This window comes from Mobula birostris, chromosome 4 (genome assembly GCF_030028105.1).
Source record: "Mobula birostris isolate sMobBir1 chromosome 4, sMobBir1.hap1, whole genome shotgun sequence".
Taxonomy (NCBI): domain Eukaryota; kingdom Metazoa; phylum Chordata; class Chondrichthyes; order Myliobatiformes; family Myliobatidae; genus Mobula; species Mobula birostris.
This window is the reverse complement of record NC_092373.1, coordinates 159858341-159909735: the sequence shown is the minus strand read 5'-3', so window position 1 is coordinate 159909735 and position 51395 is coordinate 159858341. Positions and strand designations below refer to the sequence as shown.

Below are 51395 nucleotides of genomic sequence, written 5' to 3'. Positions count from 1 at the left end.
AACCACGTGTGGTGAAGGTTTTCATCACAGTGACATCCTCCGTGCATTTGGCTATGTAGCTGATTACTGCCTCCACATATTCCTCAATGTCTGTATGGTCATCGTAGGAGGCTGCTGTTTTGAATACGTCCCAGTTTGTGTGCAAAAAACAGTCTTGTAGTGCTGAGGCTGCTCCTTTTGGCCAGACCCTTATCTCTCTTTTCTCTGCTCTCACACGTTTAAGCAGTGGTTTATATGCTGGTGTTAGCATGACAGATATGTGGTCAGAGTGGCCAAGATGGGGGCGGGGGGCTGCTTTGTATGCCTGTGGTGTGTTGGTATAAACCAAGTCCAGTGTGTTATCTCCCCTGGTTTTGAAATCCACATTTTGCAGGAATTTGGGGAACACAGTCTTTAAGCTGGTGTGGTTAAAGTCCCCAGCAATCACCACAAAGCTGTCAGGATGTGTGGTCAGTAGCTCACTGATGGCTTCATGTAGGCCTCCCAGTGCTTGGTTAGCATTAGCCTTAGCATTGGCACTGGGAGCTACGTGAACAGCTGCCGCAAGCATGATGGTGAATTCCCTCGGCAGATAGAACGGCTGGCATTTCACAATGAGAAATTCAGCCAGTGGTGAGCAGCGTTTAGCAGCTACTGTAGCATTCACACGGCAGTCTTTGTTTATATAAATACACAGACCTCCTCCTCGGCTCTTATCGGAGCTAGCTGCCTCTCTGTCCGCACGAAACGGTGTCATTCCCTCTAGCTGTATCGCCGCATCCAGTATGTTGTCATGGAGCCAGGATTCCGTTAAGACATACACACAGCAGTCTTTAAATTCCTTGCGTGTTTCTCTCAGCAGACACAGCTCCTCCAGCTTGTTGTCAGTGGAGCGGACATTTGAGAGCAGGAGGGTCGGTACCGCTGGCCTAGTGGGGTTAGCTTTTAGCCTAGCATGGATGCCGGCCCTCTTACCCCTCCTCTGTCTTCTCTCACAGCGCTTTCGCTTCCTCCTCCCTCGGGAAGCAGCCGGCTTGGTAGCGGATAGTAGTCCGTAGCGGCGTAAGCTGTCCATGTCACACCAGAACTCGTCAGTTTTTCCGACATAGTATGCCCTGATGTTAACGAGCATGTTCCGACTGTATGTTATGCGTATAGGACAAACAGAACAAACACTAGATACACTTATCGCTCCCTGAGGGGCCGCTATGTCCATGCGTGCCGCCATCTATCTTTGCATGGTCAAGGATGGACCATTGATGAGAGAGTGAGAGAGAGAAGGGAGGGATGAGAGAGTGAGCCAAGAGGGAGGGATGAGAGAGAGAGGAGGGAGGGGTGAGAGAGAGAGAGGAGTGAAGGATGAGTGAGGAATGAGAGGAGGGAGTGATGAGAGAGAGGTAGGATGGATGAGAGAGAGGAGGGAAGGGTGAGAGAGGAGTGAAAGATGAGAGAGTGAGAGAGAGAGGAGTGAGGGATGAGAGAGAGGAGGGAGGGATGAGAGAGTGAGCCAGGAGGGAGGGATGAGAGAGAGAGAGGAGGGAGGGGTGAGAGAGAGAGAGGAGTGAAGGATGAGTGAGGAATGAGAGGAGGGAGCGATGGGAGAGTGAGAGAGGTAGGATGGATGAGAGAGAGAGGAGTGAGGGATGAGAGAGAGGAGGGAGGGATGAGAGAGTGAGCCAGGAGGGATGGATGAGACAGAGAGAGGAGGGAGGGTGAGAGAGAGAGGAGTGAGGGCTGAGAGAGAGGAGGGAGGGTGAGAGAGATGTTCATTTATTATTAAAGCATACAACTCTAGAAATTCTTCTTCTCCAGATAGCCATGAGACCAAGAAAGAAAAGAACGGTAGCACTATCAACTCCCATATCCCTCCTCCCCCAAAAAAAAGACGAACAAGAGTGGAACAGGCACATCGACCCCCAAAGCCCTCTCCCCCACTCACAAAAATGAGAAAGATCAGGCGAAAAGCACAATATATCAAAAACTACAAGACTGAAAAAGGTCTATAGTCGAAGTCCATAACCAAAATGCAGAAAATTGGGTAATGTTATCTGCGCACAGCAGCAGGCCTTTCTCTTTCTGGTAGCAGAATGATCCACCTGGAATCAAAAAGCAGTCCCTCCTCTCCAGTAGCAGTGCGATCCCCCACTGATCAAAAGGCAGTCTCCCCTCTCCGATGGCAATGTGATCCCCTAACGATCAAAAGGCAGTCTCCCCTCTCCGGTGGCAGAGCGATTCCACCAGTGATCAAAAGGCAGGCAGCTGCCACTAACCTTCGGTATTTTCTTAATGTTTCAATCTCCCTTGTTGCTTTAATCAACAAACAGTGGAAGCTTTGATTGGTGAACCTCGCCATGAGGTTCACGCAGGCTGCCTCTGCACGGAGGCCACAGAGTGCTAAAACAATCAAATGATCTACAAACTGCAAACTACTGGCTCCGATAGGTTCCAGAAACACATTCAAGATTTAAAACAACCGTAAGAGACACAGAAAAAGTGAAATACATGGAAATATATACCCAGAAGATATTGACAGAAGGAGCATTGTACACAGGCACCATCTTGACTGGAGGGTCACATGGTTATTTGAGTTGTTTTCACCTTCCTGTCGGTTGAACTGACAGATCCTCCTCTGGCCTCTCTCATTAACAAGGCATTTTCGCCCACACAACTGCCGTGGCATTCTCTATCATTTTGAGTGACTGTGAGTATGAAAATCCCAGGAAATCAGCATTTTCTGAGATAATCCAACCACTCTGTCTTCCATGGTCAAAATCACTTAGATCACATTTCTTCCCCATTCTGAACAAGTGACTCTCTTGACCATGTTTTTACAGTTTGTATTGAGTTGCTGCCTCATGATTGGCTGATTAGATATTTGCATTAACGAGCAGGTGTCCTAATGAAGTGGTCACTGAGTTTACAATTATTATTGAATCAATTATAAGAGGCCTTGAAGTTTAGAATCTGAAGTGGAAGGTTAAATACAGCAGGAAAACAGGCCATTAAATCTGCCTGGTTAATACCGACATAAAAAGAAAGAAAGAGGAAGATCAGTTTTATTTGTCACGCTTATTTCAAAACATACAGTGAAATGCATTGTTTTGCATCAGCAATCAACGCAGTCCAAGCATTGTGCTGGGGGAAATCCACAAATGTGGTCACACTTCTGGTGCCAATATAGCATGCCCACATCCTACTAACACTAAATGTTCATTTTTGGAATGTGGGAGGAAGCTGGAACAAACGCACCTGTTCGCAGGGAGAAATCACAGATTGCTTAAAGACAGCAGTGAGAATTGAACCCCAATCAATAATTGCTGGTGCTGTAAAGTGATGTGCTAATGGCTACACTACTATGCTGCCCCTTTCTTCCTCCTCATGCTGTATATGTTTGTTAACTCAAATGGAGCATTTCAGTGTATATTCCGATGTACTGATTATGAACATTTTTTTTGAATCATTATTTGCTTAGTAAGCCTCCTTTTAAATGTTTTTATTGGCATTGTCAACTACAAGCTTTTCACTTTATCTTGGTATATGTGACAATAATAACCCAATACCAATACTTCCTCTTTTCGAGTTCCATATTCCTATCTTACTTTGGCTAAAGAATTTTCCATTGGATTTATTGACAAGTACCTTACATTAATATCTTCCAGTTTATGTTTTAATATTTTCTTTTGTGCAAAATTTTAGAGTATTCCGGCCAGAAATGGTCCTATGGTCTACAGCAGCCAAACTGGCATATGTTGTGGAATTGACAGTACCATGGGAAGATGGTGCCGAAGAAGCTTATGAGAGGAAAAAGACTAAGTACTCTGAACTGGCAACTGAAGCTGCCCAGAATGGCTGGAAGACCAAGATTTTCCCTGTAGAAGTGGGATGCAGGGGATTCGTTGCTACATCTACGACCAGTCTATTGAAGAAGATGGGGGTGAGAGGTCACTCCCTCCAACAAGCAATCAAGTCCTTGTCAAATGCAGCGGAAGAAAGCAGCAACTGGATTTGGATTGAAAGGAAAGACAACAACTGGGCTGCAAGATGAAGACAGTAAGGTATGGAACTGAGGGGAGTGTATCTGGGACACCAGGTAGCACTGTTGAGCCCTCTGGAGACGTCGTGGGCTTATCAATGAAACGTCAAAGGAGAGTGCCCACCTGATGACGTACCTACCCTCCCTCCTTGTCACCACTCCAAACCCACTGCCAACATCGAGAGTGCTAACTTACCATAGCGATTGAAACATCAAGTCCTAGTAGCTCTACTACAGCCATGCCATTCATAATGAAGTCATGGGGCATCAGAGTTCAATTTTGAAACTCTGTAAGGAGTTTGTACGTCCTCCCCATAAACTGTGTGTTTCCTCCTAGTGCTCCAGTTTCCTCCCACATTCCAAAGATGTACCAGTTAATTGGCCAATGTGGATTGTCTTGTGTTAAATAGGTGGGTTGTCGGGCAGTGCAACTGGTTGGGCCAGAGGGGTCTGTTCCATGCTGTACCTCTAAATAAAATAATTTAAAAATTGATGTTCTATGAGTCTGTGGTGGCCAGTACTATCATGTTTGCTGTTGTGTGCTGGGGCAGCAGGCTGAGAGTAGCAGACACCAACAGAATCAACAAACTCATCCGTAAGGCAAGTGATGTTGTGGGGATGGAACTGGACTCTATCACGGTGGTGTCTGAAAAGAGGGTGCTGCTAAGTTGCATGCCATCTTGGTCAATGTCTCCCATGCACTATATAATGTACTGGGTGGGCACAGGAGTACATTCAGCTAGAAACTCATTCCACCGAGATGCAGCACAGAGCGTCATAGGAAGTCATTCCTGCCTGTGGCCATCAAACTTTACAACTCCTCCCTTGGAGGGTCAGACACCCTGAGCCAATAGGCTGGTCCTGGACTTATTTCGTAATTTACTGGCATAATTTACATACTATTATTTAACTATTTATGGTTCTATTACTATTTATTATTTATGGTGCAACTGCAATGAAAACCAGTTTCCCCCGGGATCAATAAAGTATGACTATGACCATAATTAGATGATTATAAAAAGTATGGGGAAAGTGGACAGCAAAAGGATTAGAACATGCAATAAAAAACTGCAGTTACGAGGAAATCTGCAGATGCTGGAATTTCAAGCAACACACATAAAAGTTGCTGGTGAACGCAGCAGGCCAGGCAGCATCTCTAGGAAGAGGTACAGTCGATGTCTCAGCCTGAAACGGCGACTGTACCTCTTCCTACAAAAAACTGCAGTTAATGGAAATCTGAGATAAAAATGGAAAATGCTTCAGATCCAAGCTCTTCATTAGAACTGAAAGAAAGAAAAAATATTAAAATGGCCTTCTACATTTAAGGAGCTGAACAGTTTATTCTTGTTCCAATATTATAATATCGTTGATCTATTTCTCTCTCCACAGAGACTCATTGATCTGAGTATCTATTGCCAGCATTTTCTGTTTTTGTTTCAGTGTTAAGAATTTTCAGTTTTATTCCGAGTTCAAACTTCACAGTGAGCTGGTTGAAATAATGGAAGTTGTAAAATGTGGTACTGTATTGGAAATCAAGAGGAGCTGAAGCTTATCATTTTATCTCCCCTGGATTAGAACATTTCTCTGGAAAATTTATTTTTCTACTCAGTGATGAAAAACAAATGTCATGACTAACTACAATTAATCATGATCAAATGTCAGTAAATTACATCTTTCATTCACTCTCATGGTCGTATTGCTCTGAGCCATAACTTAACGATCTGCTCTAATCTCGTGGCTGCTCACTTCCCCCGTATTGTTTAACTGTTCATCTAGCTGTAATATGAATGTTAAAACTGCAGAAGCTATACCTGCTAAAGAATTCCATTTTGCTATAAAATTTGCACAAAAGAAAATATTTCATTCAAGACAGAGATATATTGATATTTACTATCTTGTATTAATCGGATGGTTAGTAGTACAATATAGTTGGGAGATCATTGGTAAGAGCAGAAAATTTAAAAGAAACTACCTTTACCTAAAACTTTATAAAAATACAGAACTCTTCCGGAAACAATTGTCGACATTAATATAAATACATTTCAGTCCCAATCTGCTTAATATTGTCAATAAAACAACCATCCCAATTGTTTGTTGTATTTCTACATTAACTTTCAGGACAACTAAGTGCCTCTGAACACCATAAACACAAAAAATTCTACAGACATTGGAAATCTTGAACAACACACACAAAATGCTGTAGGAACTCAGCAGGTCAGGCAGCGTCTATGGAAAAGAGTACAGTCAACGTTTCAGGCTGAGACACATAGAACGTAGAAATCTACAGCCTTCAGCCCGCAATGTTGTGCCGACCACGTAACCTACTCTAGAAACTGCCTAGAATTTCTGTAGCACATAGCCCTCTATTTTACTAAGCTCCATGTACCTATCTAAGAGATTCTTAAAAGACCCTATTGTATCCACTTCCACCACCGCCGCCATCAGTGCATTCTACGCCCCCACTACTGTGACATCTTCTCGGTACCTATTTCCAAGCATTTTAAAACTATGGCACCTTGTGTTAGCCATTTCAGCCCTGAGAAAATCCTCTGGCTATCCTCACAATCAATACCCCTCATCACCTTCTACACTTCTATCAGGTCACCTCTCATCCTCCGTCACTCCAAGGAGAAAAGGCCAAGTTCATTCAACCTATTCTCATAAGGTACGTCCTCCAGTCCAGATAAATTCCTTATAAATCTCCTATACACTCTCTCTATAGTATCCACATCCTTCCTGTAGTGAGTTACCCAGAACTGAACACAGTACTCCAACTGGGGTCTGACCCAAGGTCTCATATAGCTGTAACATTACTTCACGGATCGAACTCAATCCCACAGTTGATGAATGCCAACACACCATACACCTTCTTAACAACACTTCAACCTGCACAGCAGCTTTGAATGCCTTATGGACGGACCCCAAGATCTCTCAGATCCTCCATACTGCCAAGAGTTTTACCATTAATATTAGTTCGGTCTTCAAATTTGACCTACCAAAATGGACATCAGAGTTGAAGTCCATCTGCTTTCTCAGCCGAGTTCTGCATCCTATTGATGTCCCACTGTAACCTCTGACAGTCCTCCAGACCATCCACAACACCCCCAACCTTTGTGTCAGATCCTTCATCAGGAATGAAGAAGAAAAGATGAGGAATCGGAGTTAGAAGGTGGGGAGGGGGAGGAGGAAATGCAAAGACATGGGTGAAACTGGGTTGGGGGCGGGAGTGGTGAAATAAAGATTTGGGCAGTTGATAGGTGAAGAGGATACAGGGCTAGAGAGAGGGAGAACCTGATAGGAGAGGCCCGAAGGCCATGGAAGAAAGAAAAGGGGGAGGAGCACCAGAGGGAGGTGATGGGCACATAAGGAGAGAGAGGAAAATGGGAATGGTGGGGGGGGGGTGCATTCCCGGAAGTTCAAGAAATCGACGTTCATGCCATCAAGTTGGAGGCTACTCAGAATATAAGGTGTTGCTCCTCTAACCTGAGTGTCACCTCATTGTGACGGTGGAGGAGGCCTTGGACTAACGTCAGAATGGGAATGGGAGTGGAATTAAAATGAGTGGTCATCACCTTCTGTTTCTTCTTCCCCTCCCCCCACCTTCTAACTCTGACTCCTCATCTTTTTTTCTCCAGTCCTCCTGGAGGCTCTTGGCCCGAAACACGGACTGTACTCTTTCCCATAGATGCTCCCTGGCCGACTGAGTTCCTCCAGCATTTGGTGTGTGTTGCTTGGATTTCCAGCTCTGCAGATTTGCTCGTTTATGATAAGACAGATCTATGGAGGGGGAATAAACATTCAACATTTCCGGCCGAGACCTTTATCAGGTCCTGAAGCCTGACTTCCTCCAACATTTTGATTTTTTGCCTAGTATAGATGGGTACTTGACAGCCAATATAGGTGGGTCAAATAGCCTGTTTCTATGTGTAGGACTCTGATTCTAAGCTCCCACACCAAGACTCAGACTGCTGAACATTGATATTTTGCAATGATATCCATCTTTGAAGATGGAGATCAGATTTGAATATTGTACAATATTCTAAGGGTGGTATCTCCAAAGTCCTACATGTTCCAGTAATGCATCCATATTCTGGCACTCAGGTACTCTTACAATAAAGATCTTCATTCCATTTAACCTTCCTTACCTCAAAGTTTGCAGTACTTCCACCTCAAGTTTCATTGAGTACAGCCTAGCATTATGAAGGTATTGCTTGATATGATATGATCCACTAAAAAATGTATAGAAATGGTAGAAGTATAAGTCAGTGAAAATCTGGAAAGAAGAAACAAAAACACAGGATCCTCCTTCTCAGAAATTCACCTTTCATTAGCAGTTACCTTTCATCTCACGCTGATCTTGTATGTAATTAATGTGCACTTGTTCACACTCCATAAGCCTCTTCATATAATCTCATTAACATTATCTTATGCTTACTTAGCCAATATTTGTCTAAGCAATAACATTGTAAACACCCTAATAAAAGAAAGCTTTTTGAATATTTCATTAGACTTATGATCTCACTTGAAATGTCTTCTGTATGTCAGTTACAGTAGTAAACACATTCATTATCTTAAATGCTTATCTCTGGTCACTTTGCTTTCTATTCTTCTGTGAAAAAGATCATAATTTGTTTAATTGCTACCCATATATTGTTAATAAATGCACACCGTTAAACAGATTTAGCCTTTTTTTTATTCGTACATTGAAAAACAATGAGTTAATGGTTATTTTAATAGATATACAGTACTTCCTTACAGTAATTTTGCCAAAAATATGGCCGATGCTCTTTTTCAAAACTTGAAGAAACATTACAGTCATTTAAACTTCACTAATACAAGTGAATCAGAAAAATACTTCAGACCATTAACACTGCATCACACCAAATATATACAGTCTTTGTGAAAAAGGTACAAGAGGCAGAACTGATATTCTGTGTACTCTGATTAGGTTTCCTGAGTAATTACTTCCTCACTACCACATCAATCAAAAATATCTTTTTCTTTACATATAATACTTTTTCCTCAGTGGAACACATTAAATTGGATATTGGTGTCTCATATGTAGTTTTCATATTGGCCTGGTTTCTGAGATTGGCAGCAAGCATTGCTGGCTCACAGGCTATATCCAGAAAGTACATAAAATACCTAACATGTCAGGCATCATCTGTAGGGAGGAAACACAGCTAACTCATCAGAATGACCCTTCATCAAATGCTAGCGCTGCCTGACACACAATTTCCAGAACTTTCTGTTAATATTTCAGATTTTCAGCATCAGCTGCTTTTTAATTTTCAGAAAGAAAAAGGCACATTTTGCAATTGCCCCAGTGGAAATTTTGAGAAAATGCTATCAGAACCTTTGCAATTGAGGTCCTGCAGAGCATACTGCCTTCTTCGCTCTAATAGCCAAGCAAAATTTGGGTGACTAACTGCAAAAAAGCCTCAGATTCTTAGAACACTATGGGTTTTCCCACTTTCACTCCAAATTGTTTGAAAACTGAAAGCCTAAAATAACAAAACAATAGACAATAGGTGCAGGAGTAGGCCATTCAGCCCTTCGAGCCAGCACCACCATTCACTGTGATCATGGCTGATCATCCACAATCAGTACCCTTTTCCTGCCTTCTCCCCATATCCCTTCACTCTGCTATCTTTAAGAGCTCTATCTAACTCTTTTTTGAAAGAATTCAGAGAATTGGCCTCCACTGCCTTCTGAGGCAGAGCATTCCACAGATCCACAACCCTCTGTGTGAAAAAGTTTTTCCTCAACTCCATTCTAAATTGTCTACCCCTTATTCTTAAACTGTAGCCTCTGGTTCTGGACTCCCCCAACATCGGGAACATGGTTCCTGCCTCTAGCGTGTCCAATCCCTTAATAATCTTTATATGTTTCAATCAGATCCCCCCTCATCCTTCTAAATTCCAGTGTATACAACCCCAGTCGCTCCAATCTGACAGTCCCACCATCCCAGGAATTAACCTCGTGAACCTACGCTGCACTCCCTCAATAGCTAGAATGTCCTTCCTCAAATTTGGAGACCAAAACTGTACACAATACTCCAGGTGTGGTCTCACCAGGGCCCTGTACAATGTAAATTTACAACTATAATTTAAATCTTAAACTTAAAACAAAGTTAAAAGGCTAAATACTCAAAACTCCTAAATACCTCCAAATATTTAAATTAACATCCATCAGAAAATTAAAATAAACCCCCCCAAAAATTAATAAAGACTTCAATTAAGTTCAAGTTCAATTGTCATTCAACCATACACATGAATACAACCAAATGAAACAGTGTTCCTTCGGGGCCAAAGTGCAAAACACAGTACCAACGGTCACACACAATGCATAGCACATAGCATATATAGCTACAATAGCAGAGAAACATATAGTCACTACAAACATGACCTGTAGATTAATGGTGCATGGGGTGTTATCCTTGAGCCAGGTTTCAGCAAGAAAAAGCATGCAGCAGTTCATTATCATACGCTAGTGCAGCCACAGATGAACACAATCTAGCTTGTCTTTCCACCAAGCAAACACTAGAGGAGCCAGCCCCCAACTCAACATAAAATAAGTATAAAAATTATTTTTCAACTAAGGACATACTTAATGAGTATAAGTAACATTTATTGGATGGTCTGACAGTATTTCCTTTTATCAAGGAAAGGAGAAAAGACAAAAATAAAACGCGGTAAAACAGAAGACAAGCAGCGTCAGCAACATCAGATTTCCATGTCCACTTACATTATCTAGCAATATCTAGAACACCTTTCAGATTTGCAAAAATTTAACCTGATCAATGCAACCCGTGTGAAAACTTTCCTCCTGATCATTTTACTCTTCAATATTATAAATTCTTGAAAAAGTAACACAAAACTGCAGATAATGGAAATCTGAAATAGAAACAGATATATCTGGCTACATACATCTGGTTAGGCAGTATCTGTGCCAAGAGGAACAGAGTAAATATTTCAGTAGCAATAACAACCCTTCATTAGTGCTATGTCAGAAGCTATTGAGTAGTAGAAATGGCCCAATATCCACAGGCACATCCCTTCCCACCATTGGTAGTATCTACAGGAAGCACTGCTTCAAGGCAATATCCCCCAGCAAAGAACCCCAACATCTGAACATGCCAATTTTTTCATAGCTGCCATTAGGCTGGAGATTCAGAAGCCTGAAATCCCACACCGCCTGGTTCAAAACATCCCTTCAACCATTCACTTCTTGAACTAGCAGGTATAATCTTAAACACTATGATCAACATTATGATCAGCTTGCACTAAAATGGACTATGTTTTTGTTCTAATTGTATTCTTTCTTGTAAAAGCTGTGTGTAATTTATGGTTCTTTTCTTGTGAATGCTGCTTTTATGATACTATGTGCCTGTGATGCTGCTGCAAGTAAGCTTATCATTGTACCTGTGCAAAAATGGACAAGTGCATTAGACAATAAACCCAATTTAGATTAGTGCAGGGAAATTGATTTAAAACATTAACTCAGTTTCTTTCTCCACAGATGCTAATAAGGTTTCCCAGCATTTACTGTTAAAAATCCTTGATGTTTTCAATACTGCAGCCTGTAGATTCCATGGAATTTTGTATAATTAGGTAGCCACAAGAATAAGTCAAAGCCAATGTTTTTTTGTACCATTGTTTTTATGTTGTTTCATTGACATGCTGGTGCATTGGCATCCTGAATCACATAGAATGCATAAGACTGTGCAGGGAGAATGACTGAACTTGTTGTCTGAAGTGCTTTTCCCTTGATAACAGGCAAGGTCTTGTGATCCACCATCTTGAGAATCTGACCATTAAGTTTAACGGATCTGCAAAAAAGATAAAAATTTCCAAGTTTCTTTAGTAGAACTAAGCCCTGGCCATTAATTGAACACCATTCTGGTTTCTCTCTCCACTGACATTGCCTGATTTGCTAAGTAGTTCCAACATTCTGTTTTATTTAAGCCCTGGTATTTTAATTTCCTCATTTATCAAATTGATGTTTGTACATCAATACACCATTTTTTCAATACCCAGATTTTTCTCTGCTGACCATCACTTCCTAATTAATTGTATAGAATTCCATTGCATCGCCTATTAAATCCTAGTATTGTAAAATAGAATTTCTAACTCTTCAAATTTCCTGAAGATTTCATTAGATGTTCCTAGATGATTGCTGCATGCAATCTCAGTTCAAACCAAACCTCTGCCGACTAAGATCCAACCCAAAAAAACGACCATTTTGCTCGGCATCTATCTGGCACATTGTCCTGGAAAATATGTAGGTGCTTCTCTGTTGGGTCTTCAGAACCTTGACATCCAAGAAAATAAAAACATGAATGTAAGGAGCAGGAATACACTGTACCACCACTTGATCCTGCTTCAACATCAAAAAATCATGGATCATATAACCTTCGCCTCAACTCCTCGTTCCTGACCATTCTGCATTACCCATGTACCTAAGATGAACTTAGGGAAGTTTAAGAATTCATGAGGTAGATGGTCACGGTTTTTTTTTATTTCCAGGGTAGGAGAGTCTGAAATTATGAGGCATAGGTTTCAGGTGAGAGGGGAAAGGTTTTAAGAGGACGTGAGGACGAGAGGGTGGTGGGTATATGGAAGAGGAAGTGGTAGTGGCAGGCACAATTACAACATTAGAAGACATTTAGAAAGGTTTAGAGTGAGGCAGGATAAACACAAGCAAATAGGACTAACTCAAATAGACAACTTGATTGGTATGGGCAAGTTAGGCTGAAGTGTCTGTTTTCATGCTCTATAAATCTATGGCTCCATTAACCTCAATTTCTCAAAGTCCAAAGACCTATCTATTTCAGCCCTGAATATTTTTCAATGACTCAACACCATCATAGCCTGGGACACAGAATTCCAAAGATTCACAGCCCATTGAGAACAGAAATTCTCCTTATTGCAAATTCTAAATGGATAACTTATTTTGTCACAATGCCTACTCCTCCATGGCAAAGTCTCACCTTCCAATCTGCCAAGCCCCCAACCCTTACCACACCCCGAGAATCTTAAATAGTTCCGTCATTTCAGCTCTGGTTCAATGAGTTGAAGTCTAACCTACTCAACCTTTCCCCATGAGGTAACCCATCATCACTAGGATTAACCTAGTGAATCTTGGGTATAAGATGATGAGGGGCATTGATTGTGCGGATAGCCAGAGGCTTTTTCCCAGGGCTGAAATGGCTAACACAAGGGGGCATAGTTTTAAGGTGCTTGGAAATAGGTACTGAGGGGATGTCCGGCGTAAGTTTTCAACACAGAGAGTGGGGGGTGCGTGGAATGCACTGTTGGCAGCAGTAGTGGAAGTAGATACAATAGGGTCTTTTAAGAGCCTCTTAAATAGGTACCTGGACTTTAGAGGGCTATGCGCTAGGGAAATTCTAGGCAGTCTCTAGAGTAGGTTACATGGTTGGCACAACATTGTGGGCCGAAGGGCCTGTAATGTGCTGTAAATTTCTTTGTTCTATGTTCTAATATTCTCTGAACTGCCACCAGCTCATGCCACATCCCTGCCCTTAAATAAAAAATGATGAAATATGATGAAATTTCTCTGGCAAGTATAAAACACATTTTCCAAGTCAAAACAGAAACCTAGGCAGTTATCTTTAAAAAATAATTAGCCCAGAGCCATGGCCGCTTTTATATACAAAACAAGACATTTTGTGGACTTAAGCAAAATAATTTTGGTTCAGTGAGTTTCAGAAAAAGCTTTTGGCAAATTGTATTAGAATTATCTCGAGTGGCACCAGCATGATAAAGAACACTACAAAAACAGGAAAATTTAGAAGTTGTGGGAGTGCTTGTGGGAAGTTGTGGGATCATGTTTGTGATCCAAGCACAGAGTATCGTGCTCACTTTTCAGAGAAAGAGACCACAGAGGCTGATGAGTAAAAGGTTTTAAATTGGTATTTATTTAAAAATAGCTATGGCAAAAGCAACGTAATGAGATGTCCAGTGCGATGGCTCACAGAAGGCCAGAAAAGCTGGAGTGGCGGTATAGGAGACAGAAAAGTGAAGAAGTGTTGGAAGAGAGTCCGACAAAGAACACTTCATTGGAGATTCTAGGGCTGAGGTAGCTCAGCAGTCCTACAATTCATTTTCACTACTTCAAGTACTCATGTGTGGAATGATATGTCTGGATGGCATGCATACAAAAGCTTTTCATGGTCTTGTGTTGTATTTGACAATAATAAACCCTCCATCCATAGATGCTCCTTGGCTGTCTAAGGCTACGTCCACACTAGACTGGATAATTTTGAAAACGCCAGTTTCCCGTAAAAACGATAGGCGTCCACACCAGGCCTTTTTGGAAATACCTCCGTCCACATTAAAACGGATATTTGGCCAACTCTCCTCCTACTGGGCATGTGCAGGACACACAGAAAACAAGGGAAGAGGAAACGGTATACTTGGTGCGCATTTGTCCAGTTACAGACTAGAAAAACTTAAAAGGAAATTGCCAAACAAAACACTTGGTGCACATTTGTCCAGAAACATTTCCTACAGCCATAGTCTCTTCACCGATGAAAGGGACAACAGCTACAATTATGGGCAAAAGTGAAATTTGCTGTTACCTCATTTGTTTGCCTTTAGTTTTGCCATGTCTTTGTGTATTATTTTGCTGTATTTAACATGTGCAATAAAACGAGTTACTGGGCAAAAGTGACCACTGCATCTATTGAATGTTTGCACAAGCAATACATTAATAAAGCACCTTGTTAGGTGCATAAAACATGTCTGCATCAGTGTTATCTTGTATTTCCATACAATATTACATTAGGCTGTTACACATCTATTGTCAGATGGTGTTGTTGTTGTGTTGGAGGTTGTGTTCAAGACAACAATGAAATACAGCGCTGCCACCACCATTTGTTCCGGCACGTCATGACAGCGATTTTAAATTTAGCCGGTTACCCCATACACACTACAATGGCCAACGGTCGTTTTCAGATTTAAACATTCTGGAGAGTGTTTTAGAAAAGCTCTGTTTTCGGGGGAGGAAAACATCGTTTCAGTGTGGACGGACAGAAAAAGCTTCGGTTACGGATTTATCTGGTCTAGTGTGGACGTAACCTAAGTTCCTCCATCGATTTGTTTGTGCTGACTACACTTAATCAGTTAAACTGTTGTGACATAATCTGTGGTGGGACCATAGGATCTGTGTGGGCAAGGACTGTGGCTGAAAAACAGTATGAAATCTATAGGTCATTGCTATAACTGGTGGGTATCCTGTGGGGGAGGGAATGGAGCACTGAAAATGGTGTGATAAGGATGTAATTTGGTTTATTATTGTCACACTACCGAGGTACATTGAAATACTTGTTTTGCATGCCATCCCTACAGAGGTAGCACAAAGGAGAACAATAACAATGCAGAATCAAGTGTTACAGTTACAGAGAAACAATAGTGCAGACAATAAGGTGCAAGGCCAAAAAGCAGTAGATTGTAAGCTTGAAGAGTCCATCTGATAATACTAGGGGAACGTTCAATCATCTTGTAACAACAGGATAGAAGCTGTCCTTGAACCAGTTCAACATCCTTCAAGATTGGTCTGCAGTTTGACTTTGTATTAATCTTTCTGGGAAAAGTCCTTGCTTCTTTAGAAAGTACGAGAGCAGTAAGAACTAAATATAGAATAATGAGCAGTGTGATACGTGTTAAAATATAAATACAAAGTGTGCACAGTTTGGCCACCATTTCTGTGGAAAGAGGAATGTTTTCTTACTGTGAATATAATCCTTTCTCATTGTCACCAGGCTGCAGCAAAAACTGAATAATTTTGTTGAATTGACCAAAGCGCAGAAGGATCCGCTTGTCTTGGATGCTCAAGTTCAAGGCAAACATTGTCAAAGCTCCCTTTTGATAGATTTCACTGAGAGAGAAAAAAGATATATTGAATCTGTATTACTTGCTTTTAATCAGGTTGTTGCAACTCCTGAATCCGACACAGTATATAATAGTGTATTTAAGACTGTTCTCCCCAGCCTCCTGTCCCACCATGCTACAGACACATGGTTCTCAGAGAGCATTCATAATTCATAAAAAAGGAAATATGTCTGGTATCAGTTTCCGACACCACTGCATATCCTCGCACAGCCACAAACCCACACAAGATAAACTGCAGCTTTCCTGTATTTTTATTCTTCCTGGAAAATAATTCATGTCAAAATGCCAAAAGCCACTGTTTATGCTTAATTTGAAGCTGAATAATACTGGTGGAAATGAATTTTCACTCGAGAAAAAGTATCGAGAGACTTGTGTCAGCATTTACAGATTTACATCTTTAGAGTTGAAATGAAGATATTGGCAACTATTATAATGTTTTCTTTTCACAAAAATAACAGAGGCATGTGGGTTATAAGTTTAGTAATTAGAGAACAATGTTATTTTAGAGATGGTTAGTGAGAATCTCTCCATCTATAAATGGTGATGTTAACCCATTTTGTGCAAATTATTTACATTAATTATTTACACATAAATTATTTACTTCACATTAAGTTTAAACCACAGTTTTTTGGGAAAATCACATGTAAATATTTACATCTACAGTTTTCATTTTTTAAATCAGCTTGGGTTATGATGGAATTCTATGTCCATATTTAAAAATAAAATTTCTTACGTAAGCCTATAAGTCACTTGCAATGATAATGACAAATTACTTTCATCTGGCAGTTTTTCTGTTGATTTTGCTATTTGATCATATAACATTGAAAACAAGAATGTAATGTTCAACTGAAAATTTTCTACATTACCTGTCTTAATTATTTCTCCTCAGAACTGTGCAGTACCTGAATTGTACACTTTGTCCTGACTTCTCAGTTGCAAGAACACAGGAAATAACCCAGTATCATTTGTGGTCACTTTACAGTTTTGCTAAATTGCACTTTTTAATCTGGGTAAGCGCAGGAAATCGCAGAGCACTATTCATTTTGAAAAAGAAAGGGGCATTCTCACAAGTGTTGTGGCTGTTGTTTATCCTCTGACCTACATCTTGACATTGCTCATTGTGGAGGATTGCTGTGTATAGACGAGCTGCTGAATTTCCCACATTGTAGGGCCAAACTTCAAAAGTGTAACGACTATAAAGAGTTGGGATGTTCAATACTGAAGGAGCTATAGAAATGAAAGCTTGTTCTTTCTTTTGACATAGGCCTGTGAAAGTTAATTTTTCAAAATTTGCTTCTAGTTTACCCTTTATTAAAGAGGTGGAAATGAAATCCTGATATTGACAGTTTTGAACATCAACAGTAGCAAGCATTTAGGATAATTGAAATGCATCCTATCAATATTCAAAATATTCCAATCTAGAAGAAATGTATTTAATATTCCTGATTACCTATTGGGATTGGTACAGTGCATATACACACGCAGAGTTCCCTTGTTTCTTTCATCACTCTGTGTAGAAGATATATTCAGCACCTTGATGCCTACCAGTTTTTTATAAATTAGGGAAAGCCAGTAATCCTGCAGAAAAAATAAACAAGAATTAGTCATGAATGTAGATTAGGAGATAGACTCTAAATATTTTGCATTAAATCTGAGGCAAAATCAGTGCAATCTTTTAATTTTTTCTGGACTATAAAGTCCAATAAATGTTCAATTAAGTGGGATTTTGCAACCTTTATCAATTATGTGATGATACTTCTTTATTAAGTACTGAACCATACATACAGGCAAAGGATCAAGGTGCCAATCAACCAGCTGGTAGTACGCTGCCCCAAACAAAACCTGCCTGATGACAACGTCAATACCCAGTTTAGCAGACAGTCCAAGTTTGTCCAACCACCTGTAAAAGAAAGCAGAGTAGATAAGGACCACTGGCTGATCTAACATTACCCACTTTTGCTCAAAAAGATTTTAAAGAAGTTTAGATGCTGCCTGGTCTGCTGAGTTCCTCTAGCATTTTGTGTGTGTTGCTTTGGATTTCCAGCATCTGCAGGTTTTCTCGCGTTTGTGTTTAAAAAAAAGCCATTGGGAATTTAGCACAAATTTCGGAAGTGCGAAGAAAGGGGACAATTTGTAGAACTATTTTGATTTAATTTTTTGCAACTCTTTCTCCAATGAGTTTCATTCTGTGCACTAAAGATCAACACCACTAGGCATTCAGATTACCAGTAGTTTAACTGCTACTTCAGTCCATCTCTCTTGAGAAAGAACTATCAATTGTGAACAGCACCAGGAATTTAAATCATCTCACAACTAGTAACTTGAGTCAGTTAATCGGCAGTTGAAGTTTATTGGGCCAGTTAGGTTTACATAAAATGACCCCAGTGTCTCTCTGATTAGGGAAGGTGACTATACACTCTGTTGCCACTTTATTAGGTATACCCGTGCACCTGCTCGTTAATGCAAATATCTAATCAACCAATCACATAGCAGCAACTCAATGCATAAAAGCATGCAGACATGGTGAAGAGGTTCAGTTGTTGTTCAAACCAAACATCAAACTGGGGAAGAAATGTGATCTAAGTGACTTGGACCATGGAATGATCATTGGTGCCAGATGGGATGGTTTAAGTTGCTGATCTCCTGTGATTTTCTTGCACAAGTCTCTAGAGTTTACAGAGAATGGTATGAGAAACAAAAAAAAAAATCCAGGAGCAGCAGTTGTGTGTGTGAAAATGCCTTGTTAATGAGAGAGGTCAGAGGAGAATGGCCAGGCTGGTTCAAGCTGACAGGAAGGTGGCAGTAACTCAAATAACCTTGCATTATAACAGTGGTTCGCAGAAGAGCATCTCTGAATGCACAACTTGTTGAACCTTGATGGGCTACATCAGAAGACCATGAACGTAGACTCAGTGAAAAAGGATCTAGTGCTTTCCCAGCGTACATGACAAATAAACTCTTCTTGGGCTTCCAGCCGGGTACGGGTATCAATTAGAACCGACATTTCAATGACATACTCTGCCATCTTCTCAGGGACAAAGAGGTATAAGTGGCCAGAGTGTATTAACCCAGATTCCTATGACTGATCACTAGCCCACTATGGCTTTGGATGTGAATGTTGGAGAGGGGACATGATCAAGCTAATCTGAATCACTTTCTCCAGATGAATAAATTTCCATCACTAGTAGTTAACAGTTAAAAGAAACCCATATGGTGATGGTGAACTTCAGCGATGAGTTGAAGACTAGAACCTATAAATTAGCTTACAAATTCTGTGTAATTCCATTGCACTTCACGTTCAGTGAGCGAGAGAAATGGCAAATGTACATGAAAAAGGTTTTGTTTTACTCAATTTGCCATCAAATCATTTTTATGCAGTTTGAAAAATAAGAATTCTGTAAATGTTTCATGAAAGTGAAGGGGAGATAAAAGCACTAAAATGTTGACTTCATCCAAAGGAAAAGCAAAATTATACATCCAAAACTAGAAAGTGCTACAAGCACTCCTGGTGATTGTGCACAATTCATGTAGAATATCTGCGGCCACTAAAATCTTAAATTACATTTCTTCATTGGTTAGGTTGGCACAATCAATTACAAGAAAATCTGGTAGCCAGCACTCCATCCATTAGGCTTCAGGAGTTGCAGAAATGGGAGAAAATGCAAAATCTATGTGTGACAAGGGGGAAAATGAAGGGCAACTCATCTCAGAATGGACCCAACAGATATTCAGCAGTTTTTATCGCTATGGCTAGATGATGGGAAATTATACTAAGCAAAGAACTTAACAACATGGACAGTTCTACTCACATAAAGCCAGCTACAAATCTATCTGATAGATCAGGAGCTCCTCCTCCATAGGCTGAACTGGTCTCACCCAACCATATCTTCTTGCCAGGAACAGTTTTAGCCACAACCTGTGTTAGGAAAAGAGGTTCAGAAATAAAAGCAAGACTATGAGTAATTACACAGTACAAATTGACAAAAATATATTCCTTGTCTCAAGTCATAAACAAGAGAAAATCTGCAGATGCTGGAAATCTGAGCAACACACACAAAGTGCTGGAGGAACTCAGCAGGCCAGGCAGCATCTATGGAAAGATGTACAGTTGATGATTTGGGTCGATGCCCTTCTGCAGGACTGAAGAAAAAAAGCTGCAGAGTAGATTTAAAAGGTGGGGGGAGGGAAGAGAGAAACACCAGGTGACAGGTAAAACTTGGAGGGGGAGGGGTGAAGTAAAGAGCTGGGAAATTGATCGGTGAAAGAGACAGAAGGCCATGGAAGAAAGAAAAAGGGGGGAGGAGCACCAGAGGGAGGTGATGGGCGGGTAAGGAGATAAGGTGAGAGAGGGAAAAGGGATGGGAAATGGTGAAGGAGGAGGTGGAGTAGGGGGCATTACTGTCTCTCTTTATTAATCTTTTTATTGATTTAAAAGGAGCATAAATACAATCAAGAGGAGAATTATCTCAAATATATATATCAGTAACAATACAAACCGAGATTAAGATAGACATTGTCAAAATCATAGATATTGTTAAACTAGTATAAAATATATAATAAAAAAAATGAAAATAGCAATTCTCCTCATCAGTTTATGAAGAGAAAAGAAAAAAAAAACATTGGGTTTTAAATGAAAAAAAAAGCCACTGTACTATATAAAAAAAACAAAAAAAAAGGGGGATTGGGCAATCCATTTTGAGGATACGACCAAAAAAAAAGACAGACAGACTTTCTGATCAAATCTAAAACTTCGAAAAAGAAAGATTGAAAGAGTAATAAATCAAATTAAATGCAAATATTGGATAAAAAGTTGCTAGATTTGCTCAAATTTAGAGGGGCATTACTGGAAGTTTGAAAAATTGATGTTCATGCCATCAGGTTTGTGGCTACCCAAATGGAACACAAGTTGCTGTTTCTCCAACCTAAGTGTGGCCTTATCACGACGATAGAGGAGGCCATGGATGGACACATCAGAATGGGAATGGGAAGCAGAATTGAAATGGGCGCCTACCTTTTAAATCTACTACTCAGCTTTTTTTCTCCAGTCCTGTTGAAGGGTTTTGGCCTGAAACATCGACTGTATTTTTTTCCATAGATGTTGCCTGGCCTGCTGATTCCCTCCAGCATTTTGTCTGTGTTCCTTGTCTCAAGGCTCGATGTATCTGAAGTTATCTAAAGTCTTATCATGGTTAAGCCTAGAAAGTCTTCAGTGCTAGGAAATGGGCAATGTGTGCAGGCATTGCCTGATCCTATGACTGCAAATTCTCATTGTGTATGAGATCCACAAAGATATTTCCTCTGCTCACACTACCATTGGGCATCATGGACATATATACAGCAAGCAAACATCCCTCCATCCCCACTCAGCTATGCCGACTAAGATTTATATCCCAGTTAGTCCTACTTGCCTGTGTTTGACCCATATCCTTTAAAACATTTTCTATCAATTTACCTGTCCAAGTGTCCTTTAAACATTGCTATTGAACCCACCTTTGTAACTTCCTTGTACTGCTCGTTCCAAACATCACCATCCTCTCCGTGTGAAAAAGTTACCTCTCAGGTCCCCTTTAAATATTTCCCCTCTCACCTTAACATCTCTTAATTCTTTCATCAAATGAAAGAAAACAGGTAGATAATGGAAATGTCCCAGAATTGTGCTGGAGTTGGTCAGGACCTTATCTGAAGGATTATGATTAGTTGTGGAAGTGGTAGCATTGAGGTCAAGAGGTGATGGCAGTGAGACAAAAATGGCGTTGCAATTGGACATGAGAATGATGGTGGAGAGGTGAGGTTATCTACAATAGTGAGGCAAATACACTGAAAAAGATAACTACATGATTCCACAGGCTTGGGCCTGATTGAGGGAGTCCATTTAATGAACAGGTGTGGCAGTGGTCATGTACTTAGTGAAAGCCTGCTTCTGGGTGAGTACTCTGTCCCTTTAGTAGGTAAGTGAATTTCCTGGAATGGTATTCAAGGAGCATTGCATGGCTTTGGATGTTACTAAGCAAGCCTAGGTATCTCTATGCATCAAACATGAAGGATCAAGAAGCAACTTTGCCAACAATCTGGTAAATACCCAATCAGAACTATCAATTTTCTATTAAAATATTATCACTCAGCATGTGACAGCATTCCAAGGCCACATTTAGTTACTTAGACCTGGAATTTGTAAGCAATCCATAGGAACACTTAAATACTGGGAAGTAATTACAGTTCTTATCAAGTTTAACACATCTAGCATTCAGTGATACTAGAGATGACAGCCCTTTTCTCCAGCTCCTGTATTTAGTTACGTACATGGTCTTAGCACAATCCTAATGAATTGATGTAAAAAGTTAAACCTTTTCTCTTTCCACAGCTGCTGTCTGACCATTATGTGTTTCCAGCATATTTTTAATTGACACACATAAAAGTTGCTGGTGAACACAGCAGGCCAGGCAGCACCTCTTCCTAGAGATGCTGCTTGGCCTGCTGCGTTCACCAGCAACTTTTACGTGTGTTGCTTGAATTTCCAGCATCTGCAGAATTCCTGTTGTTTATATTATTAATTGCTTCAGATTTCAGCATCTACAGATTTCTTTGGACTTTTACTCTACATATTTGAGGTTTCCCCCTGCTTAATTGTGGGGACAACTAGTAAAAATAAAACACTATTACTTTAAGTATTTTACACCATTCACTCATTGTCTGGAGCAGACTTTATAATCAGATTCTATCATTAACTTCTGTCCAACTGTAGGCAAACTGATTTCTGTGTCTGACTAGTTTTGATGTTGAACATGAAAGTTTAACTTACCTGATGAATTTGATTAATTCTCCACACAAGACTGTCTAACACCTGGGGGCTCAGGAAGTCCTTCAGTGATGCGTTCCTCCCATTCACATAATAACTGGGAAAAAGGAGTTACTTTATTGAAACTGTGTCTAATTCTGAGAGTACAAAGCATGCAAGTTAATGAATGCATGTCTCCAAATACAGAAAGGGGTTGATTTGGATCTTGTTTCAAGAATAGCCTTAATTACTCTTCTTTGGCAACAAATTAATGAATAAAAATGGAGAGGGTGGGGATCTAATGCTGTTTCCCAAGTTTTGCTTGGTTTCTGGTAAGCAGCTAAATTCCAGGAAACACATGACACAATGCAAGAAATAATTTAGCAATCTCTTCTCTACTTCTACCGCACAGCTCCTAAAATGTGCCCGAAAGCCCTTAGGTACAGGAATAAACCGATCCATTTCTAGTTGTTAGCAAGGACACTGAAAGTAACACAGTCATCAGTACACTCCTATCAATCAATAATGTAATCACTGCTCACGAGGTTTATCATTGCTTCACCCAACTCCCGGGAGCAGCAAATTCAAATGCTCACAAAGACCCTCTGCCGTGTTGTAACTCCGCTTTTAACTTCTCTTGTAGTGTTCAGGTTTTTGTGCCCTTGTTTTGAAACCCAAGAAAAAGTGAATCAACTAGGTGGAATGCTGTAGAATATTCAATACCAATCTCAGAATCTCCTCAATACCTCTATGCTTCTCTTAAGCACTAATGGCCAATAACCATATTTAACTTTAGTTAGTTTTCTTTATAGCCACTCCAAGGCTATATTGTACCCCAAATAGAACAGCACCATAAACCATGTATGGATTAAGGGAGTAGATGATAATGCTTGCATCTTTACAACTCGTCAATCTCTCTGCATTCTCGACATTCAGGGGGAATGTCAAGATCATGCAATTGTAGTATTCTGTGCATATTTGGTATAATTGGCTATTTGTACAAAAGCTTATTGGGACCCTATATACAAGGACCTATGAAAGGTACTCACTACCTGCCCAGTGAGTTGCACGCCCATTCATCCCTTCTGCTTTTGTCAATCTTTCTTCATGTTGCAATAGTCAAGAAATAACATTATCAATAAATGGAGTACAGTACTTACTGGTGCCAGGTGACTGCATCAAGGATTCCCCCTCCAGTCTCAAGAAACCTAGCATGAGGAGAGACAAAAGAACGATTGCTGTGAGTAAAAATAAATGCATAGATTATAGAGGATATTACAGCAGATGTAGTCTGATGGGATGATTGGAATGCCCAGTGTTCAGGCAACTATAGATTAGATTGATAAATAAAAGTGTATCTTTAATGATCACCTGTTGGGGCTTAGGTGGACTTTCAAGAATGCAGCTTTAATACAGTGGAGTGACTTTCTCAACACATATAGAAATGGAAAAAAAGAAACAATGAAGAATCTATGCCTTCCATCACTTTGAAAGACACAGACAGCAGTTGCATTTAAAAATTCATTGGATGCACAGCACAAAAATGGACTATTTAGTACAAACATATGATGCACAAGTGTTGGCATGAAAAAGACTACATACCCCCTCCCTTCAGTATTCAACTCTAGTGGTATCTCCTGTCCCCTTCTCTGATGAAAAGTATCTGATATTCATTTCAGAGGCTTCTTGTAGTAGTAGGTTCATGTTCCTACCATTCACTGTGAAAGCAATTCCCTCAATTTTACTGATAGTTTTGGCTTTGGCACATGTTGCCACTGGGTTGAGACACCTTCACTCCTTCGCTCCTTACCTAATGGCACACTCATACGGATTGCAGAGGTTCAGGAAGACAGCGACCCATCACCATCTCCTCTGGGGGAATGGGAAAAGACAATAAATGTCGACCTTGTTAGCGATGTCCCCAAGACACAAAACACAACAGACAAAGAACAAAAGATCAGAAATGTGTCACCTAAGAAACACTGGCATCAAGAGAAAGAAGACACGGTCACGACAAGTGAATCAAAAATAGCAAGGAAATGAAAGGAACAAGGAAAGAGAATGTCTGTTACAGCAATCCCGGCATTGAGTGCTTTCTGGATCTTAGCTAGTGTCAATTTTGCAGAGACTTGGAGATTATTTCAAATATCCTGCCACACAGAGATTTGGATATGCACCTGAACCTGACTCAACTCTCCCCAATTCAATCTCAAATAGTCAGGACAACTCGTCATCCTACCCAACCACCCTTAAATCTGAGAGGGCCTTGGCAATGTTTCATCTGCTGCCTGGAAGTTCTATCACATTGGCTGTAGAAGCTATTTTATCACTACATGTGTGGGTATATCTAGAATGTGCTAATAATCCTTTCTGTATTAAATGGATATTACATACAGGAAAATGACCACTAGTCATCTGGTTGCAATGCAAGGACAAATTAACATTTCAGATAAACTCCAGATGCCATATGTGGAGAGGATGTTTCCTATGGTGAGAGAGTCTAAGACCAGAAGACACAGCCTCAGAATAGAGGGGCATCCTCAGATGGACACAAGCAATCCCAGGACAATTTTCACTGCAACCCATTAAGCTTCTCAAATCCTTTACCTTCAAGCACCAGCACAGATTACCTGATCACTTAATTCACTGTTGTTTACAGGGCCTCGCTGTTCGACTGCATTTACATTATACCAGATGGAAACTATGAAAGCCTACAAGCATTTTTGATGGTTCACATGCTTTCACACAGACTGAACTACAAGCCTTGTGGGAAGTGCGTCACTAATAATAATAGTCAGCAATATCCATACTGTTGCAACTTAGACAACTTTATAAAATACTTTTCTTCACTCTGGAATGCAGCCAATTGAATTTGACAATACCTTTGGAACTTACCATCAAAATCTCTTTTATCCCATATCTGAAGTGATGTCATTTAGGGTGCAGTACTTCACCAGTGACTCAGTGAGGACATAAAAATTATGAAAATTTGTTCTGCGCCAAAAAAGCAAGTATTTCAACATGCCACAACAGCTGTTGCTATTTCACAAGGAGAAGCAGCGAAACACTTTGAGGAGTAATTCAAGGTGGAAAAATTCAGGACAATTCAAACAAATCCATTCAAACAATGCCCTCTTGAACTACACATGTAATAGTTTAAAGTGCCTGGATCTTCCCACCATTACATCCAAAATAAGTGTTAATTACTGTCATATCCGGCTTGCTATTGCTCTTAGAGATTCTAATACTGTTCAGGGTATTGAGAGAGGGGACAAAATACATAAGGTTTCGTTATATGCAGATGACCTGTTAGTTTATATTTCAGATCCTAGGAAATCTATTTCTTCTATGTTATCTATATTTTCTGAATTCAGTAGTTTTTCTGGGTATAAATTAAATTTACATAAAAGTGTGTTATTTCCTATTAATAATTACTCGGATCCAAATCATCAAGTACCTTTTAGAATTGCTAAAAATTACTTTACCTATCTTGCTATTAACATTACAGAAAATTTTAAGCATCTCTATAAATATAATTTTTTCCATTAATTAACTACACCAAACAAATGCTTTCTAAATGGTTGCCTATGACAATATCATTAATAGGTCGAATTAATGCTATTAAAATGATAGTTCTACCGAAATTTTTATATATATTTCAGGCAGTTCTTTCTTTTGTTCCTAAAAAGTTCTTTGACAGAATAGATTTTATAATCTTATCTTATATTTGGAACAATAAAAATCCTAGATTGATTAAACCCTTATTGCAGAAATTAAAAAAGAATGGTGGCGTGGCTTTGCCTAATTTTAGAATATACTATTGGGAAATTAATGTCCAATATACTACTTTTTAGATTCACTATTCAGATATACATGAATGTGCTTCATGGTTGGATTTGGAGGAAAACTTGGTTTGGCCTCTTTACTGGGAGCTCCTCTTGTCTTTTTGTTTTCTAAGATTAGCAGACAAGATTTTAATCCCATTATTAAACATACATTAAGAGTTTGGTTTCAGTTTCATTGATTTTTTCAGTTAACTAATTTTATTTTCTAGTAATATCCATCTCAATTATTTTTTTAAACCATCAATTTTGGATAAGACCTTTTTAATTTGGAAAACCAAGGGAATAATAACTTTATCAGATTTGTTTTTAGGGGACTATTTAATGTTTTTTTTCTCAGTTAGTGGATAAATATGATTTATCTAATATACACTTTTTTAGATATTTACAAATTAGGAATTTTTAACATGGTTTGTTGCCAAATTACCCTCTTGCTTACCTACCTAATATGACAGATGCTCTCTTTCATTTTAATCCATTTCAAAAAGGGTGGATAGTTATAATCTATAAAAGGTCATTGAACTCACAAATGATATCTAATGATAAAATTAAACGTGCTTGGGAATCAGAATTTCAAGAGTCATTTTCAGATAATCAGTGGAGTAAAATTTTTCATTTGGTTAATAACACATCTATTTGTGTCCGTCATTCCTTGGTACAGTTCAAGGTTGTGCATCGGGCGCATATGTCAAAGGATAAACTAGCACGTATTTTTTCCAATATCAATCCTATTTGTGACAGATGTAATACTGAGGTGGCCACTTTAACTCATATGTATTGGTCTTGTATAAAGCTAGATAACCTTTTGAGAGATGTTTTTAAAATGCTATCAAAAGTCTTGGATCTGGATCTACAACCTAATTTGCTTACGGCAATATTTGGGATTATTCCATCAGAAGCAGGAAATATTCCTTTTTCCGCTCAACATATGATAGCTTTTTCAACTTTATTAGCTAGGAGAGCCATTTTATTGAAGTGGAAGGATTCTAATCCACCTACGGTCTTTTATTGACTCTCCTCCATTATGTCCTGTTTAACTTCAGAGAAAATAAGAAGTCGGACATTTGATACATCCTTTAAATTTGAGCAAATCTGGCAACCTTTTATACAATATTTTCACTTAATTTGATTTATTACTCCTCCAATTTTTTTTCGAAGTTTTAGATTTGATCAGAAAGTCTTTCTTTTTTTTGGTCATATCCTTAAAATGGACTGCCCAGTCCCTTTTTTTTTTGTTTCTTTTCTTTTATATAGTGTAGTGGGGTTTTTTTCTTCATTTAAAATTCAATGTTTTTGCTTTCCTCTTCACGAACTGATGAGAGGAGAATCGCTGATTTCTTTTTTTTAATTATATATTTTATACTAGCTTAACAATATGTATGATTTTGATAATGTCTATCTTAATCTCGGTTTGTATTGTTATTGATAATACATATTTGAGATAATTCTCCTCTTGTTTGTATTTATGTTCCTTTTAAATCAATAAAAAGATTAATAAAGAAAGAATTACTGTCATATCCATGCAATGAGATGTTGATTGGATTTATGCATATGTAACCATTCAGTTAAGTGCCTGTTTCCTGGTCTGTCTGGTCTGCATTTTAAACTTAATCTTCAATGCATATTTGAATCTGACGGCTAGTGGCCAAAGTCAGTTAAGTTAATTGCTACCTGTGCTAAACCTAAAAATCACTCTGACAGTTACACACGTCAGTCTTCATGATTGAGAGCTCCCAGGTTGAAGTCTTTATATGCCAGCAATGCACATCTGGTTAGTAACTGCAAAACTGATACATATCCAGTTGATCTACATGCAAAAGGATATTTGCAAGGCTGATGGCAATCTCACCCTTTTAGCATGGTAATAATTGGGCATCTCCGAGGTTGCCCAATATCAGGCCCATACAGTCCTGTGTGGTTGAATGTCCTGAATGTGTGCAGCAGGCTATACAGGTGCTGGAAGTCCTCTCCAAGCTGAGTGCCACGAACTTTTATACCTGCTTTCCTTCCAAAACTGTTGGGTTCTGTCAACACAAGAGAGAGAGAGAAACATACTGGATGGCAATTTTACACATTGCCTATCTGACTGTAACTCCTGCTAACTACCTGCTCACCAACAGTAACTATCTGTGGATATCTCCAAACACCCAATTTGTTTGAGTTAAGGAACTACATAGCATTTTTTTCACCTCCTTCCCATTATTCCATGGCCCACTGTCCTCTCCTATTTGATTCCTCCTTCTTCAGCCCTTTACCGCTCTCACCCATCATCTCCCAGCACCTTACGTTATCTCTTTCCCCCTTCCACCTCCCCCGTCACCTGGTTTCACCTATCACCTGCCAGCCTGTACTCATCCCCCTCCCCTGCCTGTATTCTGGCTTCTGCCCCCTTTCCTCCCAGAACTGATAAAGGGCTTTGGTGTGAAATGTTGACTCTTTATTTCTCTCCATGGATGCTGACAGAATTTTGTGTGTGTTGCTCTGTGTAGTTCAGCTCTGGATTTACTTTGTACAGAAATACAATGATGATCAAAAGCAGCAACAAGTAGCTGGTCCTTAATGCTTCAATCAAAATGGAGGCACAGATTGGTGTAATAGACTTATAAGAATGTTGCCAGGACTAGCGGGTCTGAATTATAGGGAGAAGTAAGCAGGTTACAATTTTATTCCTTGGAATGTAGGCAACTGAGAGGTGACCTTATGAAGGTACTTAAAATCAAGCATAAATAGGGTGAATGCACACAGATTTTACCCCCAGGAAAAGGGAACTAAACAAACCAGAGGGCATGGCTTTTGGCAGAGAGGAGAAGGATTAAAAAGAGACTTGAGTGGTAACTTTTTCAATTAGAGGGTGGCACTTATATGGAATGAACTGCCAGAGAAAGTGGTTGAGACAGGTACAATAACAACATTTAAAATACGTCTGGACAAATAAATGAACAGAAAATGTTTAGAGAGATATGGGCAAATGAGACTAGCTTAGATGGGTACCTTAGTCAGCATGGATGAGTTGGGCTGAAGGGTCCATTTCATCACTGTATTACCCTATGACATTATTTTGCAAGCAACTATGAAGTTACTCGGCACACAAACAGACCCTTCAGCCCATTGAGTCGCCGTTGACCATCAATCGCTCATTTAAACTAATCCTACCCTAATCTCACCCTTTTATTCCCCCCAGATTCCCACCAATTGCCCCAGATTCTACCACTCGTCTCCATGGCAACACAAAGGCACAACAAATAGAACCACTGCCTCACCGGGCTCAGTCCTGATCTCAGATGCATCCGTGTTGAGTCTGCACCTTCTCTCTATGACTACCTGCTTCCTCCAGGTGCTCTGGATTCCTCACAGGCCGCAAAGATGTGCAAGTTTGTAGGTTAATCAACCAGCCTAGATTGCTCCTAGTTTGTAGGCATGTGGTAGAACCTGGGGCTGGGTGGCGGTAGTTGATGGCAATATGATTAGTGTAAATGGGATATGGTGATTGCAGATTCTATGGACTGAAAGACCTGTTTCTGTGCTACATTTATCTATGACTCTTTATTTGGGGCAGTTTACAGAGGCCAATTAACCTACCAACCTGCACACCTTTGAGACAGGAGAGGAAATCAGAGCACCTGGAGGAATGCCACATGGACATCAGGAGAACATGCAAACTTTGCACAGACAGTGCCAGTCACCAGGATTGAACCCAGGTCACTGGAGCTGAGACACACCACTTCAGCACTTGTGCCACTGTGCAGTCCCTTACTCCCAAGCCAAGAGGTGTGAAGTTCCATTGTTGTCTCCCAAAATTGCAATAACTTTGTCCAAGGGTTGATCAGTTGTGCATATAGTTGTGGAGGAACTATCCATCCCACTTCACCTCACTGACAATGGTGTTCCTCCTGCATCATGTTAATTCACCTGACCCTTTATCGTTAAAGCTGAATCAAACCATGAACACCCTGTGGATTACTTTGACCACAGGGTAGACTGATGTTCAAAATAATTTGGCTCAAAAATCTAAACACTTAATTTAAAAGGACATTTTCACCTGTCAGCTAAACAGAAAAATGGCCTCGAAGTTATAAGATATTGGATCATTATCATAAAATAAACTTTTACAACTTATTCTATTTGGGTTTTAATTGCTTCGTTCCCTTTCTCTCCTTCTCAGCATACATCAACATTAACTTACCATTGCCAAGTTCCCAGGACATGTTATACTGTTTCAATGCACAGTATTGAAGAAGCTCTTGAGCATTTGAACTGTCCCATACATGATTCTTCCTTAATAAGGCATTAAGTCCAAAGATTAAATGAAGCCCAGAGCAATTTGCAAAACTGTACAGGATGTCCAAAGTTCTTCCTGTGAGTAGACCAAAATAAGTCAGTAAGGGTCACATTAGATACTTCAGCATGATTGCACTTGTTTGTGAATGGGCACACATTTGTATAATGATACTTTTGTAGAGTGTCACTACCATTTCACTGGCTGGATGTATCAACTAACATTCTGGAGCTTAATCAAAATGTACCCACCAAGGGTAACAAAATATTGGGGATATCAATATGGCCGTATTGTTTTTAGATACAGTGGAAAATACACCTGTTACCTGAAATTGTCATGTTCTTAAAGTCCTTTTGGAATTCATTTTTTGCCATGAGAGGTGCTTGCAAACTCCAAAGATGTATTAGATACTCTTCCAGTTCCAAAGGAAAGAAATATGGATGGCCAGCTACCAGGAGAAATAATGTGTCATTATTTCATAAAGATTCATAGTAAAGATTCCACCCTAAAAATATACGTCAGTTTACACTTTCTGCACCACATTTCCAAAACAATCAAAAAGTTCATTCATCTTCTGCAGAGATAACAGGAGTTAAGTCTGTGGGTGGGAATACACCTAATTAACACTTTAGCCTAGAAACTGACTGATGGTAACATTTCCGTACAAATTCTTCTGGTAATCAACTCCTAATTACACTGGGTCTTGAACACATGTATTTTGGAATCGGAAGTGAGATTACCACCAGTTTGTTGTAGACCACTCAGACCTTTCTGTATAGTTTTCCCTTTGAGTACATAAACTCAAAACAGTTGCCTGTTAATAGAGAGAGGGAGATCTTGAGCTAACATTATGCACATTGCTTCCAGCCTGGAGAAAAGTGAAAACAGATTAATGAACCATTTTCGATAATTTATTTTTTCCTCTTCTTCGCTGTATTCCAAGATTTAAAATGATTTACTTCAACTCCAGGAAAGGGTTCTGTGGTGGCCAATGAAGTCAATCTGGGAATTAGAGACTTTTCTACACATGGGGCAGGAGTTAGCCAATAAGGTGAGTAGATGGGTAATTTGAGAGGTGGTACTTATGTTGAAATCCAACTGCTCCCAAGGGATGGCCTCAAGGTATGTAATAACATTCCAAATGTTCCTCCTCCACTATAAGTGATAGTGTGACAGAAATTCCCATGAGACCTGGAGATGTTGCATTTCTTCAAGGTGGGATCTCTTCCCATAATGGAGCTAGGCAAGGAGTATCGGTTTCAGGAGTGGTGTCAATGTGGAGATGCATGCCTAATGTGACTGTGGGTGATTAGGGACGTCGGGCTAGAGATATTGGACCTATTTTCCTTTTCAGGGTGGCTGGGGTCCTATCAGGATCTTGACCTACAGCAGCACTCAAAGCTGCAGTACTGCACTGTGGTGTGTTCCTGTTCCTGGAGCTCACCAATCAGCTGCATTTTGGTATGTTCAGGTTGTCGGGTGCCTTGGGGGCCTGTGGACACGAATTCTCACCGGTGTCACAAACTGAAGCGCAGCAGGAGCCGGAACATCGAAGACAGCACGAGTGGCTGTTGGAGGACCCTGCACTCAGTAATCAATCGATCTCTCTCTCCCTCAATGGTGAGGGAGAGTTTGCTGCCAATTCTAGAGTTATGGAACCCAAAATAAAAAGCAACGCTTCAGACTGACTAACATCAAAATAGTGATGTTGTCCCTCCTCTCTCACTGTGGAAGGAGCGATATCGGTCTCTCCCTCATTAATGAGAAAGAGGGAGCTTGTGAAATGTCGAAAATGTTAGAGTGAACAGTTAGTTTTTGATGTACTGCAGACCATGGTCTCTCTTTGGGGGCTTTGCTGTTGCTGGCAAGGCAGTGGGCAGGGGGAGGGTGGGAATGCTGATGCTTTATGGTAGAATAAGTGGGGGAGGTGGGGGGGGGGAGTTGAAGCTGCTTGCTGCTGCTTTGCGTGTGAGTGGAGCAGGGGGCATTGGGATTCTTATGTTCTTTTCTGTCATTTATTCTTTGGGTTTTCTGTTTTGAGGGTGTCTGTGGAAAGTAAGAATTTCAGGTTGTTATTGTATACATTCTCTGATATTAAAAGGAACTATTGAACTATTGAAATACAAAAGAAAAAAAACACAAAATAATAATAAAAGAATAAACAAAAAGTGTGGAGAATATGAGTTGTAGAGTCCTTGAAAGTGAGTCCATGGGCTGTGGAACCAGCTCAGTGATGGGTGAGTGAAGTTATCCCCTCTGGTTAAAGAGTCTGATAGTTGAGAGAAAATAACTATTCCTGAACTTGATGTTGTGGGACCTGAGGCTCCTGTACCTTCTTCCTGATGACAACAGCAAGAAGAGAAGCAGCCTGGATGGTGGGGGTCCTTGATGATGGATGCCTCTTCCCTGTGACAGCACTCCATGTAGCTGGTGGGGAGGACATTATCCATGACAGACTGGGCTATATCCACTACTTTTTTGCAGGCTTTTCTGTTCAAGGGCATTGGTGTTTCCATAACGGGCTAAGATGCAACCAGTCAGTGTACTTTCCCTCTCACACCTATGGAAGTTTGTCAAAGTTTTAGAAACCGTGCCAAATCTTTGCAAACGTTTAAGAAAGTAGAGGCACTGCTGTGCCTTCTTTGTAATGGTAGTTATGTACTGGACCCAATCAGATCCTCTGAAATGATAACACAGAGAAATTTAAAGTTGTTGATCCTCTTCACCTTTGATCCCGTGATGAAGACTGGCCAATGGGCCTCTGGTTTCCTCGTGTAGTCAATTATCACCTCTATGGTTTTGCTGATGTTGAGTGAGAAGATGTTTGTTGTGGCATCATTAAGCTAGATTTTGAATCTCCAACATGCTGATTCATCACAACCTTTGATTTGACCAACAGCAGTGGTATCATCCGCAAACTTAAATATGGCATTGGAACTGTGCTTAGCCTCACAGTTTATACTTAGCATAAAGCGTGTAGAGCAGTGGCTAAGCACACAGGCTTGTGGTGCACCTATGCTGGTGGTAGTTACGGAGAAGATGTTGTTGTCATTCTGAAATGACTGGGGTCTGCAATTGGGGAAATCCAGGATTCAGTTGCACAAGGAGGTATTGTGGCCTACATCTTGTAGCTTATTGATTAGTTTTGAGGGTATGATACTGTTGAATGCAGACATTCCAGGGTTCAGTGAAGAGGAGAAAGATGTTCGAGTTTTAAAAAAGGCAGAAAACAGATGAATTTATAGGTTCATAAACAGTGAGTTCCAGGATATAATAATTCAAAGATTCAAGATTCAAAAAACTTTATTGTCATTCTAACCATACTCTGCAGGGCAGAATGAGACAGCGTTTCTCAGGAGCAGCGCAATCATAACATAACAAACGCAACACTAAATAATAAATAATAAACATAACAACAAATAGTAAAACACAACAGCCACATGTCAGTTAAAATCAAGTTATAAGTGTCCAGTGCAAGTTAAAAGTGTCCAAAGCAGAGTCAGGTAGAGCAGCTATTTAGCAGTCTGACTGCCTGTGGGAGGAAGCTGGTTAGTAGCCTTGTGGTTTTAGTTTTGATGCTCCTGTAACGTTTGCCTGATGGCAGAAGAACAAACAGTTCATGGAGAGGGTGTGAGGGGTCTTTAATGATGTACCGTGTCTTCTGGAGGCGTCGACTCTGAAAGAGGTCTTGGACAGAAGGTAGGGAGAACCCAATAACCTTCTCTGCTCCCCTAACCACCCTCTGCAAGGCTTTTTTGTCCACAGCACTGCAGCTGGAGTACCAGGTTGTGATGCAAAAGGTCAGCCCACTCTCAACCACGCCTCTGTAGAATGTAGTTAAGATGTTAGTGGGGAGCGATGCTTGTTTAAGCTTCCTCAGAAAGTGCAATCTCTGCTGGGCCCGTTTCACAATCCCAGTGGTGTTCCTGGACCAGGTGAGATTGTCATATAATCATAAATTTAAAAAGAAGAGCAGAAATGGCTGGCTACATTGGAAAGATAGACAGATTTGATTGCACAACAATAACTGGCTCTGAGCAAATTGAGCAGTATTTTGAAGCAAATGAAATAGCCAATGAGAAGCGAGTATCAAATTTGCTGAGTGTAATAAGTGAGAAAGCATACAGCTTGCTTTGTATTTGACTGCTCCAACCAAGTTGTCTGAGAATTGTCAGTTCAGTGTTGGGCTTAATGATGCACTGAGAGATTGTTTAATTTGTGGAATCTTACATGAAAACATTAAAAAAATGGCTCCTAATGGAAGCACAACTCACATTTAAAAGAGCAGTTGAAATTGCTGTATCTATGGAAACAGCAGAAAGGGACATAACTGAGTTGCTGTCAGGGATGAAAGTGAATGAGAACAAATTTGTAATGCCTAAACAGAAATGTGCCAGGCCGAACAAATTGTGTTACCATTGTGGCAGGGGCTTACATAAAGCAGACCAATGCAGGTTTAAAGGTGAAACATGCAGAAAATGATACAAAGTAGGACACGTACAATGACTATGTCAGCAAGACAAAAATAAATAGACTGCACAGGGAAGAGAAAAAGATAAAAAAGGTCAAGTTGCAGTTACAAAAAGAGGGACAGAGGAAGGGATAGAGGAATGTCATTCCCACACCTCATATACCATCTAGGTAGTCTCCAGCCCCTTGGTATGAACGTAGAATTCTCCAACTTCCAGTAATTCCCTCCCCCTCCCTTCCCCTATCCCTATTTCACATCACCTCCCTCATAGTTCCGCCTCCTTCTACTACCGCACATTGCTCTCCTGCCAATCACCTCCCTGCTTCCCCTCCCCCACCCCTTTCTCTTTCAAATTACTGTCTTTTTCAACTACCAGCATTCTTCAAACCCTCCCCAAAGTTCTTCCTTCAGTCCTGACGAAGGGTTTCGGCCCGAAACGTTGACTAATCTTTTCAACTGATGCTGACTGACCTGCTGAGTTCCTCCAGTGCATTGTGAGTGTTCCATGTTCATAATGAAAGTGTTGGCTGAAAGCTTTGTCTGGTGCCCTGGGATAGATCAGCAGATCGAGCAGCTTGGCATGCATTCAGGATGCCAACACAGCCAGAAGAAACGTGTCCAAAGTTGTCAGAACAACTTCCTACAGTCCCAGAGTCAACTGATTTTAGATCCCTTGGTTATTCCAGGGCTTCTGATTGGGGAAGACTCTGTATGCAGTCATCCACAACTAACTTTAAGAAGTCCGTGATAATGGAGGTCTATTCATTCAGATCCTCTGACGAGTCCTTGAACACAGCTCAGTTCACCAGCCTAAAAAACACTTCAGTTTAACATCTCGGCACTCCACTTTTCTCCTTAAATACTCGAGATTGCATGGCCAGATTCAGCTTTAACTCTATTTACAAGTTTTCAGATGACACCAGCATAATGGGATGAAACTCAAAAAATGGAGTCAGAATACAGGAAGGAAATAGACTGGTTACATGTTGTCACAGCAGCAAATTTCCCTGTAATCTCTCTGCTCTCTCTGGCTATCCATCCCAGAGGATGATGATGGTTCCTTTCAGTCAGTTAGTGGGGTTTATACCCCACTCCTCAGAAAGGAACAGCATGTGCATGAATGGATTTTAGGTGAGTAGGGGGTTGCACAGGTCCAGACCCACCCTCTCGACATCCCCTCCCGGATCCAGCGGCATGGTGGGGTCCAAGACGGCTGGGGGAAGTTCTGTTGCAGTGAATGGCCAGACCAAGCTTCGATGCAAGGGATGCCCTTTACGTGCTTCACGGCACATGTTTGCTATATTGCTGTTGACCCTATGAGAGGGTTTATCCGCCCTTTGACAGGTCTTGTTTTTCGTCCTACAGGGTGTCTACCCACCCTCCTCACCACGCAAGCCTGGTGGGGGAGCTGGTTTAGTCGCCGACCACCCGACCATGCGACAGGTCGTACTGGGTTACATGGTACCAGCAGCACTCAGATGAGTGACCTGACTCCTTGTAATATCAGCCAAGCAAAACTGCTGATCATTAACTTTAGGAAGTGGGGCTACACCTTTGTTTCCATCAATGATAATGAGCTGGGGATGGTTGAGAGCATCAAGTTCTAGGTGTAAACATCACCAGTAGCTCATCTTGGTACAATGTTTGTAGACACCATAGCCAAGAAAACACACCAGTGTGTCTGCTTCTTCAGGAAGCTAAGGAAATTTGGCATACCCCCATTGACTCTCACCGATTTTTATTGATATACCTTAGAAAGTATCCAATCTGGATGTATCATAGCTTGGTATGGCAACTACTCTGCCTGAGACAGCAAGGAAATGCAGAAAGTTGTGGACACAGCTCAGCACACCATGAAAAGCAGCCTCCCCTCTACTGAATCTCTCTACACTTCTCACTGCCTCTGTAAAGCAGAACATAATATATATATCCCTTCCCACCCCAGTCATTCTCTCTTCTCCCTCTTCCCATCAGGTAGAAGAATGAAGCTTGAACGCATGTATAACCAGGTTTAGGAAAGTTTCTATCCCACTGATATAAGCCTGATGAATGGACCTTCTGTATGATAAGATAGACTCTTGACCTCACAATCTACTTCGTTCTGGCCTTGCACCTTATTGACTAGCTGCACTGCACTTTCTTTGTAACAACAACATGGTATACTGCATTTTGTTGTTGCTTTTCCCTGTATTACCTCAATGCATTGATATGACGATAGCACAAAGTATTTCCACTGTACCTCAGTACATACTGAATGACAATAATAAGCCAATTACCAACTTTTGGAAAGGTAACAACACGCACACTCTCAATGCTTCATTACAGTAGTCAAGAAGTGAACCCAAAGGTGCAGGTGTCACCAACAGAGCACAACTGACATTTGAACCTTTTGTGCAATATCCCCCAAGTTCTGCTTGCATTTACATGTATCCAAGTTCATGCCTTTAGTGCTATTTTTATCCTTGCTTCCTCCACTCTCCATCTTGCCTGCAGGATAATATGGAGTGAGGACAGAACAAATAGATTTTATTTTAAAACTTAAATGACAGGAACTATTTTCAGACAACCACTATTCATACATAAAGGCAATTATTTCAAGTATGTAGAGTAGAGAAATTCCATACAAATTACACAGAAGTCTTTATGAGCATGGATATTACAGCAACTAATGATTTTCAATTGCCAACTATAGCTGTTCAGCCAACAATGGCAAGCAGATCTTACTGGCTGAATGTCCTGTAATTTTAAATAGTGTATGCCACTTATTTAAATCATGACTTGCAGGTAATGAAACTTTGGGAACAATGCAGTAATATCAACTCGTTTTTAAATAATTGCCAATATTCGTGCCTTGGAGTAAACTGGCAGAATATAAGAGCAATTGCACTACACCAATGGCTGCCATGAAGTATCTGTCTACAAAAGGGTTCAAAGGTTCAATTTATTGTCAAAGTATGCTTGTACAGTACAATTCTGATAGCCATGAAATACAGAAAGACAGTGGCTTCCTACCCTTCTGCTAAGGTATGCCATTTTCTTTCTCCCATTGACTTGCAGCTTTCTCTTATTCTACATTGTCCTTGGCTGCTGGTATGACTGGCAATGCCCGGTATTTAGCATTCACCACTAAATACCCTTGAGAAGATAGTGGCAAGCCAGCTGGACTGGCATCTGGAGTTCTGAACCAATGAAATCAATGTGGAATTAACAACAAGCTGAAAGCAATTAAAATTTTCAGTAAACCCAGTTTTCAGATTTCCATCTGAATTAGAGAGACCATGAAAATTCCTTGGCAAGTAGAATTAAAAAGAATCCCTATGCATTCTATATACACGTCAAGAGCAAGGAACTAGAGAGCGAGTAGGAGCACTCAGGGACAAAGGGGAGGGGACATGTGCTTGGAAGCAGAGGATGTGGATGAGATGATAAGTGAGTACTTTATATCAGAATTTACCAAGGAGAATGATATGGAGAATAGGGAGATCAGTATAGAGCATACTAACTTGCTAGGGCATTTCAAGATAAATTAGGAGTTAGCTTTAAGAATACGAAGATGTACAAGTCCCTTCTGTGGTCGACCGTTCCCTTGCGATTCGCTCCAGGTCCAGCTGACCCGGCTGGTGGCACCTGGTAAGGGTCCCTTGCTCGGGGTTATGAGCGATGGCCAATGGCGGACCCAGCAGGAGACTGGTGGGGAAGGCGGAAGAGCTACAACTTTGGAAGACAATGGTTTCTCTGCAAGCAGATGATCACCAAGAAGAGAGGTGCTGATCTCTTTAAACTCAGCCGGCAGAAGGCAGAGGCAAACCACTGCTGAGCCTGCCAAGTACATGATTTCCCAATATGTCAGTCTCAATAAATGGAGCCACGAATAACAGTAGTGGAGTCGCGTCCGGCAACAGTAGGAATGAAGCTACCAGGGTCGTCAACAAGCCAAAGCCTCATGTCAGGATAGCTACGTGGAATATTAGATCTCTTCTTACACGAGGTAAACTAGAAAATGTGGTTATGGAAATGAAAAGACTGAAGATAAACATACTCGGACTATGTGAAACAAGATGGACGGGGGGGGATGGCTCAAAAGGGATGGGGATACCAACTGATCTATTCAGGAGGAAGTGAACGTAAGCACAGAGTTGGAATCTTGATAGACAAGGAAACAGCGAGAACTATCAATGGCAGTGTATCCACTAATGAAAGAGTGATGATGATTAAAATCTCCACTAAACCATTTGACATTAACGTCATACAGGTCTATATGCCAACCACAGACTATGACAATGACGAAGTCGATATGGTCTATGGAGAAGTTGAAAAGCTAATGAAAACAACTAAAAACAACAAAGTAACTGTGATTCTTGGTGATTTTAATGCCAAAGTTGGCAGCGCAAGAGAAGTTTTGACTGTAGGACCCTTCGGGCTTGGGGAAAGAAATGACCACCGAGAAAGACTGGTTGAATTTGCAAAAGCTAACAAACTAATGATTGCGAACACCTGGTACAGTCTGCCAAAACGGAGACTGTATACGTGGACCAGTCCTAATGGTTCAGTAAAAAACCAAATTGACTACATTTTAGTACCCAATCGGTTCAGGAATGGAGTGAAGCAGGTGAAAACATACCCTGGTGCTGACTGTTATACAGATCACAACCCTGTGGTATTGGACCTGAGTGTGCATTTGAAGATGATGAGAAAGGTCAAACCATCAAATAAGATAGACTTTGATTTACTCATTACGGATGAAGCAAAAAAGATCGAATATATGGTTGAAACAGAGAATAGATTTTCAGTCTTAGATGACGAGGGCAGCAACATGGCAGTGGAGAACATCTGGGAAAAGTGTAAAACAACAGTGACAGAAGTTGCGGAAAAGACTTTGGGTTATCGGAAAAAGAGCAAAAGACATAACCCTTGGATCACTGATCGGTTGAGAAAGTTAACTGAAGAAAGAAGAAAACTAAAACTTCAGGATAATGAATGCTACAAAGCCCTACACCGCTTGATTCAAAGAAAATGTAAGGAAGCGAAAGAGAATTGGGTGAATGAACAGTGCGAAGAAATTGAGCAGCATGAACGAAGTCATGATTATTGAGGCCTTCACCAAAGGGTAAAGGATATGACGAAATTAAAGAGGACCGTGCCATCAGCTGGGTGTATCGAAGACGGTAGTGGTAATCCATGCTACGAAAAAGAAGAGATTATGGGCAGATGGGTTGAGTATATCTCGGAATTATTTGAAGATAGCAGGATTGAGGATTTACCACAATTAAATCAAGTGACTAATCAATCTAAAACATTGATGTCAGAGATGGAAAGTGCGATTTGGAGTCTAAAATAGATAGATAGATAGATATACTTTATTAGTCTCGAGGGAAATTTGGTTTTGTTACAGCCACACCAACCAAGAACAGAGCGTAAATATAGCAATACAAAAACCCCCAACAATCAAACAACAAAATGCAAAACTATGCCAGATGGAAAATAAGTCCAGGACCAGTCTATTGGCTCAGGGTGTCTGACCCTCCACGGGAGGAGCTGCACGTTCGATGGCCACAGGCAGGAACGACCTCCCGTGCCGCCAAGTTTTGTATCACAGTGGAATGTGGCCGAAGTCCAACAGTAAAAAGTTCAATATCCAGTCAGAAAGGCAGTCGGTGAAGACAAGATTTCCACTAAAATTCTGAAATCACTTGGTCCGAAGGGAAAAACGAACCTTTTAGCAATACTAAACAACAGTTATATGACAGGAAATCTTCCGGAGGACTTTCTCAAATTGGTATTCATCACCTTACCAAAAAAGGCAAGGACGATAGAATATAACGAACACAGGACGATAAGCATAATGTCTCACTGCCTCAAGTTACTGTTGAAAATAATGTTCGGCAGAATGAAAGGTACAATCAGGTACAAATTGGAGAAACACACTTTGGTTTTCATAAAGGCTCAGGAACAAGGGAAGGAATATTTGCATTGAGAAACATCATGGAGAGATGCATTGAGGCACAAAAGACCATCTACATGACATCTACATGAACAAGTATGGTCTGGGATGGGAGAATGTGCAAATAAGGAACTTGTAATGGAACAGAAAGCGGTGGTCAGGGTAGAAAATGAGCTATCACCATGGGTATGTATTAAACGAGGCATAAGGCAATGCCGTGTTGGTTCGCTGGATTTGTTCAACCTCTATGGAGAACGGATTTTTTGGGAATGCGACCATCAGGGGACAGGTATTCCAATTGGAGGCCGGAAGGTGGACTTGCTATATGGAAAGGTGAAGGGAAAGAAAGGAAGAGGAAGGCAAAGAACAATGTGGCTGGATCACATCAAGGATTGGACCAAGCTGGACAAGACTAGAAATGTTGTGGATAAGGGTCGGGACAGAGCGACATGGAGGGAAATCGTCCACCAACTGGAAATTCCAGATGCGACCTAATGACGACAAGTCCCCACAACCTGATGGGATATATCCAGGATATTGAAAGCTAAGAGGTAAAATAATTGGGGCCTTGATCAATATCTTCATGATTTCTTCAGTCACAGGTGAGGTCCTGGAGGACTGGGGAATAGCTAATGTTGTTCCATTGTTCAAGAAGGGAAATAGGGATAACCCTGGAAACTATAGACCAGTAGGTCTCACATCAGTTGTAGGAAAATTACTGGAGAAAATTCTTAGAGATAAGGTCTAGAAGCAACAGGAAAACCATGACCTAATTAGGGATAGTCAGCATGACTTTTGTGTATGGCATCCATTGTGAAGGAACCCCACCAATCAAAGCACGCTCTCTTCTCGCTGCCGCCATTAGGAAGGTGGTACAGGAGCCTTAGGAGAACACACACCACCAGATTCAGGAACAGTAATTACCCCTCAACCATCAGACTCTTGAATCAGAGGGAATAACTTCATTGAACTTCACTTGCCCATCACTAAACTATTCCCAGAACCTATTGACTCACTTTCAAGGACTCTCCATCTCATGTTCTCAATATTTAATGCTTATTTATTATCGTTTTTTCTTTTAGTATTTGCACATTGGTTGTTTGTGGGCCCTGTTAGATGGTCTTTCATTGATTATATATTGTATTTCTTGTATTTACTGTGAACGCCACAAGAAAATGAATCTCAGGGTTGCATATGGTGATATATATGTACTTTGATAATAAATTTACTTAGAACTTTAAGATGTCATGCTCACCTTTATTAGTCAAGGGACTGAGTTCAAGAGTTGGGAATTTATGTTGTAGCTTTATAAAACTCTAGTTAGGCCACATCTGGAGTACTGCAGTCATTTCTGGTCACCCTATTAGTTCAAACTTCAAAGTACATTAAGGCTTTTGAGACAGTGTAGTAGCAGTTTATGAGGATGCTGCCTGGTGCCTGGATTAGTGGGCATGTGCTTTAAGGAGAGATTGGACAAATTTGGAGGGTGGAGATTGAGGGGAGACCCAATAGAAGTTTACAAGATTATGAGAGGCACAAATAGAGCAGAAAGCCCATACTTTTTACCCCAGGGTTGAAATGTCTAATAACAGAGAGAATGCATTTAAGGTATTTTTCCTCCTCTTCTTCTTGGGCCCTTAGCTTTTGGTGAAGCATAGATCATTGATGACCTCCTGTCTCCTCTTTCCTCTGTTCTGAGCCAGTTTCTCGAGCGTGGACCAGGAGTGTCCCCATCGTCTAATTTTGGCCTTGATGTCTCTCCTCCATGTGTTCTTCAGACATCCCTTTTTCCTCATTCCTTGGGGATTCCATTTTAATGCCTGCCTAGTGATGTTGTTGGTTGGCTTCCTCAAACTGTGGTCAAACCACCTCCATTTCTATTTGCGAATTTGTATCTCTATGGATTTCTGGTTGGTGTTTTCCCACAGTGTCTGGCTGGCAAGGCAAAGGAGATGTGTGGGTAAAGTTTTTTTGACACAGGGAGTAGTGCATGCCTATGTGCTGCCTGGGGTGGTGGTGGAAGGAAACAAAATAGAGGTATTCAAGAGGATCTTAGACATCTGTGTGAATGTGCGGGAAACAGAAGGGTATGGACATTTTGCAGGAATAAAGAAATAGATTAGTTGGGCATCTAATTACTAATTTAATTGGTTTAGCACTATATTGTGTGATGAAGGGCATGTTCCTGTGCTTAGCTCTTCTATGTTCTTTCTTCTAAATGCAGTGGAAACCTAATCAATTTTTGGACCAGTCATAGATGGAGAATCTATTCAGTGACATCCAAAGCTTGTAAAAGAATAAAAATTAAATCTGATAGTACTGTTTGGTAGGGACCCAAGGTGAAGGAATTGTAACATTTTTCCAAATCTGCATTATGTGATTTGGAGATGTTCTCATTCACATTGTAAGCACCTTCTTTAAGGTTAAAGATGAAAATTTGAGCGGTGCCATCAAACACAACTCGCTGAGTTGCTGCAATGCTGAAGGTTGGTTTGATGATACCGTCCAATGTTTGTGTTCCTACTAAGGTTCTTTATGACATTTTGCCCCAATTACAATTGGGCCTGTTGACTGACTGATCAAACTACCATATAGTTCTTCCAAATAAATTGAATTTTAAAAACAGTGGAAGCTAGAAACTTGACATAAAAACAGAAAATATTGGAAATAATCTGCAGGCCAGGCAACAACTAAGGAAAGAAAAACAGACTTAATTTTTCAGAATGGTGACCTATCTTCAGAACTTGTCTTTGTCTTTGTCTTTGTTCTTTCCACAAATGTTGCCTGACCTCCTGGGTGTTTTCAGCAATTTCTGTTCTTATTACATTTCTTTTAAGATGACAATCTTAATTTCAAAGCTGAATGACAATTTCAAAACTGGATCTTCTAGTAATATCATTATCCATCTTAATAATGCTACAATCTAAAATAACATTGACTTGGTTCGTAGACCAAGCTGCAGTTTACCTTGTGAATTTGGTGACTTCCAGCTACGTTCATATGGTGAAGGTTGAGGATCATTAGGTTCAAATAGAACAAAGTCAGCTCCAGTTCCACCAAACCTCAGATATCCAGGTGACAGGGCTCTTGTTAAAGTGATTAGCTTCTCTGATCTGGGTATAGGAAGAGACTGCATTACAAAGTATATAGTAGGCTGTTTAACTTTCCAAAGTGAGAGCAGGTCCACCCCTATATTGCATCAAACAGACACACATACCAAACAGAATATTCATTCCCATCAAGCGTTGGTTACATACCGTCAGTGGTCACTTTATTAGGTACACCTGTGTACCTGCTCGTTAATGCAAATATCAGCCAATCATGTGGTTTCAAGTCAATGCATAAAAGCACAGTCAGTTGATGTTCAGACTAAACAACAGAATGGGGAAGAAATGTGATCTAAGTGACTTTGACTGTGGAATGATTGTTGGTGCCAGACAGGGTGGTTTGAGTATCCCAGAAACTGCTGATCTCCTGGGATTTTCAAACACAATAGGCTCTAGAGTTTTTACACAGAACTGATGCAAAAAACAAAAAGCATCCAGTGAGCAGCAATTCTATGGGCAAAATTGCCTTGTTAATGAGAGTGGTCAAAGGAGAATGGCCAGAATGGTTCAAGCTGACAGGAAGGCAACAGTAACTCAAATAACCATGCATTATAACAGTGATGTGGAGAAGTGCAACTCTAAATGCACAACAGTGAGTGGTAGGTGCGTGGAATGTACTGCCAACGAAGGTGATAGAAGCAGATACAATAGCGTCTTTTAAAAGACTCTTAGATATGTACCTAGAGCTTAGAAAAATACAGGGTTATATGGTAGGGAATTCTAAGCAATTTCTAGAGCAAGTTACATGTTCGGCACAACTACGTGGGCTAAAGGACCTGTAATGAGCTGTAGATTTCTATGTTCCAAGTCAAACCTTGAAATGGATGGGCTACAGACCATGAATATACAAACGTTTGTACATTCAGTGGCCATTTGATTAGGTATAGGAAGTACCTAATGGAGTGGCCACTGTGTGTATCCTGATTAGTTGCTTAAATGGGCCACAAGAATAGAAGTTGATTAAGAATCAACAGGCAAAACTATTTCCTTTTATGCAAATGACAGTATCCTGGGATATGGTCTATTTTAGTAATCCATATGCATGCAAATTAACGTACAGAGAGAGAATTTGAATTTTATCTGACACACTATACTATTTGATAAGTAACTACCAAATAATGATTGACACAAATCTCAATTATTATGACATTAATCACGCATTCCAATTGTTCGATAGTGTTTCAGTCCACATTATTTATTGATGATGGGTAGTCACCGTGTGAACAAGGAAATGGTCTGCCTATTGTCACATCATAAGCCACGACGAAAAAACAGATTTTGTCTTAAGATTGAGGTTTAAATGTTGATCAGCAGAATTTCCCCGATCATTCTCTAGAAATGCCATGGGATCTTTCACTTCTGCTTGAGAGATGACTGACGCTTTGGTTATTTTTATATTTCAACTCTGGTGACGGAGCATTTTCTTAATACTGTACCAGTTAGCAAAGAAGGCAATGGAATCTTGAAGTGCAAAAGAAATATAACATTACTACTTTAACAGACTATTGATCTGTTGTTTGTACCCTAGATAAAGGGGCGAAAAGGCTTTCTCGGATAGATAGGTAATTCCAGAAAAAAAAAACAAAATCGCACTTTATATGTATAAAGCGAATCTAGGAGAAAATATAGCTGCATGCATAACTCTCTATCAATAAGTACATTATTGCACAGAAAAGGGGTAATACACCAACACTCCGCCGCGTTATTAGCTTAACATCTTCGTCTTTTGTTTCCTCCGCAGAAGCCGGACTATTCGCCCCGAGGCTGCATTTTCAAAGTGCACCCGTTTCCCCACAATGATGAAAGACTGCCCACCTAACCTCCCCCCATCACCCCGACACAGTACGAAATACTACAAAAAAAAGGAAAAAGAGAGGAATATGGAAAGTAAAGAAAGAACTCCGAGCAACGGGACAGAGGGAAGAGAGAAAGAGAGAACAAAGACGGGATTTTCATATAAACTATACAGTGGCAGTTTCCGGGGTTATTGTACAAATCATTCGTACGATCCAGTCCCGAAGTGTTGTACAGATCCCTCAGTGAGCAGAGTCCCTGAACAGAGAACAGAATCGGGTTTGTACAGACGCCTCAGCGAGTACCGTCCCGGTAGAAGGTGTACAGACCACTCAAGTGAGTATCGTCTAGGGGTGGGGGCTATAGACCCCTCCGTGAGTACCGTCTCGGGGTGTGACCAGACCCCTGAATGAGGCAGCCCCGAGGGTTTGTACAAACTAGTCTGATGCTGAAGTACCACCTCCGTTCACCAGCTACTTACTGTAATAAATCCAGGGCATGTTGCCGTAGAAGAGCGGCGTCCAGAGCCACCGACAGGAACCGAGGGCTGACGGTGCGCAGGTGGCGAGCGAGGTCAGCGTTTACTTGCACCGATTTGGCCCGCACCCTGGAATCCGAGGCAAAGGCGCGGAACCCAACCGCCAGGACGCAGCTGTGGAGCCAAAGGTACAGCAGTGGCAGGGAGATCATGGTGCAGTTCCTCCAGTTCCAGACCCTCGACCGAGTCCCAGCCTGGGGTTGAAAGCAGACTGATCGGCGGAAAACGTACTCCCCCTTGCACCAGCTCTCCTTGTCTCGTATTTTCAGCGACTTTCGCTGTCCTGTCTTGCCTCGGTCCCACCCTGCCTTTTTTTTTGTCCTACCTCCCCTTTCTCGCCTTTGGGTGTCCTCTCTTGCTCAAAGCCTCTTTAAATCGTGAAATAGCCAATCATATTTCTATTTGTATAGCGTAGAGGGAACACGACGCCGCTTTCAAATACTTCTTCAAAGTTTTTATTAAGAACTTCAGACAGGCGGATATCGTGCTGGTGGACTCGGTCAACTTCTTTGCCGTTTCCCAATCCTCTCTCAGGTCTGTTGTCACCTGATTATTTGGCAAAAAGCCAGCCGCAAAACCCATTCTCTGTGCCCTAGTGAATGACTCATTGCGAACTTTATGACAGTCCCAAGCAAGTTACCATCTCAATCCAGTGCACCTTTTTTTAAAGCACCAGGTTTATTATCACTGACTTACGTTGTGAAATTTGTTTTATGGCAGTAGTAGCGTCTAAGAATTGCGATAAGTTACGCATAAATATATAAAGCAAAAAAAAGGAATAGCAAGATCACAAAATCTGGAAAGAAAGGGGGAAAGACGCAAGAATTAAAAAAAATAAATCGGGGGGTGGAGGGAGGAGAGGAGGAGAGCTAGGTGAGAGGTAAAACGTTTAAGAGATGGATAAGACGTAGATAACAAGGATATGGAGGGCTATGCTCCCAGTGCAGGTCGATGGAAGTAGGCAGTTTAAATGGTTAATCTAGCATGGACTAGATGGGCGGAAGGGCCTGTTTCTGTGCTGTACTTCTGTATGACTCCATGAGAGCAAACCATGGGAGTAAGGAAAGGAGGAGGGGTGCTGGGGGAGGTGATAGGCAGGTGAGAAGATGTAAGATGCCAGAGTGGGGAATAGAAGGGAAGGGTAGGTAATTTTTTTTACTGGAAGTAGAAATCAATGTTCATGCCCTCAATTTGAAGGCCACCCAGAAGGAGTGTGAGGTATTGCTCCTCCACCCTGAGATTGGCCTCATCGTAGCCCAAGCGGAGGCCAAGGATTGACAAGTCAGAACAGAAATAGGAATCAAAATTAAAATGGTTGGCCTCTGTGTTAATTCCACTTTTGGCAAATGGAGTGGAGATGCTGGACAAAGCGTTCCCCCAATTTGCGATGTGTCTGACCAATGCAGATGAGGCCACTTCGGGAGCACCAGGTAAAATAGGTTTCCTCAATAGATTTGTAGGTGAAGTGTTGCCTCATCAGGAAGGACTGTTTGGGGCCCTGAATGGCGGTGAGGGACGAAGTGAATAGGGACATGTAGCACTTTGGCTGCTTGCAGGGATAAGTGCAAGAGGGAGATTAGTGGGGAGGGATGACTGGACAAAGGATTACAGAGATCCCTGTGGAAAGCAGAGAGTGTGTGGGGGTAAAGATGCGTTTGGTGCTAGGATCCCTTTGGAGATGGGGGAAGTTGCAGAGAACGATGTGCTGAATGCAGTGGCTTACGAGATAGTAGGTTAGGACAAGAAATCTATCAATGTTAGGGCAACAGGAAGATCTGGTAAGGAAATGGAGGAGTTGTAAGTGAGGGCAGCATCAAAGGTGGAAGAGGAACAACTGTTCTTTGAAGGAGGAGGATATCTCAGACATCCTGGCAAGGAGAGTCTCATCCTGGGAACAGATACGGCAGAGATAAAGAAACAGGAAAAAAAGGTATTGCAATTTTACATAGCGTGGTCAGGGGTATAGTCAAATAGCCATGGGAGTTGGTAGGTTTATGAAAGATGTCAGTAGACAGTTTGTCTCCTGAGATGGACACAGAGTGATTGAGAAAGGGGAGCAAAGTGTCAGAAATGGACCAAGTGAATTTAAGGGCATGGTAGTAGAAGTTGGAGGGAAAGCTGATGAAATTGACAAGCTCAGTATTGGTATGTGAAGCATCACCAATGCAGTCATCATTGCAAGTAAGGAAGATTGGAAAGCATGACCAGAAAAGTCTTGAGCAGGAACTGTTCCAATGAAAAGGCAAGCATACTGGGGGCCATGACTACCCCCTCAGTCTGGAGAAAGTGTGAGGAGCAGAAGGAGAAATTATAGAGAGAGGACCAGTTCTGCCAGATGGAGGAGGGTGATGGTGGAGGGGAACGGGCTGGTTCTTTTGTTGAGAAAGGAGTGGAGAGCTTTAAAGCTTTCTTGTTGGGGGATAGAAGTGTATAGGGACTGGACATCTTTAGTGAAAATGATGTGGTTGAGGCCAGGGTACTGAAAGTTGTTGAGACGATCAAGAGCATGTGAAGTGCCATAGATGTACAGTTGAAGTCAGAAGTTTACATACACATTAGCCAAATATATTTAAACTCATTTTTTCTCAATTCCTTGACATTTAATGATAGAAAACATTCCCTGTCTTAGGTGGGTTAGGATCACTACTTTATTTTAAGAATGTGAAATATCAGAATAATACTTTACTTCCTGAGAAAGCTGAAGAAATTTGGCCTGTCCCTAAAACCCTCACTAATTTTTATAGATGCACAGTAGAAAGCATTCTCCTAGGGTGCATCACCACCTGGTATGGAAGTTGTCCTGTCCAAGACCGAAAGACGCTGCAGAAGATCGTGAACACAGCCCAGCACATCACACAAACCAATCTTCCGTCCTTGGACTCACTTCACACTGCATGCTGTCAGAGCAGTGCTGCCAAGATAATCAAGGCTATGACCCACCCAGCTAACACACTTTTCGTCCCTCTTCCCTCCGGGAGAAGGCTCAGGAGCTTGAAGACTCATACGGCCAGATTTGGGAACAGCTTCTTTCCAACTGTGATAAGACTGCTGAACGGATCCTGACCCGGATCTGGGCAGTACCCCCTAGATATCCAGACCTACCTCTCGGTTTTTTTGCACTACCTTACTTTCCCTTTTCTATTTTCTATTTATGATTTATAATTTAAATTTTTAATATTTACTATCAATTTGTACTCCAGGGAGCGTGAAGCGCAGAATCAAATATTGTTGTGATGATTGTACGTTCTAGTATCAATTGTTTGGCGATAATAAAATATAAAGTATAATAGTAGAAAGAATGTTTTATTTCAGCTTTTTTATTTCTTTCATCAGTTTCCCAGTGGGTCAGAAGTTTACATGCACTTTGTTATTATTTGGTAGCATTGCATTTAAATTGTTTAAATTGGGTCAAACGTTTTGGGTAGCCTTCCACAAGCTTCTCACAGTAAGTTGCTGGAATTTTGTTCCATTCCTCCAGACAGAACTGGTGTAACTGAGTCAGGTTTGTAGGCCTCCTTGCTCGCACAGGCTTTTTTAGTTCTGCCCACAAATTTTCTATCAGATTGAGGTCAGAAAATGATGTTAAGCCTGGTTCATCCTTGGGAGCAATTTCCAAACGCCTGAAGGTACCACGTTCATCTGTACAAACAATAGTACACAAGTATAAACACCATGGGACCACGCAGCCGTCATACCGCTCAGGAAGGAGGCGCATTCTGTCTCCTAGAGATGAACGTAGTTTGGTGCGAAAAGTGCAAATCAATCCCGGAACAACAGCAAAGGACCTTGTGAAGATGCTGGAGGAAACAGGTAGACAAGTATCTATATCCACAGTAAAACGAGTCCTATATCAACATAACCTGAAAGGCCGCTCAGCAAGGAAGAAGCCGCTGCTCCAAAACCGCCATAAAAAACATCAGACTACAGTTTGCAAGTGCACATGGTGACAAAGATCTTACTTTTTGGAGAAATGTCCTCTGGTCTGATGAAACAAAAATTGAACTGTTTGGCCATAATGACGAGCATTATGTTTGGAGGAGAAAGGGTGAGGCTTGCAAGCCGAAGAACACCATCCCAACCGTGAAGCATGGGGGTGGCAGCATCATGTTGTGGGGGTGCTTTGCTGCAGGAGGGACTGGTGCACTTCACAAAATAGATGGCATCATGAGGAAAGAAAATTATGTGATATATTGAAGCAACATCTCAAGACATCAGCCAGGAAGTTAAAGCTCGGTCGCAAATGGGTCTTCCAAATGGACGATGACCCCAAGCGTACTTCCAAAGTTGTGGCAAAGTTGCTTAAGGACAACAAAGTCAAGGTATTGGAGTGGCCATCATAAAGCCCTGACCTCAATCCAATAGAAAATTTGTGGGCAGAACTGAAAAAGCGTGTGCGAGCAAGGAGGCCTACAAACCTGACTCAGTTACACCAGTTCTGTCTGGAGGAATGGAACAAGATTCCAGCAACTTACTGTGAGAAGCTTGTGGAAGGTTACCCAAAATGTTTGACCCAAGTTAAACAATTTAAAGGCAATGCTACCAAATACTAACAAAGTGTATGTAAACTTCTTTCTTTTCAAATCTTTCTGTTGTATATATAGGAAAAATAACATGAGTACATCGAAGTAACAACACTTACAATGCCTCAAAAAAAACCATCATCTTAAAGATTGAGAACAAAATTTTGTGATAACAAAAAAAACCTACTGAGCAGAAAGTTGAGA

General features: G+C 40.9%; 1 protein-coding gene across 1 annotated transcript; it reads right to left on the bottom strand.

Moving 5' to 3' along the window:
• Positions 1-8700: 8700 nt before the first annotated feature.
• On the bottom strand, positions 8701-47203 carry hpse (heparanase). The gene is made up of 12 exons (XM_072256334.1): positions 46615-47203; positions 44200-44345; positions 31146-31268; positions 30728-30898; positions 28394-28568; positions 23863-23910; positions 22727-22820; positions 19737-19843; positions 17713-17827; positions 17378-17505; positions 15767-15913; positions 8701-11843 (listed from the first exon to the last, which is right to left on the bottom strand). Exons 1-12 carry the CDS (start codon positions 46821-46823, stop codon positions 11684-11686), a joined length of 1623 nt encoding a protein of 540 aa, XP_072112435.1. The 5' UTR covers positions 46824-47203; the 3' UTR covers positions 8701-11683.
• Positions 47204-51395: the final 4192 nt, after the last annotated feature.

What these genes read in the sequence shown, in the direction of transcription:
- hpse (XM_072256334.1), bottom strand. Translation starts at nt 46,823, where the DNA reads ATGATCTCCCTGCCACTGCTGTACCTTTGGCTCCACAGCTGCGTCCTG. An exon ending in CATGCCCTGGATTTATTACA is followed by an intron (nt 44,346 to 46,614) that starts GTAAGTAGCTGG and finishes TCCTATACCCAG; the next exon opens with ATCAGAGAAGCTAATCACTT. An exon ending in GAATTAATCAAATTCATCAG is followed by an intron (nt 19,844 to 22,726) that starts GTAAGTTAAACT and finishes TTCCTAACACAG; the next exon opens with GTTGTGGCTAAAACTGTTCC.